Source organism: Gigantopelta aegis, chromosome 6 (assembly GCF_016097555.1).
Source record: "Gigantopelta aegis isolate Gae_Host chromosome 6, Gae_host_genome, whole genome shotgun sequence".
Classification (NCBI taxonomy): Eukaryota; Metazoa; Mollusca; class Gastropoda; order Neomphalida; family Peltospiridae; genus Gigantopelta; species Gigantopelta aegis.
The window spans coordinates 38,054,475-38,126,563 of NC_054704.1; the positions used below are offsets into that span (position 1 = coordinate 38,054,475).

At 35.6% G+C, this 72,089-nt stretch overlaps 2 protein-coding genes across 6 annotated transcripts; one reads left to right on the top strand and one right to left on the bottom strand.

The window, feature by feature from the left end:
* Positions 1-5,108: 5,108 nt before the first annotated feature.
* On the bottom strand, positions 5,109-26,673 carry LOC121374519. The gene is made up of 12 exons (XM_041501622.1): positions 26,559-26,673; positions 19,330-19,407; positions 18,390-18,456; positions 16,920-17,068; positions 16,177-16,289; positions 15,587-15,673; positions 14,067-14,171; positions 13,747-13,827; positions 12,679-12,819; positions 11,036-11,227; positions 9,407-9,620; positions 5,109-8,773 (listed from the first exon to the last, which is right to left on the bottom strand). Exons 1-12 carry the CDS (start codon positions 26,671-26,673, stop codon positions 7,251-7,253), a joined length of 2,865 nt encoding a protein of 954 aa, XP_041357556.1. The 3' UTR covers positions 5,109-7,250.
* Positions 26,674-32,916: 6,243 nt separating this feature from the next.
* Positions 32,917-54,942, top strand: LOC121375623 (sushi, von Willebrand factor type A, EGF and pentraxin domain-containing protein 1-like). Of its 5 annotated transcripts, XR_005958329.1 has the most exons (7): positions 42,599-42,785; positions 43,085-43,330; positions 46,678-46,830; positions 48,122-48,244; positions 49,651-49,772; positions 53,558-53,657; positions 54,577-54,712. XR_005958329.1 is itself a non-coding variant. In XM_041503169.1 (6 exons), exons 1-6 carry the CDS (start codon positions 32,979-32,981, stop codon positions 54,884-54,886), a joined length of 1,011 nt encoding a protein of 336 aa, XP_041359103.1. In that variant the 5' UTR covers positions 32,917-32,978; the 3' UTR covers positions 54,887-54,940. The 5 variants fall into 5 exon arrangements, 4 of the variants coding, with proteins under 4 accessions (XP_041359103.1, XP_041359105.1, XP_041359102.1 ...); XM_041503169.1 differs by lacking the exons at positions 42,599-42,785; positions 49,651-49,772 and adding an exon at positions 32,917-33,057 and having other exon boundaries at positions 54,577-54,940; XM_041503168.1 differs by lacking the exon at positions 49,651-49,772 and having other exon boundaries at positions 54,577-54,942.
* Positions 54,943-72,089: the final 17,147 nt, after the last annotated feature.

Here is a 72,089-nt window from a genome sequence, read left to right on the forward strand (position 1 = left end):
AGTTGTATTATTTTGTACTGTAAACATTTTTCTATTAGTAGCAAGGGATCTTTTATATGTACCATCCCACAGACAGAATAACATATATACCATGGCACTTTGATATACCAGTTGTGATGCACTGGCTGGAATGAAAAATAGCCCACAGACAGGGATCCCAGAATGACTGTGCATCAAGTGAGTGCTTTACCACTGGATTAAAACAATAACATAAAATGAAACATGCAAGCTGACAAAAGAAGTACAATTGCTCCCCACATATCATAAAAAAGAGTGAACTGAGGTGAACAAATGTAAGAGGTTTTAGCTGACAATATACTCTGGTACAAAGTTTTACAACAAGTTGGAGACAACATGGACATCAATGATGGCCACATTGACATTTCTGATGAGAATCAGGAAAAATACAACTGCCCTCAGACTTTTAACAAGGCCGACAAAAAATACACATAACATATTACAAATAGGTTCACTATATGTCAAAAAGTACATAGAAGTATGTGGTCACAGAGTGACGTTTTAAACTGAGAAAGAAACAAATTGTTTGAACATCTAATTGTGTGAACTATCAATTTTACAAATTCATGTATTCATGTATACATTTATATATGTAACCTATATGTAACTTTTTTTCATTAATCATTTTAAACATTAATAAAAAAATTATTTTGCAAAATACTCAATAAAAAATACTGTTCAAAGTTCAAACTAAACAATATATATATTTTTTTTTTTAGTAGTGTTTTTTTTTTTTATAAGAAAGAAGAAAAATCCCAATATTGTCTCACAGTAAGGATGGATATTGGGTCGATGTTAATGGTATTGGTGACCCTTGTGTGTGAATACCCTGGCAACCAATCTTTGTGTCTCACAGTAAGGATGGATATTGGGTCGATGTTAATGGTATTGGTGACCCTTGTGTATGAATACTCTGGCAACCAATCTTTGTGTCTCACAGTAAGGATGGATATTGGGTCGATGTTAATGGTATTGGTGACCCTTGTGTGTGAATACCCTGGCAACCAATCTTTGTGTTACAAGTCCACTCATAAGAACACTAATTTGACATGGTCACACATCCACAAACAATTTTTTTCTTTTTTTTGAGTATGGTTCTTGGCACATGTGCAGGAAATTATACAGGATGGGGGTATAGACTGGCGAGCGAAGTTTCTAGGGCAGTTCAAATCATGCTCCCTTGGAAAATATATTTAAATACTACTAGTAACAATGTTTTTAACAGACGTCGACCCCACACACGTGCCTACTCATGACATTACAAAGAAAATAAACAACAAAAATGGCTGGCCGTGAACAACAAGTTACATGTAGGTATCACATTGATGTGTTCCCTGATCAGAGTTGCATTCCCACACCCAACTCCAAAATCCAAAAATCACTGAACTGGCTCAACGTCATTTAACATTTTAATGCGACAATATGTCACTATAATTCTATTTCAGCAGTATAGTGACCTATATAATGGAACTACTTTACTTATATAATCTATCTAAACATACACATTTTTACAGAACCAAAATTTACATTTTTATTCATTGGTTTAGACAGTTATCCACAGGTCAGAACTGATTTAAGTTTAATCCTGGGTTAGGGTGTATTTTATTCATATTTAGTGCTAACCACAATTTGCGCAACACAGTTTTTAATCAGTGGTTAAATTTAACAAAGGGTTAACGCTAACCCAGATTTCGAACAGGGCCAAGAATTATAAAGATGGGAGGTTGCTGACCATCTCCCCAACTCCCACACCTCCAAAATTCACAGTCTTCTGGAGAACAAAATGAGTCCATGATACACATCTAGTAATAGATTTTTTTTTTTTTTAATGACACCATTAGAGCACATTGATTTATTAATCATCGGCTATTGGATGTCAAACATAGGGTCATTTTGACAGTCATAGAGAGGAAACCCGCTACATTTTTCCGTTAGCCCAATGGGCCCACCGATGGGGATCGATCCTAGACCGACCATGCATAAGGCGTGTGCTTTACCACTGAGCTATGTCCCGCCCCACCTGGTAATAGAAGCAGAAGATCAATGAAACAAATATTCATACTAAGTGTAAAATGTCCCACAATAAAGAAGAATACAGCTGAATAGGTCATTTCAGTTGTACTGTATTTCCTTTATTGTGGGACATCATAGTTTAACTGACTAGATATATTAATTTTCCTGAATTAACAAGAATTTGAAGCTGTTCTATCAAAACTGATTACCGATGAACTTCTTTCCTACAATTCAAGGTCAAGAAATATACAAAGTAATCCAGATGGAATAAAAACGAAAAAGAAAAAAGTTGAAATTAACTTTTATGACAATTTGGTTGTAATGAAAGAAAATATCTCTTCTTACATTTATTTGATAATACAGGTACTTCTAAGTTCCAATGGCTCTGTTAGTAACCAACATTGAACGATATGAATGGTTATGAGCTGAAAACGTTGTTTAAAGTAATAATAGAAGAACAGAATAACAGAAGTTTCGCGGAAACCAAACATATTATGTTACTGTTGATGAATGTTGCTTTTCTACCGGTTTTGTGCTGAAACATTAGAATTTATTCAAGAGGCCAGTTTTATTTTAATTTCTTAAAAAACCCAATTGCAATAAAATTCTGTTTTTCTTTTTAACAATGACATCATTTTCATAAAAACCAATAATACTATTAATATGCACTGTCCATACAAGTATGCTATTCTAATGTGATGTCATATTTATATGCCAAAACGCAGAGTACAAAATAGCAGCCTGCGAAAAGCAGTGCATTTTCCACACCTAGCAAATGAAATAGAAATTCACCTGCTAACACCAAAACACCATCATTGTTTTCTGGATTGTATGATTATCTTATTTGCTATTTAACTGTTAATTCTGTTTAAGAATTGAATGTTATATTTTTGACGTTCATGTGACGATAAACACCAAAACCGTTTTACACACTGTATGAATGGCATAACGCGTTAGCACAAAGCCGTTCATACACAAGTGTGTAAAAGGGTTTTGGTGTTTATCATCGCATGAACATCAAAAATATAACATTCAATTCTTATAATTCCAAATGCATTAATATTGCCATTATACAAAACTATATTAAAAAACCCAATCGTACTCTATATCAATACACAACTATATCAATACACAAATAAGGGAATTCCCTTAGAAAGTGACATTTGTTTTTTCCGTCAAATCTCCGATTCATTATAATGATTTACATAAAGTTTTATAAATTTTAATTTTCTAAATCAATTGTGGATAAAACGTTATAAAATTTAAAATAACTGAACATCAACTGATAACGCAAATTTTTTTTTCTCAAAAATATCAAACGATAATTAAGAATTGAACGATCTATATACTTAAATGGTAGATCTGTTGTAAAACGGCTAGGATAATTAACTAGAGGGAGAGCGTCAAATTATTTAGAAGATTTATCTACTATATTAAAATTGCAGTTCTCAAAAGTTGAATTAGTGAAAATGAATGTGAAGACTGACTTGAAAGGGATAAAGTGGTTTCAGTGTTACTGTGTGTGGATTTCAGAGGAAGGTTGTGATTGTGTGATATTATTCTCGGAAAGGATAGGTCGCGGAATTGTGCACGAAGGCGTATGTGTTTTCGCAAGTGTAAGTTGTCGATTTGGTGTTTTTGTCAAATGTGACAGAGCTGTGCTCATATCTCTTTTTTGATTTGTTGAGCATTCTCTGCTGTAACTTCTAACAGAAGCTTCGTTTTTGTGGCCTGTCATATACATTATGTAATCGGAGTCGTTTAAAGCCTGAATTGTCACTGTCACTCACAGTGCAGACAGAATTGGGATAAAAATATAAACGATGAAATCCTCGGGGATTCCGATGTTTACCGAAAAAGTGCAGTTTTCACGTTCATGGAAGAATGAACGTTGGTTTTTTAGATCACATGATAGCATTTTAACCAATCAAGACGCCTATTACAAAACAGTAATTATAAAATGGAATTATTATATTTTAATTCCGTAACAACTACAATCCATCTGAGGTCATAATTCTTCACACACTATACCAAACCCTCACCTCACCCTGTGCTATCTTTTTTATCCAGCAGGCCATATTTTTTTTCTTAGCAGGGCATACTTATTTTGGCCTGCTATTTTAGAAAAATAACAGCAGGCTATATTTTACTTCCTATTTCGAGCTACGGCATGTACCAATTTTTATAAATGATTAAACTTGTATACATATACTAAAAATCAAAAAAAGGCACAGTATGTATGAATTTGTAATAAATTTTTATTGTATTAAAGGGTAATGTTATTTTGCGCCAAGTGATGAATAGCGTCATTGTTGGGTGACACACACACAAAAAGAGAAGACCCCCCACATTTGAATGCTTGTTTACCTGTACATGCATATGAGTGTATAGTAACCAACTCAATGGATAGTCCGACCCTTAACTTTGCTCATCAATTATCTAGAACAAAGAAAGAAAGAAAGAAATGTTTTATTTAACGACGCACTCAACACATTTTATTTACGGTTATATGGCGTCAGACATATGGTTAAGGACCACACAGATTTGGAGAGGAAACCCACTGTCGCCACATAGGCTACCCTTTTACGACAGGCAGCAAGGGACTAGAACAAAGAGGTTGGTATGATGTACAAAGTGACTAAAAAAGACACAAAAATAGATATATTGAAATGTCAGCCTATCATTCAACACAGTGAATTAAGGGAATGCATTCATTTTTGTGAACAGATCGAAGTACAAATATTATATTTTAATAAAGATTTTAAGATAGCTAAAACTGAATCAATTGCATTGATATTTCTAGCTGATAAATGTAGTTTCATTTTTATGAAGGCAGTGTAAATTTTATTTAGGAAGGAACCAAAAAAAAAGGAAAGAAAGAAATGTTTTATTTAACGATGCACTCAACACATTTTATTTACAGTTATATGGCATCGGACATATGGTTAAGGACCACACAGATATTGAGAGAGGAAACCCTCTGCCGCCACTTCATGGGTTACTCTTTTCGATTAGCAGCAAGAGATCTTTTATATGCACCATTCCACAGATGGGATAGTACATACCACGGCCTTTGATACACCAATCGTGGTGCACTGGCTAGAGTGAAAAATAGGAAGGAAGGAAATGTTTTATTTAACGACGCACTCGACACATTTTATTTACGGTCATATAGCGTCAGACATATGGTTAAGGATCACAAAGATAATGAGGGATGAAGCCTGCCATCGCCACTTCATGGGCTACTCTTTTCGATTAGCAGCAAGGGATCTTTTATATGCACCATCCCATAGACAGGACAGCACATACCACTGCCTTTGATGTACCAGTCGTGGTGCACTGGCTGGAGAGAGAAATATATGATTTAGCACCCATGATCATTGTAATGATGAACACTCCAACTTCTGCATTGATATCCCTAAGAAAATACAAAGTTTCTAGTCTTTTATTAGAAATTGCAGAATAAACAAATGACAGGGCAAATAAATCATAGTCATAACCAATTAAATCTGCAATTGATGTTAAAATAGAAGATGAGTGTCAGTCGACACAAAAGATATAATCAAATGTTCTGATCACATGACAAATTTGGTAGCAAATAAGTGGCCTAAGCTGACGAATGCCGACACAATAAAAATAAAATAGGTGGTTTTATTGCTTAAATAAAATACAACTTTTAAAGTGTGTATCAAACAAATGGAGACTGGTGTGGGACTTAACAAAGGCTGTTGTTGTTTCTGCAAACAGCACTATTCTATGGATTTTCTTACATATATTGTTGATGTCTTCTCTGACTCCTCTAAGTCCCAGGATCATATTTAAAACCTTAAAAAGTCAGCTAATACATAAAATATTGTAAACAGCACTACTAGTACTATAGGGATTTTTCTTAAGACATTTGTTTTAATGTTTTGGCTGACCCCTTTAAGTCTCAGAATGGTATTAAAAAGTTGGCTAATACATAAAATATAGTAGGCTGTGTAAAAATAAAGAGAACGCCGAGTGAATAGAAGTTAACGTGAGACAGGCTGTGGAGCGAACACACTACTATCAACACATGTTCACTGTCTACATGATTTCCTGGGATGGTGTGACTGTCCTTGCCAATGAGGTGACTTATGTTTTTGCTTTGTTATGAGGTAGTAATTGTCTATGCTTTGGATGTTTTTATGTTCTGATATCTGCCTTATTTCAGTGAGTGGAATGTTAGAAATGATTTATTAAAATAATTTCAAAACAAATATTTGTCTTAACAGCATGACATAAACAGCTTACACTTGTAAAAAATAATGAATGAATGAACGAACAAACTAGTCCCTGTGTGAAGGTCATATTAGCCAGTCAGTGAGATGTCTTCAAGGTTGTTATTAATAGACCGCATCTGACAATTTTTCTCGGCCTTCTTATTAAATTGTCACTGGGTAGAGATTTCTGACTAATTTGCACATGCTGACAACCTGGTAAATATATATGTTTTTGAAATCTTGTTTCTGAAGTTTAACATTAGCTTGTGATCAATGTATAATGTTAATATTTAAGATAAGCCAATGAAATCATGTCATTCTTCAGTATCAACTTGATTATGTCATATGACATGACAATATATCTGGCTATAATTTGATATCCACCTGTTATTTCTATTCTTAACGACATCACTACTCTTATGACAGTCAATCATTAAATGACAGTCAATCATTGAATGACACTGACAGTGCCAAAAAGGACAAACGAATAGACATAACCTCGTTATGTTGTGCCTTGTAGGTTTTAAACTTTAACTCAAGGTAATTTTTTAGCTTTTCTGAAAAAATATTGAAATTTCTCCCCTGAAATCAGATAAAAACTAAAACAACACATCCCTGAGTGTCACCTAATGATTTTAAGTTATTCAGGGCTAGGTCTATTTGCCAAATAATCTATTAATCTTCAAAATGTGCAGAAACTCAGTTATTTTCTAACAAAATGTCAATTATTACATGTACTTATTTCACCAAATTAAAATAAAATTCGACAATTGCTTTTAAAATTCATAATTGGCTAGCCCTGTTATTTAAGCCAATATTATATTTTTTTAGGAAAGACTTAAAACATTATAGATTTTGCATCTGCATACTTTTTATATGCATTGCACCTTAAATACATAACAACTTAAAAGAACTGTAATAAAACAAAAGATATGTAACAAATTTAAAGTTATGCTCTTTTTTCAAGATGAAAAATTATTGAAGATGAATTCCTCTTCCAAGTGATCTGGGTGATATCTGCTGTGACATTGATGTAATGGGAGACTTGCTGTGGCTAGTTCTATTTGCGTAACTGCTAGGAAGCACTGCACCATGTCCACAAGAAGGGGAGATCTTAACAACTGAAGACTCATCTTGACTAGAACCAGATGAGCCAGGACTCGTTATGCCGGACGGATGAACACTTGGTGACCCACCTCTGCCGAAGTGAGAACAAGCCGATACATATGCAGTATCAGCAGCAGCAGCAGCAGGTGACCTTGCTCTGCCAACTGGTGATGGAGTGGTCTGTTGGGAAGATGCAGATGAAACCTGACAGTATGAGCTGGAGTTTGGAGATCGATATCCTCGGCCAATTGAAAAGTATGTTAATGCTGGTGAAGGCTCGGATGATTTAGGTGATGGTCTGCTGTAAGGACTGTCAGCTAGAATGGAGTGAGACGTAACACTATGAGTATGTACTTTATCCACAAATGTGTCTGACACAGATGATGTTTGCGTTTTAGGTATGGATTCCCACCACGGAATGGGTAGAGATTCTTGAATCTGTGAACAATTCAATGAAGGTGGTGATGTTTGTTGTACCGATGATATGGAAGCTTCAGAAAAACCCTGAGAACTTCTTTCCTCGTCTCTGTTTGGGATGGAACAAAATGGCAGTTCACAGTTTGTCTTAGGCACTATTGGTCTCAGTTCCTTGGACTGCTTCTCAAGACTATCAAACCTTCTTGGATTGGCAACATCAGAGTCAGACTCACTGGAACTCAATGGAATAACCATTCTCCCACTTCCACTGTTGATTACAGCTTGAGGAACACTTTCACACAATTTGCTGTTAACTAACTTTCCACTTCTTCTTAAATGTTCTGTTAAAGGAATATCTCCAAAGTAATCATCTTCATCGCATGTAGAGCTTTCATTTTTTGACAGACACACAAAAGCTTGAGATTTCTTACATCTGCTTTCAGTATTCAGGGATCGTCTCTGTCTCTTTGGTAAATTATACTGAAGTTTCCCAGCAGGCCTCAGGACAAAATCAGTTTCACTACTACTCCCAGAAGTTCTGATCTCTGCCATCAGTGTCTTCAATAACTGCGAGCCAGTCAATTCTGATTCAGACGGCTGTGGCTTTTCATCCAGTTTCAAACTGGACATAGATTTTGAAGTTGTTAACACTCTTATCTTATGCTGAAATTCTGAAGGACTATCAACTCTGGGAACAACAAATTCAGGAATTTTCGAAGAAGATTTGATGTCTTCAGAACAGGATGGAGTAGCACATGAAAAAACAGAATTGTTTGATTTGTTTTGAGCCTCAAATGATGCTGAAGATTCATCGTGGACGGTTAAGTCTTTCGATATTGGTATTGTAGAACTTTCACCAATAGAACATGTTTCCGGAAACTGGTCAGATTTTGAAACTGCAGATGTTGACCTCTGGTTCTGCCTTTCTTTACTTGAACTTTGGTCCAGGGAGTTTGATATTTTTTGTTGAGAACCTAATAATAAATAAACCAATTAAACACTAGCTAGATTCCACTATTAATTTTAGCAGTATTTGAAGTTATTCATGACAAGCTATCCATAGAAGTAAGTGTATGAAAGAAAATGTTTTATTTAACGACGCACTCAACACATTTTATTTATGGTTATATGGCATCAAACATATGGTTAAGGACCACACAGATAATGAGAGAGGAAACTTGCTGTCACCACTTCATGGGCTACTCTTTTCAATTAGCAGCAAGGGATCTTTTATATGCAACCATCGTGATGCACTGGCTGAAACGAGACATAGCCCAATGGGCCCATTGACAGGGATCGATCCCAGACCGACTGCTGTACCACTGGGCTACGTCCCGCCCAAGTAAGTGTATGATGACCAGATTTTAAAACATCTACCCAACAGTAGTATATCAACACAATAACAGTGAATCCAGTGGATTTAAGGCTGATTGATGCCAAGTATCAAGCTGAGAATTATACCAAGGACACCATGCTCTAGTCATACTTGGACAACCATGGAAATAAAATTAAAATGAATGATGTACATTAATGCAATAATCCAAACAAGAAACAAAAACAAATCCAGATTAAAGAAAGGGAAGAAACTCTTGGAGCATAAGACAAACCTGGACAGTTCTTGTTCAGTCTTTGATGCCAGATGGAGTCAACACTTGCAATGACATCAGGATCCATTATACCCTGACAGTTCTCCTCAAATCCGTGTCTATCCTTGCTGGACAGAGGATTTCGCATCCTCAGAGGCATCGTGTAGTTAAAGTGGGAAGCATGAAGGAACTGACTCAGATGTTGAAATGCAAAAGGAAGCAGGTGACTAGATGACTACAAAAGAGAATCCATACAAACTGAATGCATTTAGGAAAGGAAGGAAATGAAGTTCAGTAAAGATAAAAATTTGTCCATGGAGTACCGGCCTCGGCGGCGTCGTGGCAGGCCATCGGTCTACAGGCTGGTAGGTACTGGGTTCGGATCCCAGTCGAGGCATGGGATTTTTAATCCAGATACCGACTCCAAACCCTGAGTGAGTGCTCCGCAAGGCTCAATGGGTAGGTGTAAACCACTTGCACCGACCAGTGATCCATAACTGGTTCAACAAAGGCCATGGTTTGTGCTATCCTGCCTGTGGGAAGCGCAAATAAAAGATCCCTTGCTGCCTGTCGTAAAGAAGAGTAGCCTATGTGGCGACAGCGGGTTTCCTCTAAAAACAGTGTCAGAATGACCATATGTTTGACGTCCAATAGCCGATGATAAGATTAAAAATCAATGTGCTCTAGTGGCGTCGTTAAATAAAACAAACTTTACTTTACTTTGTCCATGGAAACTTTATCCATCAGTATTTATTTAGTCCATGAAGCAACAAGTAGCTCAGTTTCAAGTAAAGGAATAATATGTTTTATTTAACGACGCACTCAACATATTATATTTACGGTTATATGGCGTCGGACTTATGGTTAAGGACCACACAGATATTGAGAGAGGAAACCCACTGTCGCCACTTCATGGGCTACTCTTTTCGATTAGCAGCAAGGGATCTTTTATATGCACCATCCCAGACAGGATAGCACATACCACAACATTTGGAATACCAGTCGTGGTGCAATGGCTGGAACGAGAAATAGCTCAATGGGCCCACCGACGGGAATGCATATTAAAATGCATGTACCATGTAGCAAAATAAATTCTTTCTTATTTGTTCTAAAACTGTATGGATGTCCCTAAGTAACACCACTGGTTACATTAGGAACTTGGACATGGATTGCAAATTTAATAAAAATCTGATGCATCACAAAAAACATTTGGCTGAAATTTGGTTCATGGTCAAAATATTAATTGTTTTTCAATCTATTTAAAATGTATCCCAGAAATATTTTAGGTGTGTTGACACAATTACTGACCAATTAATTTGTTATTCACCTGTAAAAGTGTCTGAGAGCAAAAAAGAAAGTAAATATTTAGCTTCGACTCTCTTTGACTATCACCAATAGTAAAACGATGTTTATCAGATACTCTCAAAACCACAAAAAGCATTAATTTTTTACAAAAAGTAAGCATAAAGCCATAAGTGAAAAACTCAAAATAATTTGTTGAAATCCAAGTGAATTGCAGAAATCACTGTATACCTGGAAAAAGGTCAAACATGTTACTAAATATTTTTAAGGACATCCCTATAAAAAGGGAGACAAAGCCATTCAATGAGACTTGTAATGTGTTCAAAATAACACCCATGCAGAACGTACGAGTGCTTTCTTGGCCTCGGCATCCGAAACGTCCTTGACCTGTGCAAGGTAAATATCGACCCCGACCGTGAACTCCGCCATCATCTTCTCCATAAGAATAAGTCGAAGGTCGAGAAGATGTTCCACGTGTTTTACAGCAGCCTCCATGACAAACCCCGGGGCTGGCCGCTTGCACCAAATCTCCTGGTCTTCCTGAAACATTAGGGGACAATATTTCAAAATCTTAGGTAACAATCAGTTCACGTGAGTTTTGCTTAGGTAACCGGTCATTTGGTTAAGTGAATATAGTAATCCTAAAGCACTTGATCTATGGTTCTATGCTACATTGGTGGTTCAAATGTATTTAAAAACATAAACTGATTTTCACTTTCATTACTGATATATGGTACTTTTAATTTTATAATATAATTCTTCATCACGTAATTGATTGGCGGTTCTCGTGATTTTAAAGTTGCGTAACTGACACGCGAACAGAACAATGGTTCTTGTGAAATATTGTGCCCTGCACTATACACACTGGCAAGATATGATGACTAGACACATTTCAATATGGGTCATGTGTCATAAGCCCAACTCGACTCAGGTATTTCAGACTTGATTTTCAATAAACATACTCATGAAATCATTTGTTTCCGTACAGTATATACAAATAACGTTTTCTGTCACGATAAATATACTAATTGACTTTAGAAATGCTTTCTGAATGCAACAAAATGTAGCAAACATATTACAAAGAATGTCATGTATCTTGTAAGACGTCATATTGCAAAAGCCGTATTGGGCTGAAGGTATTCGATTTGCATACAAAAATTGGAATAAATTATTTTCCAAACTATTCCTGTTCGATAACAAGATAAATAAAATAACCAATTACTGCCTTTTTGGCATTGTCCTGCTCAGGTTATTATCTCTCTCTATATATGTATATTTAAAGAGGATGAAACGAGTTACCGATTATTATCAAATTTATGTCCCAAGTGAAATAATTTTTAGTTGTCATGAGCGAGTGACAATTGAAAATTATTTCACGAGGGACATAAATTTGATAATATCTGGTACCGAGTTTGTTATTCTATTTAATACCTCAGCCATTTTCGTTCTTTAAGTACAATCTATTTTCATTATGACTACACTTATATAGAAACAATGTGAACTAAACACACTATTCTGAGTATTTCTATGACTTTCTATTTTATTCATGATAACAGATAATTTAAAAAACCATTCTAAACTATGCTAAAAATTTGTAATTGTATTAAAATAGCATTTTATTACAATTTTAACAATAAAAAACCGAGAAATGTAAATGCAAAGGCTTTAAAGTAAATGATGTCATTGCTTATGTTTGTCAAATTGTGATGACGTCATATTTAGTATCAGCAAAGTCATTGGTTTGTAAGTGTCAAATTGTCCAATATTATTGTACATTACACCAACGCACAATAATTTATCAGTGAGAAATTATGATTTTTATTTCCACAGTTACAGTGGCTGCTGGGGTAATAAATTGGTGATATATGCACAACACATAACTTGGATTGCAATATTATTCCTACCATTGTGGTACTGTAACTTTCACAACTATTTATGACATGTGACCTAATAAATTGCTACTGGTTTCAATAATTAAAAAAATTACTAACCTTTTTAGCACTTTCTCTAACCCTCATGATGTGCACTTGTTCAGAACTCAATTCCAGATGAGAGAAAAGACAGGACGACAATCCAGACACGTAGCGCGGCCAGTCTTTGTGTCTGATGTGGTAGATCATAACATCAGCAACCTGATGGAATGACAAGAATTCAGCACAATTAAATATCTCACCTACCATCAATGTGCTCTAGTGGTGTTGTTAAACAAAACAAATTTCCATACCTACAACTACAAACCAAGTTACACTGACCGTGGAATTATAATTTGTGAGAAACTGATTAAAACGTTTAGCAATACCTCTCAAAATCGAACCTTTTGTCCTCCAAAAAGGATGTTTTTCACAATCAGTGCAAAAAATAACCAGATACCACTTAAAACCACATTTTTACTTGGTCCTGTGGGTGTACACTTTAGAGGCTTATCACTGTATATATTTTCCACACTAAATATATTTCCCCAACTAGCAAGAGTTGCATCCCATAGTTTGTCATACACCAGTTGTGGTGAATAGCAAATAAATATCACCCTATGATGTTGAACACAAATGTCCTACATGTGGGTTAAACATATCAGACTACAGTTCTAAATGAATACTGTTAACTAAAAACTGTACCTCAGTGTAACATTTCAACCTGTGATCCTGAACACTAAAGCTCTACCAGAGTTTAAAATATAGTTTAATCTGTGATGTTCAACACTAATACTCTACCCGAGCCTGAAATATATAGTGGATAATAAACAAGTATTTTACGTTATACCAAAGCAGAATATTTCTCACAGACAAAATATTAAAAGTATTTCCCGTTATGATTGACTGTTGAGGTAAATAAATTTCAATATGTGCTGTGGACTATATACAGGTATTCATTTTTTTTCCATCGTACATTTTTTGCCATAGACATGTTCCTAATTGCAGAGGTTGCTAATGCCCTACCTAAGAGTCACGAATGCCCTACATTTATATTAAGTACATTTCAACCTCGGATATCTAACACAAATGCCATACTCGAGTATCAAATACATATGTACATACATTTCTTTTAGCACACATGCCTACCTGAGTGTCAAATATATTGATGAGCTTTATCAGGTACTGATGGTGCAGGAGATCCGAGAGAAGACGGCAATCATGAATCACCTGTAAAATTAAATGCATCACCATTTAAAATAGTTTTATTTCAATTAAACAGTATTTATTTGTTTGGTTGAAATTGACAAAATGTGACCTTACCCTTGCTTTAAATTAGTTTATATATGGATGATAAATACTGAATAAATTAAGTAAATGAAACAAAACCACCACCAACAAAAAAAACCCCCAAAAACCCAACCCCATCTCCATCACAAAACATGCATTATTCTGTTATGCATCTGTACCTTCAGAATTTTTTGTGATTCTAAAATATCCTTGAAACCTTCCGAAAAACACTTTTCACCAAGAGATAAGACGTCCAGCAATAGTAAGTCATCTTTTGTAGCAATCTGCAATTATAATAAAATTTATAAAAAAACACAGGAAAGAAATTAGCAGTGCTTTCAAAATACTAACTCAGGACAAGGTATAAACTAAAGTTAAAAGTTTGTTTTGTTTAACAATGCCACTAGAGCACACTGATTTATTAACCATCGGCAACTGGATGTCTAATATTAGGTAAATCTGACATATAGTCTTACAGAGGAAACCAGCTACATTTTCCCCATAAATAGCAAGGGATCTTTTATATGCATCAGACAGGATAGCACATACCACTACACTGGCTGGAACAAAAATTAGCCCAATATGCCCACTGACAGGGATCGATCCCAAACCGATCACTTTACCACTGGGCTATGTCCTGCCAGGTAAAAAATAAAGTCAAGTAATAAAGTCCAGTGATTTTACTTATTAGACAGAATAATCATCAAATCGTTCATCTGTACTAAATAGTTCCATCACCATTCTTAACAAAACATTTATATATTTCTAAAAGTATACAAAATTATACATTTTGTGTGTTCATAAAAACAATACTAAAATATGTCAACTGATTTTTATAAACTGCTTTAATACACCATTAAATAGCTGAATCTAATGTGTATTAGGGATTTAGTTCTGTCGGTCGAGTGCTCGCTCGAGGTGCTTGTGTTGTAGGATCGAATCACCCCAGTGGATCTATTCAGGCAATTGGGTTTTTTCTTGTTACAACCAGTGCATCACTACCGGACAAAGGCCGTGGTATGTGCTTTCTTGTCTGTGGGTTAGTGCATATAAAAGATCCCTTGCTGCATTAGGAAAAATGTTGCAGGTTTCCTGTGATGACTACGAGTCAGATTTACCAAATGTTTGACATCCAATAGCGGATGATTAATTAATTCATGTTCTCTAGCGATGTCGTTAAACAAAACAAACTTTCTAATGTGCATCATTCAAGTCAAGACCAATAATAATTAGGAAACCCTGTACCAGTGATCCATCCATTGCTAAATTATAGCCAACGGTTACAAATTTTCATAAATTTTTCAGACTTACATGTATAAATCAAGGCTCAAATGTAAGTAACCTATGGCAATTTTAAAATGTTTCTGCTGTATGCAAAATGCCCAACTACATCAATTTCTAGCTTTCCTATAGCAAATAAACCAGTAATTATTGCAACAAATAAAAACCAAAATTAATAGCTTCAACCGATAGCAATAATTTTTATCTAGTGCAAAATAACTGCATTGGTAAAGCCACTGACCTATGGCATTTCATATCACACCAATGGCAATTGCTATCTGTCCAATTGTTAAGTTCGAGCCATGCAAGTGGAATTTCAAAAACTTGTTTTTATTTTATTTTTCTACTCTACAAAACATGGGTACAGAAAGGAAGTAATTTTGAAATCTAGACAAGCATGAGTGGTAGGTGAACTCACCGAAATCCATGCTAGTTTCCCTTCACGTCCAATCTCCACACCTTCAAAGGCTACAGCGATCATAGACTGCTGATGTAAGTACTCCATCTGTAGCAATACAATATTTTATATACTACATAGTGTGACATGTATAAAGTCCTAAGTCAAATTATACTAAACCATTCTTTTGCTTATTATATTAAAAGAATGATGGAAATCCCTCGAATGAAAACTTTAATACAATTATCATGATCCCATTACTGTATATACAAACAACAGACATAAATAAACATTAAAACGTTGCCCTTTTATAGATGGATCATTTTTCATTTTTATAAAATATTACCATACAAACGTAAAACAAACTACAATAATTATAATGCTTAAAAGTTAACTTTATAATAAAGTTAAGTTACAACAAGACACTTATTATTTTGCTAAGTTGTAATGAAATATCAGAAGATGAAATTACGTATGTTTTCATTTCCCAAAAAAGGTTATCTCAATTTTACTTTCTTCCTGAGTTTTTTCTTTTTCAATACAATTTTTAGAAAAAAATAATTAAACATCCATGGGCTGACTGACTCAAACACTTATGACAATATTTTTACCGCATCATAAAACCGATGATCGAGTTTGTTAACAAGATGATATCTGCTGTCTGGGTCGTAATTGTTGAAGTCACCGACATCACTACTGGAGTCATAATCAGAACTCTTAGCCCCTAGTAAGAGATGGAAGAGAAACAATTACAATGGTTTATAGTGATAGTCTTCGTCAGTGAGTTATAGTTATCACTTGTGCTCTCCTCCACAGATGCCTGGCATAGAAAGTTATAGGAGAACGGAAAATTCATAAAAAATGCTTCTGAGATAAAACTGAGGTGTGCTTGAGCATACAAAAGTGATCGAGCACCTCAGATGTGAAGGACTCAATACTCCTCGTCTCTAGCAGGTTTCCCCTAACTTTTATCCTGAGCAGAGTTCTGTACCTAAACCGACATTCATCAAATCAATCTTAACTGAATATAAACAAGAAAATAAATTATCACTATTAACTGTGTACATGAGACTTCAGATGCACCACATTCGAGTTAGTTATTGCTCTTGTGGTATTTGTTACTACTTTCCACTGAAAATTCCATTTAATAATAGTAAGTTTTCATTTTGTTATATAAAAATAACTGAACTATAAACACTTTCAAAAACAATTCATGAAACTGCTAATTACAGAATTTTTCTAAGCTTAAAAGCAACAAACCAATTTTATACTTACATTCATGGTAATAATGAATATTTTAATCATCACAAATTTAACAAATTAATTTTAGAAATATTACCCCGTAATTACTCACTTGCACAGATTCTACTTTTAACATTAGTCGCTTCCTCAGCAGATTCTGGTCTGGAAGATAGAAGCAGTTTTTCAGTGTCGAGTCTCCTCAGTTTCTGAAGATGTTTTGGTTTATTTTTGGTCTTCTTTAAACTAGGGCCTGCCTCCTTACTGTAACATAAAAAGATAGTCTGTTCAAAACTCATTTATTGAAGAAAAAAGGTCTGGTATTACATTACATGTACATACTAAAAATAAATAAATTATGAATATTACAATACTATTTTACTAAAACCGTAACACATTATCTAATTGGTGACTAAAGATGTCAATGAGATGCGAAACATCACAGAACCCACTGCTGCAACACACACACACACACACAGTCTATTCCTTGACAGGACAATACATTTTTTTTATAATTTTTTTTTTTATAATTCAATTTCCATTACATTCATTACAATATAACATTATTTCATTGGTCCAGACGTAGGAATGGGAGTTCGTTCAATACTCGATGAATGAAAAAAGTACGTTGTCAGGGAATGTCATGTCTGATGACATCATTTTATATGGGCAAGTTGTCTTATTGAGCGTTATTGTTTATGTGCCAAAAATAATTGAAAATAAACTATGAACTTTTAGTGTTATTATTAACAAGTATGATTCAAATTTAATTATTTATAAAGTATTGTCTGTTATTTTTTTATGTTCATCTGGGTATGAACAAAAACAAAATCATCTGCAAAGTTATATGAGAATGGTTTTGCCGATTCAGTTTGCTGATGATTTTTTTTGTTCATACCCCAATGAACGTAAAAGAAATAACAGACAATCCTTAAATAAATATATTCCATTTCTTTAGAACAAAATGTACATGCAGTAGGCTTTATTAAGTTATTTGATGCACCATATCACTGCTGTTTAAAAGAACACTTTCGTAGACCAGAAAATATTTACTGTGGCTGCTTAATACAGGTAATTTAGCCACTCGGGATCACATTTACATATAGGAGGCTGCTGGCCATGTTAGGCAGGTGGCCATATTTATTATGAGTGCATTTATATTAAAAAGCATTTGGTAGGGAAAAAAGTGGCCGCCTAAAGCAGGTGACCACTGATTACAGGTGGCTGTAAGAACAGGTTGGACTGTAGTCTTCTCCAGGAACAAAATCGAGGGAAGGTGAAGATTACTACCTGAAATTGTTGTAAGTGAGCAATCTGATAAAATTTATTAATTTATTTTTATTGCCAGGCGATCCATATGCCACTCTTCTAAAACTTTTCATTCGTGTGTGGAGATGAGCTAGACTGAACACTTGCCTTTTCTGACAATGACTGGAACATATGTAAATAACAAAAATTATGTATTTTTATTTTAAAAAAAATTTTTCCTCTAAAATCACCATTTAAAGACTAAAATATAAATGTTAACACAGTCATTAAAAGGTTGTTTGACACACAAGCAAAGAAACATTATGCTCATACTTACTACTTTGTCAGGTTGCCAGTGGATGCATTTTTCTTCAGCTTTGGACACACTTCCTCACATTTTATAACTGCAAAATCATGCAATTTTAAAAATAATAATAAAACCAATAAACAAAACAATCCAATATATTAACAGGAATAAACAAGCCATATGTTTTATGTCTACTAACTAGAACAAGATATGTAAATGCATATATATTTTTTTTTTTTTTAACAACTTAGAAAATGGCAACTGTTCAGTGACTGATTCTAATGACAACATTTTCACAACTTTTAAAACACTTATAATTTAACCCAGGTACAGTAGTTAGGGAGTACTATGATATGGAAAGTGATGTATGCACACATGTATTTGCTTAAGGATGTACATGTATGTATTTGCTTTATGGTACCTCAACACATTTGACCTTTGACAATACAGTTATTGCTTCATGTACACTTGATCTAGAGGAGGAGATAATCCACTGCCACTAGATAGGCTACTCCGATTAGGTGTGACAGAAAAAAGTAGTGGTGTACTAAGATTAGAAAAATCATACAAAGATGAACATACAGAAAACTGATTTTTATCAACACAGGTTACTTATAACCTGTTAATTTTAGCTACTTTTATTAGCAGCCCCTATGGTTTGACATAAACAATCGCTTTAGCTCTCTGTGCTTGCATACAATGATTTTCAAGTTGGTGAAACACTGCACACCTCATCACATGCTAATAAAGCTAATTTATTTTAATCAAAATTACTATGAATTTGACTACAGAGAATAACTGCTCCTACATAATTTCAGGAAAGTGTTTTGGAAATAACAAAAAAACACTATTTTAGTGTGCAATTTAGAAAACAATCGGCCCCAAAATAAATAACTTGTAGTAAATTCAACAGTATGAAAAACAGGCGTTTCCTGTGGGAAGGACTATAGAAAGAAACACTCTGACTTACTATTCTCGATTTCTTTGCCGTAGAAATGCTGCAAGCCTTGAATTCTTCTGTCCACTCCACCACGCCCACACAAAGTTACTGAAAATAGTTTTAATCATCATTCTGTTAATTGATGCAATAAGAACACTAGTTACAGTTCAAATTGTCCTAGATGACGAACAACATTAAAACAACATCTGGGTATTGCATATGACTTGTATATTCATTCAACAAACTTGCATAATTTTATGTATACTACAAAAAGACACCTTGACCAACCAGTGAAATTTTGAAATTATATATACAAAGGGAAAATGTAGCAATACTTAATTACGAAATATAAACATTATGTTGGGTTTATAGAACAAAATGTTTTAAAAGATATTGTATATAACTATCCCTAACCTGTGTTTCTGACAGAGGGTAAAATGGATATGGCACCATACCAAATTTTTTTGAAGATTTAATTTTTTAAAGTTAACCTTTTGACAAAATTAATTATTCTTATCATTACTGTATGCTTTTCTTCACCCTAACCCTAAACGTAACCCATTTTCTTTCTGCGAGAGGCCCCCCATACCCCGTTGACTGTGGTTGCATTCAATTCCATAGTGCCATACCAAAAATTTCTTTCTGGCAGAAACACTGTTAAACCTAAACTAATTCTAACAAATATTTTTAAAAATTGTTAGGACATAAGGATGAACTGCCATCGTGTCACCGACAGCACTCTTATGATGTGGGATAAAAAAAATTTTTACTGACGTTGCAGTAACGCTCCCCATTGATGGCAAAATGTTTAGACCAAAAAGTATACACAATTCTGTACATTTGAAAAGACTCCATACATCAAAATAACCTCTGAGTCACGTTTATTTGCTACTTTAAAAAAAACAAATTGCCGTTTAATCCACGGCGGTTTTAAAAACAAATATTTGCGCACCCGGTGCTTTTTACAAGTGTGACAAATTTCTGTTTCTGGACCCTTGTATTTCTTATTAAAGAAAACTTTTCACTAAGGCAATAACAAATATCTAAATCGAAACATTTTGTTTGCAAACCAGGAAGGTTAAAAAAAAAAAATTATTATTATTATTTGTTGATAAATGTGACTGGTTCCCGCTTGCTCACGAGCTTTAGAAAAAATATGATATGTGCAACTATTGCTTATTCCATGATACATTTCAGGGCTGGCCAAAAGTACTCGTCCGCTCACCCCAGATGATTAAAATTTACAATTTCTGAACACAAACTGCCTCTTTATACCTTAAATTTTGTACACTTGCAATTTTTGTAATCTGCAACAAATAAAAAGCTGTTTAGAACGTTATGATCCAACACATTACTAAAATGGATAAGTAGACTCTTTGTAAAGTTAAGTTTTCGCTTTATCTATGTGAGCTCGTGCAACACGGTATTAGGTCATTTCGCCCGTATCCAGATTCACCCAGAGTCATTTCGTCCTGGGTAGGTTTGTCCTCCAAACGGGTCGTTTTGCCCCTTCCCTCCCACATATAAATATTTTGTCTTTTTTTTTTTCCAGCAAGGAGCTATTTTAACGAAAATAAATAATGGTAGGGAGCTATGTCTAAAGACATAATAATATGCAACATGTGCTAGTGATAATTAATTTCAATGTTTGTGTCTGTATATTATACACAAACCATTTAAATATGATTATTTAAAAAATTATATTACCAACAAACCAAAACTGTATTTACGTGAAGGTTCAAGCACATCCATCCTGATCGCCACCTCTGACAAATGTTGGTTGTATTAATAGGGACAGAAGGGGTGTGTGTGTGTGTGTGTTTGAATAATGGGGGAAAATTTAGATTGGGTGTATTTCATGTCGAGGACAGTGGGTTACTTGTTAGTGGTTAGTGAGAAAGAAGAGGGTGTAGTGGTTGTACATCTACGCACAGAGACGTTAAAACTCGCTTGCATGGGAGCCGGTACCTGGTAACGAACCCAGTACTTACCGACTGCTTCACGACGACACCACCGAAGCATGCTTAGATTGGTGTATATTTCAAATAAGGGAAGGGAGATTATTTAATATATTTGGAAGCTATTGCACGTTAATTAACAGGCATGGCAGTGTAAAAAATAGTAGTACGGCTCGAGGTTGCCAGACTCTCCTTTCAAATTTTACCAGATACAACAGATATAACCCTCCTCCCTCCCATAAAAAACAAAACAAAAGTGGTACGGCTGCCCCTGGTTAATTATTGACCATTTTATAGTGGGAATTTCATCCAAAAAGAAAGAAAGAAAAGTAATTTAATTTAATTTGATTGATTGTTTACAATTACACTTCACTATTAACTATATGCCCTATAGGTTTTTAAGGCCAGCAAATGTTTCAAAATAATTATATTAATAATAATTATTATATTTATAATGAATGAGACAAAACATGGTCTAAAAAAAATGAAATTGACTACAGATACAGATTACGGCTATGGATTACTCGTAATACAAGGGAACCTTGCCGGGTATTGTCTGCTTAATTAGAACTTTAAAATGTTTAGCTATGAAATAATATACTTCTACTCTCATAGACCAGTGCGTACTAGTATACGATTTGTTTTAATCTACTGTTTACTATTATCTATGATTTCTGTGATTTGGGGCTGCTAGGAATGAATATACAGTTGGACCTCATTACAACGACCATGTTCGTCCCTGGGTCACTTTGTCATTATATCGAAATTGCCAGTGTATTGAATTGTCATGAGTTATCTCCATTGCCAAAATAACGTAATAAAAAATACTAATTAATATTAACTGATGATTGAATAGCATTCAAATAATTAAAGCATTGCAATTATTATTAAAAACAACAAATACACGTACATACATTAAATATGTTTTTAAATATATTAAACAAGGTGCATTCACCGTCAGTCAAATCAAGACATCTACGATTGCTACCTGTTTCGTTTACAAAATATCATGAAAATAGAAGATTTTATTGTTCAAAGTTAATCCTTTAATTCAATAAGATTCATTGAATAGATTGAGCACTTTACCACAATGAAGAAGTTTATAGCCATCTAAGTCTTGATTGGTTTGTTTCAGGAAATCTTCCAAGGCATCGGGAACAGCTGGGTGAGGCCAAAGTAACTGCATATTGCCAGTCAACCCCTATGAATCGGTGACCACATATGAAGATGCACCTCGACATTTTTTCTTTTAGGGGGGTCTACACAAAACATTTTTTTCTTGGCGGGGGGTTTCCCCATAATAATTTCTCAACGTCAGTATATAAATTTAATTTTCTGTAGTCTGCCCCATGCAGTGTGACAAAAACACGTTCTCACTTTTCAAAATTATCTGACTGACAAATAACCCTGCCAATATGCCAAAAATACTCCAAATAGAGCAACAGTTTTGTGATAATCACTGAAGTAATTAGAAAATGTTTCCCACATATTCCACAATTTTCAACTTTAAAATCAAATGTAAAAATTGAGGGACAGGTGAGGTGGCCTGAAAATAGCCCCCTGTATACAGTATGAGATTACCAGGTTTAGCAATCTGTCAGACTTGGCCTAAAATAGAAATCTTTATTGAAACAAAACAATTCCAGTGTATTATACTAATAATTTCCCCCCATTTTTTACAAGCCAAATCAGACCGATACAGTGACATTCCTCAAAGAGTTATCTCCCCTTGGCCAGTCGTCAACATATAACCAAGTGACTTTCGTGAAGTGCAAAATGTTAGTATTCATGTTGGAGACAATGGAGCAATAAAATTTATAAACCGAAAAATATTTTTTGTTCTTAAGGTGGCAGAGAAGTAAACTGACCAATCAGCGTCGTGTTGCCCATGAAGATAGTGCTTTTAAAATACACCCCATATTTGAATAAAATAATTTATGAGTTTAAAAATAGGTAAGAAATTGGATCTTTGACAGGAATTGCACCTACATTTATGGTGCACAGTTGTGTTGAATGAGATCTCACTTTCCATGAGTGATTTGTACATACCGAGTATGAATACATGGTCGGAGTGGAGAGACTTCCTAGCCGGCCGTGAAATGGCAAATTGGGGGGTGCCTCCAAAAATAAAAGATTATTTCCAGATTTAGGTTGACATTACCTAGTTCAGACATACTTGCTGCACAAAAAGGTTGACATTACTTAGTTCAGACATACTTGCTGCACAAAACAAAGACTGGCCATCATCACTACATGTGTGATTCACCTTGGGAAATTATCTTTTTCTCTTTTTTTTTAATTTATGTTAATATGGTGGACAGTATGTTATGATTTATTTTGCTGCTTCGTGGGTGATCATATGAAGTGAAGTGTACATAGGAAGTGAAGTGTATATTACAGCATTATTAAAAATTATTATAGTGTCCTACAGGCTGGTGGACTAGTAGAAATTCTGGTGGGTTAGTAGATTTTATTGTTACTGGTCCAACGGGCTAGTGAAATATTTTCCATTTCTGCACCCCTGAGTACATTTTGTCCGATGCTCAGCTAGAGAATGGAGATGTTGAATATTGTGAAAAACAGTGAACTGGGCTACCCAATAAACCGGACTATTTGCATATGACTTGTTTGTAAGGAATCTGCATTTGATTGAACCCGAACATTCAAAATATTTTTATACACAACAGCCATTTTGCACTGTGCGCACTATATTAAATAGCGTATAAAATTAAACAAACCTGAATAAACAACAGTTTCACACTGCTGTGGCAGATTCATAAGTTTTGGTGATATCACACGACTCTTGAAAAACTATAGCCTGGTTTACGGGAGTTGCTGAAGAATGTCAATATTAGACTACAACATGTATTTAATCGCTTCACAACAGAAAATGGCATGAGGGAGAGGACACAAGTCACAAAGATTTAAATCACAATACACCAGGGGCGAAATGACCCGGATAAAAGGCAAAATGACATTACCGGGGGGTGAAATGACTCGGGGCAAAAAATGGATGGCTTGCGGTGAACTCGTATGGAAAACTTACTCGTATGGGGGAAAATGCAGTGAACTCGTATGGAAATCCACAAGTGAACTCGTATGGAAGACTTACTCGTATGGGGGAAAATGCAGTGAACTCGTATGGAAATTACAAACTGATATATCCAATACTGTATACTATATATAGCAACTTCAAGAACTTGTGTGTAGTTTTTATGCAGAGTTCGACAAATCCGCTAGCCCGCTATTTATTATTCATTGGATGCTTGTTACAGAATAAATTAAACATGATTGAACATACTCTGAACTAGCCCGAGTACTCTGACTGTAAGAGAGCTAGACGGACATTTGGACATAAATGCTCTAATGAGAGCATATTATGTCCAAATGTCCGTCTAGCTCTCTTACAGTCAGAGTACTCGGGCTAACTTTGAACATACGGGCAACACGAAAATAGGTGACTGTCGTTGACACACAAACTGCGGTTGACACGCAAATAGTTCACTGATGGTGACATAAATAAGAAGCATGTATACAAAACAAGTGTCAAAATACACATTTAAGAGAAATATAAAAGTATATCTGCATATCCATACATCCCCATACGAGTTCACTGTTATTTTTTCCATACAAGTTCGTTTTCCATACGAGTTTTCCGTTCATACGAGTTAGTTTCCATACGAGTTCACCGCATCCCAAATGGATAAGGGCAAAATGACTCGGATGCAAAATTGTTTTAGGGCGAACCGACCGGGCTAATCGCAACACACGTGATGTAAAATGAGGTCAGGAAATTCTCACCACACGGTCGTTTTTTTTACTAACGTAGTAGCGTTTCGTAGAACAAAATTAGGTTGTCCATCTGCTAATTTTCGCATTTGTTTTCCAGTTAATTTGTTGTTCATAAAAATAAACTGGAATGTAAATGCACATTACTTTGCATTTACATTAGAGTTTATTTTTATGAACTAATTAATTTGATGCATTAAATGTATGCAATTAACATTTAACTGACTAAATGTTAAAGAACAGTGAGTAGGCGCGCGTAAGAACCTTTTGTAACAGGATCGCTACAGATGATTGTGAGTAATACTCTGTCAATCGTCCAGGAGCAAATGGTGGCCAGCTATTCAGCCTACTAGTAGTAGTACTACTCAGCTACTGTCACCAACTTGTGACCAAGTTACTGTGTTTGATAAAAACTGTGTAGGTTTTGACATAGTCTCTTCTGTTCTATTCTGATCTGTACTAAATTTTACTCCTCCGCAGACTGGGCCAGTGGAATATTATAGTATATCATATCATATACATAGTGAGTAGGGGTGCAACGATACGGTCAAAACCGTATTGCGATATAAGAAACCGTATTGCAATATTTACTGCAATATAGTTGATATTATTTAAATTTAATATTTATGAGTTGGGTCTTTTTTTAATGAAAACAGAAGGCATAACTTTTTAATGATTTTTATTAGTTTCAGCTGTCAGGCTAAATGTTTTAGGCCATATTTTAATTTTTTAACACAATACTTGTCTACTAGAACACCGGTGTGACGGTGTCAAACTATTTATAAATTGTCACATTCGGAAATCCTTACTATCGGGCTTTTCCGTTGCTGCTCGCTTAACACGGAAATGTACGTATTGAGTCGCTATGTTTCGGCAGATCGACCAAACCAGAGCCGAGGTATTTTGAACGATCGGCCGAAGTATTCCGAGTTCAGTGAAAAACAGCTAAGTGTGATTCTCACTTGTTGGTTTATTTCTTTGAAGATGATAGCCGTAGCCGTATTCCAAAGTAATGAAAAATGAATGATCATGTGTAAGTAACAAAACATTTATTTGTAATTATCGTTAACTGGTTATTTTTAATGGACTTTAAACATGTTTTGTTTAGAAGTCAGAACCAAGTATAACCGACCTATCACTTCGTATGCCAACAAGTAAGCCGACTACGCTTAACGTGATAGTTACACTTCCTGTCACCACCAATTAATAAAATGATGTGGTTTTTGTTTGTTTATTTGCCTATTTCAAGTCAAATAAAATACAAGGAAAAAAAATAGCGTATAAAAATCGCGATACGCAAAACTGTACCGCGGTTCGTATCGAGCTGATCAATTATCGCGGTATACCGGTATACCGGTTTATCGTTGCAGCACTAATAGTGAGGCAGGTCCCGTATGATTTTAAGCTTTAAATATTCCGCGGGTTTTCTTCAACAGTTCAACTTCATGGTTTTCCCCACGGTAAATAAAACTAAATTCGCCCACTGCAAAACATTCGTTGTAAACATAGTACCTTTATCTAATGTAAGTTTTCCTGTGTTAGCATCAACCGAATGCACAAACCCCGAAAATTCATCCCCTTCGATAACTTTAATTCGAACTTTGCTTCCAATGTGTGCGGATGCCATTTTGAATCAATTAATGGGAGATAACTCTAATGTTGCGCCCTCGATCCCATAGGTATCACTAGACTAAAATAATTCATGTTGCTCGAAGAAAGTAAAGTTTGTTTTATTTAACGACGCCACTAGAGCACATTGATTTTTTTTTTATCTTATCATCGGCTATTGGACGTCAAATATATGGTCATTCTGACACTGTTTTTAGAGGAAACCCGCTGTCGCCACATAGGTTAATCTTTTACGACAGGCAGCAAGGGATCTTTTATTTGCGCTTCCCACAGGCAGGATAGCACAAACCAGGACCTTTGTTGAACCAGTTACACCTACCCACTGAGCCTTGCGGAGCACTCACTCAAGGTTTGGAGTAGGAATCTGGATTAAAAATCCCATGCCTCGACTGGGATCCGAACCCAGTACCTACCAGCCTGTAGACCGATGGCCTAACCACGACGCCATCGAGGCTGGTTGTTGCTCGGAGAAAAAGAAAGAATATCTCAACCACAAAATCGTTATCGTGATAAAAATCGTATTTCCATACCATGTAACAAAACGGGATGCGGTGAACTCGCATGGAAACTAACTCGTATGAACGGAAAACTCGTATGGAAAACAAACTCGTATGGAAAAAATAACGGTGAACTCGTATGGGGATGTATGGATATGCAGATATACTAACTTTGATATTTCTCTTAAATGTGTATTTTGACACTTGTTTTGTATACATGCTTCTTATTTATGTCCCCATCAGTCAACTATTGGCGTGTCAACCGCAGTTTGTGCGTCAAAGGCAGTCAGTCACCTATAATTAAAACACGCATGTCATTAGACTTATTTCCTGCAACAGAAACCGTAAACAATGCATGCATGTTTTGCGTTTCTCACCAGCCCGAACTTAAACACCACTAACCAATGCCATGGACGTTGGGCTAGCGGATTTGTCGAACTCTGCATAAAAACTACAAACAAGTTGCTATACAGTTATGGATATATCAGTTTGTTCACTGCATTTTCCCACATACGAGTTTGTCTTCCATACGAGATCACTTGTGGATTTCCATACGACTTCACTGCATTTTCCCCCATACGAGTAAGTTTTCCATACGAGTTCACCGCAAGCCTAACAAAACAGAGTCAAAGGGGCATTCCGCCGCATTGCCAAGATTGTGATTCTTTCCACGAATTACTGTGATACGCTTCATCTACAAGAGGACAGCCATTCCTCCTCCACAGAGAACGCCTTTCGAACGTTCCAGCATGCATGCTAATAGGCCTACCATCACGAACCTTAACCCTGTAGAAAGATGAGACGGACTATAGGTAGGCTACAGCTTACGACAAATGTAAACCTGCGCATTTCATAAAATGGCACGGACCTCTGAGAAAAAACCGTTGAGCAGACACGGTCTAATCTATTTTTAGAGGGGATATTTCCATTTCAATGTTACAGACGTTGGTATACCACGTGACCGTTATCATTTTGGTTCGGTTTGTTTTCTCGTGCACGGTTCGCGCAATCAACATCCGATTTGTTGTTGTTCATTTGTGAGATTTTTCTTAACAGTTCGTGAACATTTTCAGTAATAATAAAGTTCAGACAAGTAAGTGTCTCAATACAAAACGTTACAAACCCTTAAAACCAATAATTTTGCTAAGTCTTACGATATCTGGAGAGGGGATACAACCAGGACAGAACAGTTGGAACATGTCCAGGTGAGGTGAAAAAAACGCACCCCAAGTCTGTGCGCACTCTGTGAAATTTGTCGTGACGTAGGCATTGTTGTGCTTCGAGCGACATCTACCGGTGACATCAGAATACTAACTTTCAAAATTATTTCAAGCAATTGGGACATGGGGATTCCCATGGTATTTATCGATATAAAACCTGCTTTTTCACTCCATTTGATAAAAACGTGATCTAAGTGTGTTACAGGTTTGTAGATTAACCAAATTATAATTTATTTTCGCTGGATGGAACTAGGGTGTGCGGCTTTAAAATTACAAAAAAAAAAAAAAATCAAGAAAGGAAACCCGCTGACGCCACTCCATGGGCTAATTATTTAGTTCGATTAGCTTGAAGGGATCTTTTATACATAAATAATTTTTATATAGGACACAACTCTCCCCTTCCTTTCCATGTTAAACAATATTTGATAGGGGTCAGAAGATAGGGGTGGGGCCTAACTCGAGAAAATGTCAGAAATCAGCGAACATGAAAGTAGGTTTAAAAAATGCACCTCACATATATTTGATATGTTACCCGAGATGTAGTCTACTTAACATGAATACCTAACCTAGAATATGTCACGGGTCAGTAAATATGTATAGTTCAGGTTTTGACGCATTAAAAATAAGCTTATAGTCACTCATTCATGCTACAGTTGTATTACGGTTCGAGCAAATTCATGGTGAAGCTATTACGCATAATGTAAGTAATAACTTAGTTACTTCCTAAAAAAACACACACACACACAACAAACAAACCAACCACAACCATCACCAACAATAACAATAACAATAACAAAACAACATTACATTATATTAATTCATGGATATTATTGGACGCTCCCGTGTTTCAGAAAATTGTACTTCTTGAGAACTTAAAAAAAAAAAAAAAAAAAAAAAAAAGAAAAGAAAAGAAAGAACAAACAGACAACCCAGCTATTAGGCCAGTATTTTTTTTATTATTCGGTTTACGAACCCGCCGACGTAAATTTTGCTCAAAAAAAAAATCAAATTTTTTTCGTATTTTTCACTTTTTTTTTTTTTTTTTTGCCGCCGACTTCCACAATTAGCTCTAAAAAAAAAAAGAGTTACCATTCTAGTCTATTGTGGCGCATTTCGTAAGGTAACAGTGAGAAATAACACTTATTTCGTCAATAAATATACCGTTGTAGATACGAATTGTTAATTCGTCTTCGGTCGCTCTCTTTCGGTCCGATTCGCTATTTCTCTCCGATTTCTATGCAACGCACGGTTGCGTACAGATATGCGTTGTCAATCTTATTTTGTTACAAAGAATCCACATCAATCAAAGTAGCCAAATTAAAAAAAAATAATCACCCCTACTGATACACCAAAAACAGGTTGTCCCCCCCCCCCCCCCCCCCCCTTCCTCCTACCTTTGTGCACAAAAGTTCTTGTTCGTAAACCTAAAAATTAAAAAATACTGGCCTTAACTAACGCATTATACTGTAGACATTTCCGAAGTTACCCAATATATAGCCATACAAATATGATTACATGACCAGGAAGATGTCAAAGATCAGTGAAGATTCAAGCCTCTATTGGTCTATCTAGTCACGCTGACGTACTTTCAAAATGAGGATTCAATCACCCTTACACAAAAATGCTATTGCTATATCTAACAAAGTCACACTGAAGATACTAAACGCACACATGTGAATATGCGTTGAAGACCACCCCATACAATTACACGCAAAAATAAAACTAGTACACAAACACACATACAACACACAACACACGCACGCACGCACACACACACACACACACACACACACACACACACACGTACATACACACGCACACACACACACCACGTACACACACGCACATACACACACACACATACACAATGATACACACACGCACTCACACACACACACACACACACACGCACGCACACACACGCACGCACACATACACACACGCACACGCACGCACATACACATACACACGCGCACACACACTCACACACACACATGAAACCCCACTCTCACCCAAGGGGCGGGACGTAGCCCAGTGGTAAAGCGTTCGCTTGATGCGCGGTCGGTCTAGGATCGATCCCCGTCAGTGGACCCATTGGGCTAATTCTCGTTCCAGCCAATGCTCCACAACTGGTGTAACAAAGGCCGTGGTATGTACTATCCTGTCTGTGGGATGGTGCATATAAAAGATCCCTTGCTGCCAATCGAAAAGAGTAGCACATGAAGTGGCGACAGCAGCTTTCGTCTCTCAATATCTGTGTGGTCCTTAACCATATGTCTGACGCCATATATCCGTAAAATAAAATGTGTTGAGTGCGTCGTTAAATAAAACATTTCCTTCCTTCCTTCCACACTCCCCCAAGAAAAACCTGCAACGGCCACAAACACCTCAACCAAACACGCAACAATAACAACAAGAAGACACCTGTGTCAAAGTTCGAGGTGTCCAACAGTCAACATAAATTTACGGAGCAAAGACATAGTCTGATTGGTTATACTTTGTGCCAGTTTTATTTTGGCTGATACTGTTAAGTTAATATAGTGCTTTTATTTAGTGTAGAGTTGTTACGCAATGTGCGCTAGAGTTGATACAAAATACAAAATGAAAGTGCGATTTTCTGAAAAAGAAAAGAAAAGAAATTTGCTGAGATAAAACATTCTTTCTATATAAAAATAATTTACATTACTTTCTGGATAAAATAACATCATCATCAACAACATGCTCTCACGGCTAAGGTTAAAACAAGCTCTGATGGCAGATTAATTACTTGAAAAAAATGCAATAGATTAATGTAAGTGAGGAATCATTCTGCTTCTATATAACTATTACGACCTATTTGGTATGGAGTCTTTTAAAAACACTTTATCACAGACACGATAGTACGTACCACGTCTTTTGATAGACAAGTCATGGTGAAACATCGGTTGGAATTAAATATAACTCATTGAAAATAACGAGCAAGATCCGTGTTGCGAATGACCGAATTCCACCTGGGCTCTTAACTGATCCACACTGTACCCTGATTATCAAAATCAGGGGACCAAAGTCTAGTAACTTTGCGATATCATAGTGCAATTCAAAAATGCATGCAAGGACGATGCGAATTTGCTCAAGAGAACTAACGGCGGGACATGGCCCAATGGTAAAACGTTCGCCTGGCCGGTGTAGGATTGATCCCCGTCGGTGGGCCCATTGGACAATTTCTCGTTCCAGCCAGGTATGTTCTATCCTGTCTGTTAGATGGTGCATATATAAAAGATCCCTTGCTATAAATAGACAAATGTAGTGGGCTTCCTCTGTAAGAAAATATAACAACATTACGAAAATGTTTGACATCTAATAGCAGATGATTAATTATAAATCAACCTGCTCTAGTGGTGTCGTTAAACAAAACAAACATTAATTTTTTTTTCAAGAAAGCTTAATAAAGCTTTTTCAATTGGGCTACAGATTCTTTCTATTTTTGAGTTAGTGTAACATCTACTTATAAACTACTTATTCTTTAGATAATGATTGGCGGGAAAGTTGACAAATAGTTCTAGTTTGAAGCGATTAGTTTCCAGTCACAGGCGGATCGGGGGGGGGGGGGGGGGGGGGGGGGGACAGGGGCCCGCCCCCCTAAATTTTGTGAGTTATAATTTTATTATATATTAATTTTCTTTTTTACGATCCCTCTCCAAACCTCCCCCAAAGTTCCCTTGACATTCCGCCTCATGTCATTGGGCCCCCCCCCCCCCTAAATGTATTTTCTGGATCCGCCACTGCCAGTATATGGGACAGTGGCAAAGTGCTCGCCTGAGGTGGGATGGCTTGTAAGATTACGATCGATTACCCTCGATGGATGCATTTCTTTACCGAACCAAGCAGTAATCACGACTGGTACATCAAAGGCGTATTCAGGGGGCGATAGGTGCAAAAAGAAAAAAAAAACGAGAGAAAAAAAGAAAAAAAGAAAAAGAAAAAAGAAAAACGAACATTATAACACATGTAGAGATAACTGGTTACAATTGTGCTAAGGTATCTTATAAACAGACATTGCTTTTATTCTTTTTATTAATTAAGCGTTTACTCTCCTAAAATAGAAACGATGCCCAGTAACAAACGCTTTGTAATATGAAGTCGGTAGAACGAACGCCTTGTTTGAATTGAAAGAAAGAAAGAAATGTTTTATTTAACGACGCACTCAACACATTTTATTTACGGTTATGGCGTCAGACATATGGTTAAGGACCACACAGATTTTGAGAGAAAACCCGCTGTCGCCACTACATGGGCTACTCTTCCCGATTAGCAGCAAGGTATCTTTTATTTGCGCTTCCCACAGGCAGGATAGCACAAACCATGGATCACTGGTCGGTGCAAGTGGTTTACACCTACCCATTGAGCCTTGTGGAGCACCCACTCAGGGTGCTGGAGTCGGTATCTGGATTAAAAATCCCATGCCTCGACTGGGATCCGAACCCAGTACCTACCAGCCTGTAGACCGATGGCCTAACCACTACGCCACCGAGGCCGGTCGTTTGAATTGAGGTCATTGTAATATTATGTTATTACTGGTTGGTCGACAGTCATAGAAAACCCCAAACATGGCTGGAGTTCGGATTCATTACATTATTCTAACCTGTTTCTTTATTTTACAAACAGGACCTGTATTTTCTGATTTTGGTGAGAGTTATGTTTATATAGTCTTTGCGTCATAGTTGTGCACTAAGTCCCATAAAACGTGTATTATTATGTTATAAAAATACTACGTTTATGGGTGAAAGATACAGCATAGCTAAAGATCCAATATTCATTGAATGGCTATACTGTAGCACGTTTTGTGTTAAGGTTCAAGCAAGCATTCCCTAACACGCAAATCAGGACCATGTTTTGGGGGTTCGTGAGAGCAAGAAACGATAAGTTAAACATTAAAAAGACAAGCCAAAAACATGACATTTTAAAGTACAGCTGTTAGTTGTATGCCAAATATTTGGGGTCGAATTTACGAAACCCGTTTTTGACTTACATACGTATAACTACAAAGTACATACATTTATAATACTTAAAGGGACATTCCTGAGTTTGCAGCACCTTTTAAGATGTTATCGCCAAAGAGAGACTTTTTAACGATTGTAATTACATATCAAATATATTTTTCTGCATAAAATATTAGTGGCTGTATATTAAACGTGTTTCGGACCGTTCTAATATTTGTACTATGTTAAATTTCATCTTATTTCCTAAAATATAGTTTTTTCGTACGTACGAAATTATTTGAAGACAAAACCCAGTTTGAGCTTCTTACAAATATTAAGACGACCAGAAACACATTGAATATACAGACACTGATATTCTAAACAAGAAAATATATACAATATGCAAGTTTAATCGTAGAAATATTTTATTAGTTGGAAACATCTTACAATGCAGCAAACTCAGGAATGTCCCTTTAAGCATTTGCTTCGGACTTCGTAAATTCGACCCTTGGTAGTTTTGACAGTCTTGTTTGGGAGGAGAAACACGATTCCACGACATATTATTGATTAGCAGCAAGGGATCCTTTTATATACTATCAAATATACCGAATAACTTACACAAAAGACTGTGAAGGTAAAAACCCTAGAGATCCCGATGTGTAATTGCTTACAAAATAGACATATAACTGCTGTTTCATACTTATGTTTTTATTATTGTATAAACTGCAATGTAAGAAATGTAATTTTGTAATCGAATACTATTTCACAATTATTGATAGTTTTGTGTTCAGATCGATTGTTTGAGATGAAGAGTTCTTGTTAATGTTAACTTCAGTTATGAACTGATGCTTTTTATTAAGCTCAGAAATGATTATGATGCCTAGCTGGCTCGTATCTAGGTATCGATTGTTTTTACCAAAAAAACGTAGCATATTGACAAGACTATATAACATTTCAACAAAATACCTGCTGAATATGCTCATTTAATTTTTCCGTTTCCAACCTACTCTAAAATGATCTTGGCGCTTAATTGTTTATATCACCAATTGCCTACTAATTGTGGCATGTCGTTTTCTCAATTTGTTAACCAGTGAACATATGAAAATTTGGGATTTATTGCAATTCCATTCAATTGCCCTCTACGGACTGGTTTTTCACCATTAAACTTCCATTATCAAAAGATAACAACATTTTCATCTCAAAATCACTGATTGTGTTTAACAGGATGTAGGCACTTACTATACAAGTTGTATTAATAATAACAAAAACAAACATGAATTTATCTACAAGAAGAAGAACATTACAATAATCGATATTAATAGCATGGAACCCATCTTCGTTGGACATGGGATGATTGGCATACTGTGGAACTTGACATGGAAATTACGTTGAATTGAGTAAATGTTTTAATATCTAGACACTATAATACATTCTTAACACTGATCCTTACTCTGGCGTTACCATCGTATTAAGTTAACAGACCAGGACAGTCTAACTTATATCGCTGTTGTTACTCTTACTTAAAGTCGCATGGACACTAAGTTGTGTTAATGTACACACCTGTAACGTAGATGGATAAAGTTACGACAAAATGAAACAAGTCTGTAATATTGCAAAGGAGAAATACCCATAAACATAGACTAGAGTTCGTCTCCATAACCGCTATTTCTCACAGGTGCATGCGTTTTTAAAAATATGGAAAATGCATTTTGTGTTATTAGAAACACTTCGTATATACGGAAATGGATAATCTGGATACACAATTGAAGTATTGTCTGATATCAGTTATCAAAAACGACTCTAATAATGAAAGTACTCCGTAGAGTTTAAAAACTAGTGTCTGTCATTTTAAGTTGAACTTCTGTTTGTTATATGATCAATGCATGTAGTGTCACTGAATATGTAACTAAAACATTCAAGAAGACTACAATATAGTATACAAAGCCCACCATTCTACAACACAGTCGTCGACTGGTGGGAACAGGATGTAGCTTTGTGGTAGAGTGTTCGCCTGAGCTGTGATTTAATCGCCATATCAAACTCGAGTTTTTTCTCCCATCCCAACCAGTGTCCCACAACTGATACATCATAGGTCATGGTATTATCTGTTCTGTACATGGGAAAGTGCATATAAAAGATCCTCTACTACTTTATTGTTAGGCGTAGCCTGTTTGACGTCAGTGGGTTTCTTTTTTTCTATCGACCACGTGCCGAAATAACTATGCGGTAGACACACAAAAAAAAAAAAAAAAAAAAAAGAAAAAAAAAGTCGTCCCTTATAAAATTTCTGAGGTATCGTTAAATTTACATTCCTTTCTTTTCCTCAACGGGGGATTTAAGTCAAATATACTTAAAGGGACATTCCCGAGTTTGCTGCAATTTTTAAGATGTTATCGACTAACAGAGACTTTTTAATGATTGTAATTACATATCAAATATATTTTTCTGCGTAAAATATTAGTGGCTGTATATTAAATGTGTTTCTGATCGTTCTAATATTTGTACTACGGTAAATTTCGTTTTATTTCCTAAAAATTATTTTTTCGTACGTACGAAATTATTTGAAGACAAAATCCAGTTTGGGCTTCTTACAAACATTAAAGCCGCACACCCTAGTTCCATCCAGCGAAAATAAATTATAATTTGGTTAATCTACAAACCTGTAACACACTTAGATCACGTTTTTATCAAATGGAGTGAAAAAGCAGGTTTTATATCCCCATGTCCCAATTGCTTGAAATAATTTTGAAAGTTTGTATTCTGATGTCACCGGTAGATGTCGCTCGAAGCACAACAATGCCTACGTCACGATAAATTTCACAGACTTGGGGTGCGTTTCTTTCACCTCTCCTGGACATGTTCCAACTGTTCTGTCCTGGTTGTATCCCCTCTCCAGATATCGTAAGAAAATGTTCACGAACTGTGAAGAAAAATCTCACAAATGAACAACAACAAATCGGATGTTGATTGCGCGAACCGTGCACGAGAAAACAAACCGAACCAAAATGATAACGGTCACGTGGTATACCAACGTCTGTGACATTGAAATGGAAATATCCCCTCTAAAAATAGATTAGACCTTGTCTGCTCAACGTTTTTTTCTCAAACGTGCGCCCGTTTTTCAGAAATACGAAAAATGTATTTTGTGGTATTACAAACACCAGGATTACCAGGATTACCAAAAAACACTTCAAGTGAATGGAAATGTATATTCTAAATAATAAACGGTAAGTAAAGTGCAATTTTATTTGTGAAAAAATGGGTTTAATAGCGAAAAACAACGCCGTAATGGTTAACAACTAGCCGTAACTAGGGTGTGTCCCTTTAAAGCCGCACACCCTAGTTCCATCCAGCGAAAATAAATTATAATTTGGTTAATCTACAAACCTGTAATGTAGTACACGTGTATTTTAAGCATATAGGTTTTATGTAATTAATGTTTAATTTCAGGTTCTTAGAGGAGTATGTACCTTTAAGTATGGTATTTAGTATGTATTTCATTAATGTTTATTTTCAGGCTGTAACAACTACAGGTTGAACAACATATCACTATAATTAAAATTTTATCACCTTTTTCTAGTATTGCCCAGTACCTGTGATATGTTCGTGTATGCTAGTCAACCACGCGTGACCACATCAGTGCAGTCAGTGTGAGCTCTTTTGGTAGCCATAGCTACAATACAAACACCCAAGCTATCTTTAAACTTTGACCCTTGTTCTCTTTCTCTCCCATTGGATAATTAACACTCACATGTATCTGCATGCTTTCTTTGGACTGACAAGACAGCAGAATTATTTAGTATTTGAAGAAAACAAGTTCAGATAAGAGAGAAATAGTAGAAGTTTAATTAAAGGTTAGTATTAATTTGTTATAGAAGATAAACTTAAATAATAATAGTAAATGCCTATTTTTCTATTCCTGGTAATGATTATGAAATAATTCAACATATAATATTTAATAATAAATCTGCCTTTTAATTAGTATGGATTAACATAATGAATGTCAGCCATCTTTGTTTTCTGCTGTCAAAACTATATATTTTATGATTTAAGTGAAGTTTCTGTTTTAGTTGTTTAGCTTATCTGAGTTAATAATTTAGCTACGTTTAATCAATTGTTTTTATGACGAACTACACCAAAGCATTGGTTTTGGAATGAATTAGTTTAAATGTTTTAGTTCTAATGAATATGGAAACCATATACTAAACAATTGATAATTTAATGCAGGTTTCCCCAGTTGTTATGGGAATATATCAAACACAATGCCTACGTGTAATTCATATGGTATGTTAAGCTACAGGTTAAGTCTAATATTTATATATTTGTAATTTTAAATATACTCTTGTAATTTATATCCTTTCTTTCATAAACTCATTAATGATAAAGCTTTATTACGAGAAAAATAATAATTATAATTACAATCATTTAAATAACCCTATTTACTATAAATTATCTCCCCTTTGCTATAATCAATGATTATAATTGGTGGTCACGAAATGATTAATATTATATATATAATGTATGTTAACATGATTAATAATCGTGATGACAGTATTTAGGATAAAGAGGATGATGATTCATAATCATCAGAATGATAATAATGAATAATGACGGTTTTCTATGATTTGTGTGTTTCATTAATATTATGCCCAGGGATATATTTGTATTGTTTTTACCATATTGTTAACGTTTGTGTTTTTAATTCTTGCAGGTGTGTCTTGTAAAAGATGATGCCCTAACCCGTAGCTGGTGTTGTGAACTTTGTTGAACCAAGCTTCACGCACAAAATACTGACTGCTACAGTAACACACTTAGATCACGTTTTTATCAAATGGAGTGAAAAAGCAGGTTTTATATCGATAAATACCATGGGAATCCCCTTGTCCCAATTGCTTGAAATAATTTTGAAAGTTAGTATTCTGATGTCACCGGTAGATGTCGCTCGAAGCACAACAATGTCCACGTCACGACAAATTTCACAGACTTGGGGTGCGTTCGTTTCACCTCTCCTGGACATGTTCCAACTGTTCTGTCCTGGTTGTATCCCCTCTCCAGATATCGTAAGACTTATCAAACTTATTGGTTTTAAGGGTTTGTAACGTTTTGTATTGAGACACTTACTTGTCTGAACTTTATTGTTACTAAAAATGTTCACGAACTGTAAAGAAAAATCTCACAAATGAACAACAACAAATCGGATGTTGATTGCGCGAACCGTGCACGAAAAAACAAACCGAACCAAAATGATAACGGTCACGTGATATACCAACTTCTGTGACATTGAAATGGAAATATCCCCTCTAAAAATAGATTGGACCTCGCTTGCTTAACGGTTTTTTCTCGACAACACGTCTTGTGAAAAAATTCAAAAAATGCATTTCGTGGTTTTACAAACATCAGGATTACCCAAAAGCACTTCAGGTGAATGGAAATGTGTATTCTAAATAATAAAATGTAAGTAAAGTGCAATTTTATTTGTGAAAAATGGGGTTTAATAGCGAAAAACAACGCCGTAATGGTTAACAAATAAACGTAACTAGGGTGTGTCCCTTTAAGACGACCAGAAACACATTGAATATACAGACACTGATATTCTAAACAAGAAAATATATTTAATATGTAAGTTTAATTGAAGAAATATTTTATTAGTTGGAAACATCTTACAATGCAGCAAACTCAGGAATGTCTCTTTAAGAGAAAAATATGCACTAAATTGAAGAACATACAGCCAACTTAAATTCGTCCAGAATACTACAAACTTTACATTTCACTTGTCTAGCTAGCTGGTATTTGGGTCAAGAGTACTGGGTGAACAATAACATCTTTTCACTGGGTCTATTCAGTCACGCGATCAGTATATCAGTATAGCACATGTACACTGAAACATGTTTCACCCATGACTATGGTTGTCATTGAACGTATATAATATGTCGTGTGATTTATGAAACGTTTTTGAAATTGAATAGAGGAACAGGTATTTGATATCGAACATTAAAAACGTCTGGGGAGTATAATAGGTGGTTACAATGCCAGATGTAACTACTGAACATTCTCTGAAGTAGTCAGACTAAGCTCACAGCTAAAGCTGGTGGGGAATGGCAGATGTGTAGCACGTATAGCCACAAGAGACAATCACCTGTCACGGTTGGAGAGACAAGGACAGGAATGTAGAGGCGGACAGCGAACGAAGTTGAAAGATAGGAGTAGCCAGATCAGGAAGAAATTGTATTGAATTCAACAATCTGATTAAAATTAGGTCTACTGGTCTAAGCAGTAGATCTAATAGCATTGCCTGGACTCTCGTGTCATCGTGACATTTCATCTATAAATAACAATTTAAATATCGACCAATTACACATCGCCTTTTATAGCGTTATTCGGGAGCATACAAATTCTAAAAATATCGGGCGAGACTATTTATGCAATAGGCTAACTTGTTGGTCTATTTCAACATTCAAAAAACAGGGGGAAAAGTGCAGTAATAAACTTTGTATTGTATACTAGTATAAACAGATTTTACGGCTATACCATCACGGGTTTTTCGTCTTTAAACGAATTTCATATAAAATTTATATTTAAATTAGTTTCCGGCATACTTCGTAATTCACCCGAATCATTTCGTATACCCTCGGCATAATACCGAATGTTTTCAAATTCTTTTTAAATCACTGGCATGATTTTGCAAGTAAGGTTTTGATTGGTCGAATGAAAGGTCAACTGGACATGAGCTCCAACGGGCTGCTGTTAGATCCACATGTAATAGTGGAGATAATTTTAATTAGATTGGGAATTCAAAGGAGAGAAAGGAAAGGGGCAGTGGGATAAAATAAAATATCTTTATGATGTTGCCTATTGATTGTAATATTTTCACTTACCTGGTAGATACAAAATTTACTTATAAAATGGTACCTGATACAGTATGTATAGTACAATTGCTAACATTTAAAAGCTACTTAACACCTAATCTTAAAACGATGGTCAATTGACCCATCATTTTCTTCTACCTTAGCCGTGAGCTTTTTTTTTAGAGGATACAAGGTTAAAACCCCGTTCTCACTTGAACGATTTTCTACGCGAATTCCGTGCGACCACCAAATCGTACAGGGCGTGCGGGAGTCGCACGGCAGTATGTTGATGATTCGCACACGTTGTAGGGGTGTCGTGTGTATTTCGGACATGTCGCATGCCTGTGCGACATTTTTCAAATGTTTAAAATTATCGTACGGCTGTCTCTAGGTTCGCACAATTCGCATTGGTCGCATAGAGGTTGCACAGCAGTCGAACGGCAGTATGATAGGTGGCACGGGAGTCGTACGTGAGTCTTAAGGGAGCCGAGATGTGCGACTCCCAGCGGACCCCCTGCGACTCCCGTGCGACATCCATCAGACTTCCGTGCAACTGTCGTGCAACCTGTGCAAATCTCATGCGAGCGTATGCGAGCCCGGTGCAGAAAGGCAGTCGCATGGCAGTTGCACAAGTGAGACTGCGCGGGGGACCTATGTAATTCGTACGGGAATCGCACGGCTGTACAATCTTTTAGTCGCACCGCAGTTGTACGAAAAATCGTTCAAGTGAGAACTGGGCGTAACAATTAATTTTTGTTCAAGACGATAAAAAAATCTGGTGGTGTGCACATTTTCCATGTTCTAGGTTGCATTCCTTTTTTGCTATTCAACTTTCAAAACTTGAACATTTCTTTTACTTGTTAGTGACCTAGAGGTTTTCAACCAAAAGACGTTCTAAACTGTTTTTAGCATTCATAGCTGGCAAAGGTTCCAATATTTGGCAGCCACATAGATAGGTTGTGGCCCGGACAGAAGACAGTGACACTGCAAGGGATCTACGCTCTAAATTGGTGTGACACTTGAACCAGTTTCACAGGCCACAATGAAAAGGCTGTCTGGACAATTTAGGCTATACCACTAATATTCATTGTGCTGAAGCTGTCTTTTACAACCAGTGGTATACCAGATTTCATGCATACCACTGAAAGGTTTGTTATTCTTCTGTATGACAGAACCAGCACATGCATGGACACCTACAAGAATAACAGAATGTATATAATCCAACCAAGCAAGGAAACTCTTGAGCAGCATGCCAAGAGGGAGGCTATGTGTAAGGACCAGAAACTGCTACTAATATGCCATCGGACTTGAGGCTGGTAGGTAGTGAGTTCGTATCCCACCCGAGGCAATGATGGATGTTTCATGCAAGTACCGGCTCCAACCCAATATAAGTGCACCGCGAGACACAATGGGTAGGTGTAAGGCCACACACACCGAGTTTCACCCACTTCAGGGGTGCGATTATGGGTGTGTTTCTCGAGTGTATGACCCCACATGGGGGATAATTATGCGGTCTAGGTGTCAGTCAGGTACACGTGTTTCAATGGAATGATTTAGATAAGATGAGATGTTAAAACAACCCGCTATATCAAAAATGAACCATGAAAGGTCTCACTTTTTTCAGTTAATACTTTGAGGATGGGATTGTATTACTTACATTTATGGGTCATAGTTTGGTTAATATATAGCATATGGTGTTTTTAACCACATACGTTAACATTATCGCCTATGGGATTGTATTTGGTATAGTACAACCTTTGGTGTTTTTTTATTTCAACATGTACAATCAGTTTGCTATACCGCCCCACTATTTTAAATAAGTAATAATATCTGGTTGTCGTTCATCATGTGAAGTTTTGTTTATAAAATATACAGTGCACTCTGTATATTGTCACCACGACTGGTATATCAAAGGCCGTGGTATGTGATAACCTGTCTGTGGAATGGTGCATATAAAAGATCCCTTGCTGCTAATCGAAACGAGTAGCCCATGAAGTGGCGACAGCGGGTTTCCTCTCTCAATATCTGTGTGGTCCTTAACCATATGTTCGACGTCATATAACCGTAAATAAAATGTGCCGAGTGCGTCGTTAAATAAAACATTTCCTCCTGTATATTGTGTAATTTCATTTGCTTCTTTTTATCTCGCTACACTTTCGTTTACAAAATAATGTGTATGGGTGCAGATATGCATTAAAACCCCCACCTAAATATGCACTATTCAGTCAAAACCAGAGTTGGAAAAAATATATAGTTTTTAGATCTGTCTACGGCTACGTTTTATCGATAATGCACATTGCAGTATATGTGTTGTTATGCAGTTATGTTTATTTTGATTATTTTATTTGTTTATGTTTTATTATTATTATTATTATTTTTACAGAAAATGTAGCTGTCGGGAAAACGGCTTATCAGAGTTCATATTATGTAACACGTATGCATGCAAGCAATGCTGTGGATGGCAACACTAATCAAACAAATGTAGAATTGTGTATCCTGACCGGCACTAACCAGTCATCTAACTGGTGGGAAGTGGATTTGGGTCAAAACTATTTCATCCATCAGGTCGTCATTTACTTCAGAGTACCCTGTAAGTATTAAAATGTCTTTTAACACACCTGTCTTTGTTGTCAGACCCCATGGTTTTAGTTAAATAATTACATTTGTGTTTGTATAAGGTTTGTTTATCAACGACTCTGAACTTCATTACATTAATATTACACCACAACACTTTTCAAAATTGTAGATTCGCGCATTTAATAATCCTGTCCCCTGTGTCGGTTAGGCATTTTGAATTTAGCAATTTGATTTATATAGCTATCATTATTTTATTAAGATTTTGTTACCTTGAAGATAAAACACTGCGAACACACAGTCTACTGTTTTCAGGGAAATGGAGGCGAAATGGAATCCAGGTATACACCTCTATGATCCCACGACAGATTAAAGATGGACAACCATGTGATCAACGAATCACAGGTAGCATGGATGGAGCAAATATTCCAGATGTGACATACAGAACATGTGATGTGTTGGGGAGATATGTGACACTGTACACAGACATTGATAATAAAGGAACGTGTAACTACTGTTCGGGTTCAGTGGCCATGGACTTCTGTGAAATTCTTGTTATGGGTAAGTAGAATAGTGCTAAGCTCTACATTTGAACAATACTGTATTTATTACTGTGATATAAATAATACAGAATTAATGTTTCATACATGATTTACGTGCTGACTAAACAGCACATTAATTCAATTTGTGCACCATGCAAATATTAAGATTAACATGAATGAAATATTAGAATATCTTCTAAAGCATCCATTAAAATGTATATATGAAGCGAAAAGAAAACACAAAATCGTATATCAATACAAACCATATTTTGACTAACTTGTTATTAAGGTACTGCATTGACCACAGTGCGACAGCATGAACGTTTTCTCTTGTCAGTCTAAACATATGAAATTGTGCAAGCAAGGCCGTCACTATATTTTTTTGTGGATGGGGGGGGGGGGGGGGGGGGGGGGGGGATTTGACTTCGCCTAGACAAGGACCTTTTAAGGCGATGTAAATGTCGCCTATTAAAAATGTGACCTCTTGTTTTCAACAAAGTCATGGATGGATGGATGGTGACGAACTTGAAGAACATCTATTTATAGATACTAATTAAGTGTTAAGTATATGAGAGTTCGAAGTGACACTGGCGCCACAAAAATATTAAATATATAGTGTGTATACCGACGCCTCACTTTTATGAGAACAAATGTAAAATAACACGAAGATGTGAATATAATTTGATCAACTCTATTATAAAGGCATCGTAATTAGCATTCAGGGTTTTATTTGAAACTATTATGGTAACTGTCGGTTATTGTGTATTTCCCTTGGACAAATCCGCTCAGCTGACCCATTGGACAAGGTCTCGTTCCAACGAGTATTCCATAATTGGTATAATTATCAATAATGCCCTATTTTGTATTCAGTATATAAAAAAACCCGCTGCTTACTAGCAAGAGTTGGTTGCCAGTTTAACGACAGGCCATCTTAGTGTCCCCTCTCTAATTATTTACATCAACCAGTACTAGCTCTTGGTGAGAAAATCAGTTTGCCAAATTATCTACAAAACTTTGAAGAAAAGGAGAAATCCATCGCATTTTTCAATAAAAATATCTATCATTAAAAGAAATTATTTCGCCAAATTGAAATAAAATTCAGCAAATGCTTTAAAAATTAAAAGTTGGCGTGTTTGGCGAGTGATAGAGCTAGCCCTACATCCTTTGTCACAATTCATTTCAATTGATTTTCGTGCTTATATCCAACCAAGCACGCTGTCCTGGGCACACACATCTCAGATATCTGGGCTGTCTGTCCAGGACAGCGAGTTAGTTGTTAGTGGTTAGTGAGAGAAAAGAGAGTGTAGTGGTCTTACACTTACCCAGTCGGTTGGAGCCGGTACCGGGTTACGAACCCTGTACCTACAGTCTTATGTCCAATGGTTTAACCACGACACCACCGAGGCCGGTTTTGTTACAATAACACGTTAGATACTTTACGATGTGCTAGGTTGTTGCTAATGGATTTCCGTTCTGTTATACTGGTCGAGGTAAGAGGTATTTCGGAAGCAAACTGCATGACCACTTGATGTTTTGTAGGAATGACACAGTAACTATCCATCAATGTTAATCGGTAGTAGTAGTCTTTGAGGTTTTTCGCTACTCGGTGGCCAATTTCACAAAAGTTTACGTCTGAGACTAGCGGTTATACCGGGCATATATTTACAAGTATTCGACATCTATTGCACGAAGAAAATTACACCATTACGGACGAAATGAAATGAAATATGTGTACTAACTATATATGTTGTATACTATAACAGTAATAAGAATTGCGGTTTAGTCGCAGATTTAAGTTTACGTGCAAAACTACGCTTACGATGTTTAGTGGAATTGGGCCCTGGGGCCTATTTCACCAAACATCGTAAGTTTACGTCTGCTACTAGCAGTTATACCGGCCGTGCGTTTACATGTGTTTGGCGTCTATTTCACGCAGAAAATTGATCATTACGGAAGATGGAACATTTTAAAGACAAAAGAAAATGAAATATGTGTATTTCTAACTATATTTGTATAATAGTTTAGTCGTAGATTTACGTGCACGTGCAAAGTTAGGCTTACGATGTTTTGTGAAATTGGGCCCTGGGCCTGGGCCCCGTTCCACAAAGCTATCAAAACGCTAAGATCACCTTAAGTGCATATGTTAGCTGTGCAGTTACGGTGATCTTAGGGCAGAGATAGCTTCATGGAACGGGGCCCTGGTCTCTAAGTTTAAACCACCCCTCAACAGGTCAATCAAAGACTGCGTGCGTCCTCATAGATACAGTAAACACTAAGTCTTTCAAATAAACTTTATTTCACCACAAAATGTACAGTATACAATACAGAGTTGATGGGTATCTTGATGTATTTATTATTTGGAATAAAATTGAAATTTAGATTGGAGTACAGACAGCCATTACATTCTTTGAGCAGTAATTATTTTCAAATCGATTTTATCACAGTTCTATAGACAGATGATTCAGCCGGTCCATCCTCAAATTGTACTGTCCAGGATGATTCGTGTTACATGTTATAATGACCACGTGTTCGAAACCCACTAGCTACTGATTAATCATAGTGAGAATCTGTGGATTAACACACATTCCACTAAATTAATAAAAAGTTTTAAAAAGTTAATTTTATTTAACGACACTACTAGAGTACATTGATTTATTCATTATCGGCTACTAGATATAAACTATTTGGTAGTTCTGACATATTATCATAAAGAGGAAACCTGCAACATTTTTGTTTCATTAGTAATAAGGGATCTTTTATATGCACCATGCCACAGACAGGATATCACATACTAAGGCCTTTGATATACCAGTCATGGTGCACTGGTTGAAACGAGTAATAGTGCAATGGGCAAATCGATGGGGATCAATCCTAAATTGACCGCTCATCAGGCGAGTGCTTTACCACTGGGCTACATCCCGCCCATCAACTAATACATTTCTTGCATTGTAATAAATGACCTGAATTATAAAAATCTATAAGAATTATAATACAATACAAAAAACAAACAAACAACAAAACAACAACAACAACAACAAAAAACAACAAAACAAAGCAAACAAAATAAAAAACCAAAACAAAACAAACAACCAAAAAGAAACCCGAACCAAACCCAAACATGCCAAACACCAAATAGCCTTAGTGTAAGGTGCATTCAGGTGTTGTTAAATATATATTACTTTCTTTCAAAATGGAATGAAATATTGCAATTCAGAACATTTATTACAGCTGAAGGTAGTACTGGCTTATGAATGAATGGACACACATTAAAATGTGGGTCAAAATGCAGTTTCAGAACTCGTTTATAAATATGGGTATCGAACGATTTTCAAATTACGTTTTTGCTTTGTACGTACTACGTTTTAGCATGTGAACCTAACGTCAAATATGGGTCTAACTGTAACAAGATGTGTGTTGATCGGAAATGTGCTGACAAAGCTTCATCCTGCAACATGGCTGGCACCTGTCACGGAGGGTGCCAAAATGGCTGGAAGAACCCTGATTGTACTCAATTTCAAGGTATCATTTACCTTATTGTTTTACCAATTACATGTTCTGATATTATCTCGCCTCAATATAAACCAATATGTCACAATAGAAGTAATATGTATCAATCACTGCAGACCATGTCTGGTACGTGACAGAAATTGACATTTTCTGATATCACCTTAATATAAACCAATATGTAACAATAGATGTAATAAGTATGAATCGTTGCAAATTATGCCTGGTTCGTCATAGACTTTAATTACATGTTGATGTTTATGCACATTTATTACCACAGCGGGCATTCACCACCGGGGAAATAAAAATCATATTTTCTCACAGAGAAATGATCAGCGGTACACAATTGAAGTCATCAGACTCTGGCAAACATACACATTTCAATTTGCATGTACCTCGCTCAGTTATTGTTAAATTTGTAATAAAATTTTACTTTAATTCATTTCACATTTTTTGAACACAATAAATATAATTTGGTTTTTAAAAATTACCTGTGATCATGAATAAAATACAAAGTTTAGTAATACGTTTTTGTTTACATCATATATATATATATATATATATATATATATATATATATTTGGTATAGAATATAAAAGGTTTTTAATAAATGGAATGACAAACACGGTACCAGTTGTTATCAGATTTGTTCACATACTAGCAAGGTAATGCATTACACGTTATATTAACGACACACACACACACACACACACACACACACACACACACACTCTCTCTCTCTCTCTCTCTCTCTCTCTCTCTCTCTCTCTCTCTCTCGCTCCTTTTTTTTAACTTCTAACTTTACATGGTATTACATCGCATCATATAGTAATGATTATCTGATTATCAGGTCTTTGAAAGACAATACTGGCAAACTAAGTAGAGACATTATAATTTGTTTTTCCCATTTTCAAAGTCGCACATTAATTTGCTCCCTGTAAAATAGGCAGTAATGCAATAAGGCAAAACGTTTTGGAAACATATCATAGGTTTTATACTTTCAAGTGATGGTATTATTGATACTACATGTTAACAAAAGAATGTTTTTGATGTCATGGAAACTCTTGTTTAGCAAAATATATCGATGCGAATCTCTGGCTACAGAACTGCATCATTTTGAAATATAACAATAAATAAAACTTATGTAATGCATGTTATGGAAAAATCTCCATTTCTCCAAAATTATATTCAAAGTAAAGCAATAAGCATTTTATAATTTTCGTAAGAGTGTCTTTTTCCACAATAATGTGTTTTAAAACTTTTCACATTATATATTATATGCTGTTAAATTTACTGTTGAATTCAGATGTGAACGAATGTAGGACCGGAGAGAGTACGTGCGACACCAACGCTGACTGCAAGAATACACCTGGATCGTACACGTGCATCTGTCGAGATGGATATACTGGAGATGGACGAACATGCACAGGTAACAGAAGTCGAGACCTTCCTGCGAAGCAAGTATTTTGAGTAGCTGGTAACAGTCTATATTATACACCTGTAAACCCCCCCCCCCCCCAATAAAAAAAGGCAACAAAAACAAACAACAACAAAACAACAATAAAACCCCCAAACACAGACACACCCATCCCCCAAAAAAAACAACAAAAAAAACCCCACCCCCGAAAAACAAACAACAAAACAAAACAAAAAAACACAATAAAGAACTTTCATACACAGTAAGCATTTGTATTCTTTTAAAAATTAAATGGAATAACAAACACGGTACCAGTTGTTATCAGATTTGTTCACAGACTAGCAAGGTAATGCATGAAACATTAGACACACACACACACACACACACACACACACACACACACACACGTCATGGGCACACAAACACACACATACACGCATATGTATACAATACGCACGTCATAATTATACATATACATTGAAAAAGTTTGTTTGTTTAACGACACCACTAGAGCACATTGATTTGTTAATCATCGGCTATTGGATGTCAAATATTTGGTAATTTTGACATGGAATCTTAGAGAGGAAACCCGCTACATTTTTCCATTAGTAGCAAGGGATCGTTTGTATGCACCATCCCGCAGACAGGATAGCACATACCACGGCCTTTGACATACCAGTCGTGGTGCACTGGCTGGAACGAGAATTCGCCCAGTGGGCCCACCGATGGGAATCAATCCCAGACTGACCGCGCATGAAGCGAGCGCTTTACCGCTGGGCTACATCCCGCCCTTATACATAGAAAGACACAATAAAAGGAATACTTGATATTGTAGACCACATTTCAGTTAATATTAGCGTTGTAGTGTCTGTATGAAGTGCAATAACATTGTTAACTTCCTGACACTATGTATGATTGTTTTCGTTGCAGTCACTCTTTCCTCTAAAACTGTATTCTAACCGGACGTGAGCGACGCGAGCGATGCGATTGATTTCAATTGCAGTATTTATCGGTCGCGTTGTACGCGCCCGGTTATGATTCGGCTTTAGTGTTGGTGTGATCCCTCATTTTCTTCCATCAGTATTCATAGATACTAATAAGAAACAATTCTTAAGTAGGAGGTGGTTATGTTTCCCGGTCCTATGATTGTTTCGGCCTACAATACCCCCACCCCTCTCTCCTTTTTTTTCTAACTTCTAACTTTACATGGTATTACATCTCATCGTACAGTAATGATTATCTAATAAAATAAAATGTTATGTAATGTATGTTATGGAAAAATCTCCATTTCTCCAAAATTATATTCAAAGTAAAGCAATAAGCATTTTATAATTTTCTTAAGAGTGTCCTTGTCCACAATAAATTGTTTTAATACTTTTCACATTATAGACTGCTGTTAAATTTACTGTTGAATTTAGATGTGAACGAATGTAAGACCGGAGAGAGTTCATGCGACACCACGCTGACTGCAAGAATACACCTGGATCGTACACATGCACCTGTCGAGATGGATACACTGGAGATGGACGAACATGCACAGGTAACAGAAGTCGTGACCTTTCTACGAAGCAAGTATTTGAGTCGCTGATAATAGTCTATATTATACAATGTATAACTGTAAAAAAACACCCAAATAAACAACACCTCCCCCAAACCCAAATATACCCCCCCCCCCAAAAAAAAAGAAAAAAAAAGAAAAAAGAAACCCAATAAAAAAATCATACCAGCGAGAACTTTCATACTCAGCATTTGTATTTTTAAAAAATTCGTTAGTTTAGTTTTATATTGGCAATGGTACTAGTGGCATACAGATATTAGATACTCTATTATAGTAAACAGACAAAACGTTACAACGTTGATGATTTTGTTTTCGGAAGGCATAAGAAATATCACTTAGAACCAGAAATAAAAATAAAAAAAATTAACTGCCAATTCCTGTGTATGTGATATGTAATGATTCTTAACCATGGCTAAAAGACGAGTAAACGCAAGTAAGCTGTTAGATTAGCGAGCGGTTTACAAGTATATATATATATATATATATATATATATATATATATATATATATATATATGTATATATATATATGTATATATATATATATATATATATATATATATAGTTTTTTGAAGAGTATATATATATATATATATATATATATATATATATATATATATATATATACTAGTTTGTTACAAGTGATGTAAAAAATCCATGATTCAAAATTTCGTCACATGAAAATAACTTTGAATATAATATTACAAATACGTGTATTATCGTTTCCTCGTAGTTTTTATTTTAATTTTGTTTTAAATGTGCATGATCTCGTATCTCAATCCTACGTAGAAAGCTAATGGTTGGATAATTTGTTTTATTAAACATCTATAAGCAATACTTGATTAGTAGTGTTCGGTCCGAATATTCGAATATTCACTCGCTAATTTGCTATTCAAAATATTCGAATATTATTTTTGAGTATTCGAATATCTAGAGTTTGTAGGTTGTCACGGGGATTCTATAATTCCCGTAACTGAATAAAACACGATTATCAAAATATCTCTCCTAACTGTATATCTATTAGATCTCTCTGTAACAGGCGGTTAAACCCTAGTATGGCTCGTCTCTAGGTATGATCAGAGATACGATCTTATGTAAGGTATATATTATTATAGCACGTTTAGCTCACTAGAAACACAACAAAACACAATACACTTTGGAATCTGTATTAATCTACGCTGACAAATGTACAGCCGTAGTAGTTAATTAATAACAGCAATAATAACAACCCAGAACTGATCACTTAATTAGTTAATCTCTAGGTGTCTAGTTTACACAAATATGCGAATCACTTCACCGTTACACCACACCCACACGTGTGCTAATTGAGAAACGCTTCCAGGAGAAGTTAATTAATAAAGGAATTACAACACCATTCCTAACTGGTTAATTTTAATTAACCCTTACTACTCGTTCAGTAACGTGTGATAATTTAGGAACGCTTCCAGGGGAACTTAATTAATAAAGGAATTACAGCTCTATTCCTAACGGGTTAATTTTTAATTAACCCTAACTACTCATTCAGTAACCTGTAACACAGAATTAATACTGGTACCTATTACAATAAAGACAATAACCTACAGTTTACCTAGGTCGTCTAGGATGACTGGCTAAGCTTTATATTACCAAATACTCGTATAATGTTAGAACAAAAAGTCTACGATTTACTTCGTCAGATGACCGAAGACACTGTCTAAAGAATATTGGTATAATACAGTATCAAAATATTTAAAGTCACATCAATCACATCAAGGTTATACACAGAGCAGAAATGATATTTACCAAAGTCCAAACGGACTAACGTTCCCGGGAAGCTTCCTTTTCGTTTTCCTCGATATCTCTAAAAACTAGCTATTTATTATAAATCAGAATTCGCCTGGGGGTACAAGGCGGTACCTCCCCCTATCATCTGATATTTCACCTCTACTAGAGTCGGTATATTTCTCTCTGATCGTCAGACTTACTGACGCCATCGTCGCCAAATCACGGTCGTCGAAACCGCACTCGCAGAGGTATTACGTAACTACTCGCCACATGGTCTCCACAGCTGGACTAAGTGCATATTGGAATGTCCGATCGCGCGAAGTATTACGTAACAAGTTGCCCACCTGGGCTACGGGCAATGAAACTGCACACGGCCCTCTAACACAATTAAAATCGCCACAGGCGAAACAAATTTAAGCGCATGTTCCGTCACATAGGTCTTATGGGGAAAATGTCTCTATATGAGATGTATAATGAGACGTCTTTAAATTGTAAGATGCGTCCTGCATGCCGTTTGCCACATGCACATGAAATCGGAACATACAGCATATCTCGACTTTCATAATAGACCATTAGTAGTGTCGTCACATGGGTGGCTGGTAATCTAATATATATATTTTTGATAACACAGGAATGGGGTTCATTTACACTAATCAATGTGTCTATTTAAACTCCTATAAACTAAAATTAAAACAAAGTTGTAATTCTGACACTGGAGTTAAATGCCGTTATTTATTCAATTGTAAAGATCAAAATATTGAAAACATAAAAATACTATATAACTAACCCTAGCGTGTTTAAAGTGAAAGGTATGCTGTTTTTGTGTAACGCACCATTATTTAAAAAATATATACATAGTCTTGTGAACCTGTGAATTTGTGTTTTTTCTTCAAACTGTTTAGCTAGTTTGATTTCGTACCCGGTGTTCATTGTTAAATAGAGATATTCTGTATATTTGCATTGTCCGTTTTTACATATTGTAATGTGTCCGAGTGTTGTTAAATAAATACATCCGAGTCTGTTCTGTCGACAGTTCCAAGCGCGTCTCGAAATCATTTAGAGCTGAACACTGTATTTAAAATATGTATAGTACCATAGTTACATTTTTATTCCACACATGATTTCAAGTTTTATAAGTAAGATCCTTCCATGGATCCAAAACATCATTCTAAAATAGGTTTTTAAACGTTTTCTGTGTATACACATCAACATTGACACCCAATATAGTCTAGGCAAATTATCGGAAAACATTTGCACTTGCAGTCGGATAGAAAACAACAACGTAACCATGAAACGTTTAACAATTTTTAAAACCTTTTTGTATTGTTTTCATAATAAAGAAAGTTTAATTCTGTGCAGATCATCTTTCCATATAAGTAAGTAAAATAATTATACTTTATTTAATTTTGATATATATCCATTAATGTTTTGACCACCGATATCCTATTAGAAATAGTTCGGTATTTGCTACGCCATGAATGTTTTCTAAAGTTTCTGTTTTACTTTATTTTGCCAGATTTTGATCCATTTTTAATTGCAAAATATTATGTAGTTGTATATATTGGGTTATTGACTAGAACCTCAACATTTTTGTCACACCAATCTAGACTTAATTGTTAGCACATTTCTACCATGGTATTTCAAGATAATCAAATCCAATAATTGTACGGGGTTTTTTTTAATGCTTAGGCCTTATATATTTGTAAATGTATAAAAAATATGAATACCATTTCTAAGTTAACATAGAGACCCATCTAAATCGGATTGAACCAGATTGTCCAATTTGTATATTCAACGTATAGAAACTGATATTATGTTCATGGGCAATTGTAGATAATTAATGTTTTTTCTTGTTTTATTTCTTTTTATTTCTTCTTTTTTATTGTCGTATACTAGCAATATTTATTCTGCATCCTCGTGTTGTGGGGAGTCTATGCAAACGTGTAGAAAACAAAAGTACTCCTAGATTCACACAAGCAAGAGTATTTTTACATTTTGTTTTAGATCTTCCACAAAAATCTTCAGACACTGTGATCACTGCTTTAGCAGCCACTATGGGCATATTCATTTTGCTCTTTGTGATTTCGATTATCGTCATCATTAGGTAAGTAGCTATATGAATGCATGCTGTATATCGTGTTCCATAAATAACAACAACAAAAATAATATACTACTACTACTACTACTACAATTACCACTAAAACAACAACAACAAATGCAAATACAAAATGAAGTATCCACATTATTTATTGTAAATAGTTATCGTGTTTAATAATAATAATAATAATAATAATAATAACCACAACAATACTACTACTACTATTATTACTAATAATAAACATGCAAATACTACATGAAGTATCCACATCATTTGGTGCGGGACGTAGCCCAGTGGTAAAGCGTTCGCTTGATGCACGGTCGGTGTGGGATCGATCCCCGTCGGTGGGGCCCATTTGGCTATTTCTCACTTTAGCCAGTGCACCACGACTTGTATATTAAAGACCGTGGTATGTGTTATCCTGTCTGTGGGATAGTGCATATAAAGGATCTCTTACTGCTAATCGAAAAAGAGTAGCCCATGAAGTGGGGACAGCGGGTTTCCTATCAATATCTGTGTGGTCCTTAACCATATGTTCGACGCCATATAACCGTAAATAAAATGTGATGAGTGCGTCGTTTAATAAAGCATTTCATTCCTTCCTTCCACATCATTTATTGTAAATAGTTATCGTGTTTTATACTGAAAAGGAGATCACGAATTCCGGATGAGAATCGACTATATTATTCAAGAACGTTCATGGTACATTCTTCAAACTTCCTTAATCGAGTGCATGTTTGATTATCAATATAAAATTTCGTATCTGGAAGAAAATACATCTACAATATCCCTTGTTGCTAGGTGATATATATTTTAAATAATGCTAAAAGATCACATCGCTGTTATATAAAACGATCTATCATATTACATAACATTCATGTCAATAAACAAAACAAGTAGCATTGTTGTATTTTTGTTTATCTAGATTTGTCATGATTGATAGAAAGCGATCAAAACTGACAGAGTCAACTGCAGCATTTTCCGACATAAAACGAAATGAAAATAACCAAACGACAGCAACAGAAGATGTGGGTGTTGACAACACAGCTGGAGGTTCCCAGTCTACAATTTCCAGTCGTTCATCGGAGCAAACCAGACAAGAACCTATAGGAGAACATGATGAGCAAAACACACCAAGAATGCCAGAAAACAGCCAACTAGAAGCAAACCCGTACTACGAGTTAGATGTAGAATCGACTGATCCGCGATCTTCATATGAGAAATTAAATGTGTAAAACCGGAACGAGTATTTTTTATATGCAGCTATTATTCATTCCAGTCATATATATATATATATATATATATATATATATATATATATATATATATATACATACATACACACTTACATACACACACACACACACACACACACACACACACACACACACACACACACACACACACGTATATGGATATCCTTACATAAAAATAAACTAGTGCTTAACGCTTTTTTGTTTTCTCAACACTGTACAGCTTTCAGTGTAAATTTGCTATTGAAATATTTTTGTTTTATGACTAAATGCATACGCCAATTATCGAGAATCACAATAGTACATTTGCTTAAATGGTAATAAACCGTGAACTCGATTAATTTACATCTAAATTGAAAAGTTATCAAATTCTAAAAGGATGTAATCTGAAAAATAACACATACTTTGATAATACTGTATATGCTAGCTAATATATTAGTTAGTGGTCTAATGTCTGTTCTCGCGGCTATTTTTCTATGCATTAACCTGCTAACTTTAGACTATCTTTGTACCTACTACATATCCTGAACATAATGATAAAATGATTTTAATAGAAATGACAATTTATAATTAATATGTCTCTCTTTATGACGTCAGGATGACGTGACTTCATGAAAATGTAAATTTGAAAAAGGAAAAAATGCCGAAACATGTTAATATACTATTGAACTCGTGTGTTATTGTTGCTGTTGTTGGTGTTTATATATTTTGTATTTCCGTTTTTCACCCTATTAAATCAAACATTTAATAATTTCAGGTGCATTTGTGCTGGAAACATTTCTCTGAGATTGTTTGATTAATATTTAATTATCTAAGTGTTGTTTTTCTCAGTTGTTTTTACTTTTATGTTTGTTGCCAATATATATGAAGGGTCCACGCGACAATAATCAGGGTCATGATGGCACAAACTGGGGCAGGCTAACGCCCTTCTATTTATTGTCAGCTTGAACACTGTATTCATTCAGTCGCTCTTATAGTAAAGGTAAACACGATAGATGCCATTAATGAATGTGTGGCTCCGTCCCCCAGGGGCTTTCATTCATTTGAAAATCCAGTCATGATGATTCCCTGTTTCTAAGGCAAATGATAGTAATATAAGAAGAATACAAGTTATTTTATTATTGTGTCACATGCTGTACATAAATCATAGAATATTAATATATGAATACATTCAAAGGTTAAAACGTCCAGCAGCCTACGAGACACACCAAAGATTTGAAATTCTAAACTATTTGAAAGCACAGTGTGCAAACTTCTAAGTAAAACGTAATTTATTATGCGTTTCTTATAAACTACGATACTGATGCTAAATTTCATTTGGATTATATAACAATCAGTATATGCGGACAGTTTTACTGTTAGAGTACAAAAACAATGGGATATCAGTTCTACGGTCTATGCTGACTGACCAGTGCTGCAGTTGACGCAAAACATACCTAAGGGGTTTGGTAAATTATGAGTAATAATGAAAGTAATCGCTGATTATGATTACCTTAGCAATGTAATCGACCACGATTGCGATTGCATGGCATTCTCAAACATTGTAATCGATTACAATCGATTACGATTACCCCGCCTCTTAAAGAAATGGGATGAAAAAACGAAAATTGCCACATTAGAAATGAAGGCCATGCGACTGAATCTAAATCAAAATAACCCCAAAACTGATTTCATTCAGTATTTTATTACAATCAGGTTGAAATTATAATTGTGGTTTATTTTACAAGATTATTCGTTTCTGTTATTTATTTTGCAAATAACACGTCAACACCGTAACGCCGGTCAGAAAACACAGCTTGTGATGTATAATGGTAAACCAAGACATGTTGCATAATTCCTTTAAAATAGAAACGACCACAATCTTTTCAAATGATATTAACCAAAAAGTGCCAACAGTTTCAGTTTTCTACAAATGATCCCGCAAAAACATGATGGGTCACTGCGTATGTTTATTCTCTAACACCGTAACGGACATAATTAATATATTGATATATTAAAAGTATACGATTCATTGAGAGATCATCAGAAATGGATGCTTCGAATTACCTACATTTTATATGCCCACTAGATTCATAGCTCCTTAAAACATAAGCTTAGGTTTTGGAATCGTGGTTCTATATGCCTTAGAATCCGATATTTTCAATACATTTTTTAAATAATGGCAGATAGTAAAGGGACATTCCTGAGTTTGCTGCAATTTTTAAGATGTTATCGACTAACAGAGACTTTTTAACGAATGTAATTACATATCAAATATATTTTTCTGCAAACAATATTAGCGGATGTATATTGATCGTTCTAATGTTTGTATTAGGTTAAATTTCATTTTATTTCCTAAAATATTTGTTTTCGTACGTACGAAATAATTTGAAGGCAAAATTCAGTTTGGGCTTCTTACAAATATTAAGATGACCAGAAACACATTGAATATATGGACACTGATATTCTAAACAAGAAAATATATTTAATATGTAAGTTTAATCGTAGAAATATTTTATTAGTCAGAAACATCTTACAATGCAGCAAACTCAGGAATGTCCCTTTAAAACTAAAAATAGTGATCACCAGATGGACACAGGCTTTTTGGTCTTGATTTTATATTGACGCCAATGTACCACAAAGCATCTGTGTTAAATTTCATTTATATTTGGGTCTTATACAGAGTATTTGTGATTGGACGCGTTTATGTTTCTGATCAGTATAGAGGCAATTTCATGGGTTCTTTCGAATACGATTTTTATGTCAACGAGTGATGGTCTATTTATTATATATATCTTCCTAATTGTTGACAATATCTTTCGCTTTTTGTTAATATCTTTCGCTTTTCTTCCGATGAAACTTTTCTAGAAAATGTACTTGACCATAGACTTTTTAAAAGAAATTTGAATAAAAGCCCTCTTTATTTAATTATTAAATTAACATTTATTTAATAATACTGCTTTGAAAACATACCTGACAAAGCGATCCTCCAAACCCCTCCAAAAAATCCCACAAACAAACCCAACAAAAACAAAACAAATCGGACGTCGTTAAATTTTAACTTACACTCAATGATAGGACATTGTGTCATCATTAATTAGCTTCGTGTTCAATTCGTTTTAGGTATTGTATCGTACTTTCACTTCATATCCCATTTTTATAGGTACATTTGTTTAAATTACTTTTTTCTTTGTATTTTTCAAATACGATCGGATGCATTGGGAATCATCAAACTTTAATACGAAGAAACGAGACAAAGGGAGATAATTTAATCATGAACTTTTACAAAAATATAAATACGATTTTCTATATTTTCACTGTAGCTAAAATACAGTGCAAATATGACTCTTTTATGGTCTCCGTAGATCTATATAATTCATTTCTATGTATATAATAAATATTAATATTTTTCAAAATAATAATGAACAATACAGTAACACATAAAACTGTATAATAGTGTGTAAAATGTGCCATGGTATAGAATAGAATAGAATATAATATAATATAATATAATAGAATAGAGCAGATGTTTAACGACACCCCAGCACGAAAACTACATCAGCTATTGGGTGTCAAACAATGGTAAAGGCAGAACATTAATTTAAATTCAACAAAATGCAACTGGTAAGTTAAAATACAGTGTAAAGAACTGTGCAACAAATACCAATATCACGGATAGGTTATATTAAAATTTAGAATAAAAGTATCACGTAGAAATTGTAATAAAAGTTCTGGATGATACTGAAAAGATTCCATCACATTTCTTTGACCAAATATATATTTCTAGTTTCTTTCAGATACCCACACTCCATCAAAATGTGGCGTACCGTCAGAGTACACTGACAGTGCTCACACTGCGGTGGAGGATCCTTCTTCAAGATAAATGAATAGATCGAGTATGTGTCATGGGAAGTAATATGTTATATGTTTCTCCATACCCACAGGGTATGATCTTATCAGAAAAAAGGAATTCACATTATTTTCTAAATCCATTTTTATGGGAGGTTAAAAAACTAACTATTTTTTAAAATGCATATAATACTACTAATAATAATGTATGTTCTTCATTGGCTATGCTAGTTGGAATGCCCACAAGTCCTATTCGTTTTATTGTCTGAACAAAGATACAGCGCACTTAGTATCACACAGTTTGTTTTGCTTAACGACACCACTAGAGCACATTGATTAATTAATCATCGGCCATTAGATGTCAAACATTTGGCAATTCTGACTCGTACTCATCAATGGAAACCCGCTACATTTTTTTTCTAATACGGCAAGGGATCTTTTATATGTACTTTCCTACAGACAGGAAAATACATACTACGGCCTTTGACCAGTTGTGGTGCACTGGTTGGAACGAGGAAAACCCAGCCAGTTGAATGGATCCACCGAGGTGGTTCGATCCAGCAAAGCAAGCTCCTCAAGCGAGCACTCAACCGACTGAGTTAAATCCAGCTCCGCATAAGACAGTCAAGAAATCTTTTTCTCTTTATTTTTACAGTTATAGCATATCTATCTGCAACAGTTAAGAACAAGTTATGACGTCAGAGAATAGCGCCCTCTACGAACGTCATGTTAAACACTTCGTGCAAACTATAACGCGCTACACACCAACGTCACCCCTTTTCATACCACAATATATTCCAGATTACTGAATCATTTGCACAACATCAGAAATGTAATCATATGCAAATAAATAAATACTAGTTTTTAAATGACCAATCACCAATCATGGTGTTACATGTACTTTTGTTTATATCGGTAGGGTATAATAGTATATACCTGACTTAATTAACTTGTTTATCAATGTTCAAGGTCGTGATTTAAACACAGAATGTTAGAAGGTACGTAATAAAAACAAAATAGCAGTTCTGTTACTATTATATCAGAGCTGGGCGGTATTGAACTTTGAGGTTCGGTATCAATATCGGTATTCTTGGGGTGATTTACCTTGTTATCGGTACGGTATTCGTTATTGACACAATACCAATACCGATTCCGATATCGAGCGGTATTTTTCGGTACACTCGGCTATAAATGCATGCCCGAGTTAAGGCTCACCCGCTAATTTCTTCTAAATAAAAATAGGCCTAAATCCCATACACAAGGCTCTCGTCTGATTTACACTCATCCCATTTTGCGTTCGTCAGATATATTGTTAGTCCTCGGTACGGTAATTCAGTATTGATATGATATGGATACCGAACAGTATATACAGTATACAGCCCAGCTATATAAGGTATATGATTTACCCTCCGAACCCTTTGGCAGAAATCATCCCTAAAATAGGTACAACACCACATTAAACTAAATCAATTGTTTGGCTATGCCAGAGGCGATGGTTTTATTACCGTTCGATGAATACCAAAAGTGGATAACTGTAGACTATATATACAGTGAAACCCCTCTAAACCAACACCCACGCGACCAAGTAAAATGTCCAGTTTAGAGAGGTTAATTTCAGTAATGATATTTAAAAAAGGACAGTAAAAAATGCCCGATTATGGGGGAATTCCGGTTTACAGAGGGTCTGGTTTTGAGAGGTATCACTGTAGTTACTATCGTATCCAGTAAAACATCACTTGAAGCCGAGCTGCTGCTGGAGTTAATCACTGCAAGGTAAATTTGGATTATTCTTTTAATTTTTATGTCACTTGACAGAAAACATTTGACAAGTTTATGTATTTTACAATACAATGGCGTTAATAGTTTTTATTTCCCCATCTACCGCCACCGCCACCACCATTATTATTTCTATTATTAGTAACACCATAACGGACCCTCCTCCAAATCGGTCATGAGAACGAATGCTAATGTTGGCGTAGAGTTCACTGGGACGTCGCCAGACACGCTGTCGTCGATCATGGAAGTCTAGTGTGAATCTGGACTCGTCTGAAAACCCAACGCCTATTAGCCCAATGTCTACGATGTGTACACCATTGACGTCTGGCAGCACTGTCTCGCTGTCAAACGTGGGGTAACGTAGGGTCGACATGCGTGGATGTTACTTCTATGCAGTCTGTTATGAATAGTCTGACCAGACGCTGTAACTCCAGTTGTAACACCGAGTTTTCTTGCGATACTATTGTTTGATTGAGCTAGATTCCTCAACGTGTAAGTCCTAATGAAGCGGTCCTGAACCGTAGTTGTGGCCCTTGGCCGTCCTGAACGGGGACGATCATGCACATTTCTGGTTTGTCGATATCGGGCCCACAATCGGCTAATGACTGATTGCGACACATTAAGTCTACAGGCCACAATTCGCTGGGTGGTGCCAACTTGGAGCATGCCTACAGCACTAAGACGTTCCTGACGTTGGAGATGTCGCATTGTTGAAAACGTACACAATGTTGTTGTCACGGGGATTCTATAATACCCGTAACTGAATAAAACACGATTGTCCAAATATCTCTCCTAACTGTATATCTATTAGATCTCTCTGTAACAGGCAGTTATACCCGCTGTGGCTCGTCTCTAGGTATGATCAGAGATAAGATCTTATAAAGTATATATTATTATAGCACGTTTAGTTCACTAGAAAACACAACAAAAACACAATACACTTTGGAATCTGTATTACCCTACGCTGACAAATGTACTGCCGCAGTAGTTAATTAATAACAACAACAATAACAACCCAGAACTGATCACTTAATTAGTTAATCTCTAGGTGTCTAGTTTACACAATATGCTAATCACTTCACCGTGACACAACACCCACACGTGTGATAATTGAGAAACGCTAACACACACACGTGCGATAATGGAGAAACGCTTCCAGGGGAACTTAATTAATAAAGGAATTACAACACTATTCCTAACTGGTTAATTTTTAATTAACCCTAACTACTCATTCAATAACCTTGTAATACAGAATTAATACTGGTACCTATCACAATAAAGACAATAACCTACAGTTTACTGGCTAAGCTTTATATTACCAACTACTCGTATAATGTTAGAACAAAAAGTCTACGATTTACTTCGTCAGATGACCGAAGACACTGTCTAAAGAATATTGGTATAATACAGTATTAAAATATTTAAAGTCACATCAATCACATCAAGGTTATACAACAGAGCAGAAATAATATATTTACCAAAGTCCAAATGGACAACGTTCCCCCGGGATACCTTCCTATGGTTCTCTCCTAGATATCTCTAAACCCTAGCTATTTATTCAAAACTCTCAGAGACAGCGAATATCGCCTGGGGGTACAACGCGGTACCTCACCTATCATCTGATATTCCACCTCTCCCAGAGTCGGTATATTTTTCTCTGATCGTCAGACTGGCTGTCGCCATCGTCGCCAAATCACGGTTGTAAAAACCGCACTCGCGGAGGTATTACGTAACTACTCGCCACATGGCCTCCGCACCTGCTTGGGTGTGTATTAGAAAGTACAGCTCGAGGACCGTCGCGCAGAAGTATTACGTAACAAGTTGCCCACCTGGGCTAAGTGCAATGAACTTGCACACGGCCCTCTAACACAATTAATATCGCCACAGGCGAAAACAAAATTAAGAGCATGTTCCGTCACAGTTGTAAATAATGTGACAGCAAGGTTATGATTTAGTATTCCAGTAACAAACAAGAAAGAATATTACCACACAGACTAAGTGTTCAATTTCAAATCACACCCTTCGCACGTGCAACGTCACGTCACGTGCTTCGCGATCAAAACTATCGGTGCGTTTTTTCATGTTCTTTGAGTGGGAACATTAACGCACATTGTGCACTTATTTTGAGTTTTATATCTCATTTCATTCTATAATTATTAATATTCGAAATGCAATATTCCCTGCTTATTTTCAAGTGTGTGTGTGTGTGTGTGTGTGTGTGTGTGTGTGTGTGTGTGTTTGGGTTTCTGCTCGTCTTAATGCTAGATCTTACCTCACAATAATTTCCACAGAATCGCCAGCACTTCCGTCATTTATCCGGGTAAAACGGGGAGAACCACCGTCACCACTTTTGTTTTTACTGCTAATTAATTATTCTCTCAGTTCTATAGATTTCAGTGATACACATCATGTTCAGTTCATTCATTTTACAATATTTATAGTTGTATGCTGATGATACTGTACCTGGTCGAAATCGGCCAGAGGCGTACATAATCTACTAACTATATATTGTTACACATGACACCTTAATGTTAACACCAGCAAAGCTAAAAACACTTTAGTAGTCGATAGCTAAGACAGTTGCAAACGTTTTTATTTAAAGATGTAAAAATCGACACAGTTATTTTCAATATATTCTTGCTACATGAGTGTCGGTTTTCATTCCAGTGGTATATCGTCGACCGATAATTAACTAAGTCGATATCAAATACATTGCGGATAGAAAGGGTTTTCAGATCTCTGTTCAAGCTGTTTAACAGTTTTGAAAATATTATTGTTGATATTGTACATACTAATGTCTATAAGAATATAGTATATATTAGTGTTGATATTGTACATAATAATGTATATAAGAATATAGTATATATTAGTGTTGATATTGTACATAATAATGCATATAAGAATATAGTATATATTAGTGTTGATATTGTACATAAGAATGTACATAAGAGTATAGGTATATACATGTATCTGCAAGAAATGAATAATCAACGCCACCACATTTCCTCACTAAAACATTACTAGTTAACATCAATTTGAGTGTGAAACAAATATTTATTTATGCATTTAAAATGTTCCTTAACCAGCCTGCGATTATGCTCTCACAGTCTCATCCGAAACTAGTAGATATCATAATATATCTTATGCCCAGATATTATGTAAGTGTTATGTGCCCAGTGTATAGTGGTTTACGTCAAATATATATATATATATATATATATATATATATATATATATATATATATATATATATATATATATATATATATATATATATAAAGGTTATAATAGATGGCCAAATATGTACATGTTATAAACAAGAAAGAAGGAAGGAAGGAAATAGTTTATTTAACGACGCACTCAACACATTTTATTTTCGGTTATATGGCGTCGGACATATGGTTAAGGACCACACAGATATTTTCGATTAGAAGCAAGGGATCGTTTATATGCATCATCCCATAGACAGGATAGTGCATACCACGGCCTTTAATATACATGTCGTGGTGCACTGGCTGGAACAAAAGTAGCCTAATGGGCCCACCGACGGGGATCGATCCCAGACCGAACGCGCATCGAGCGAGCGCTTTATCACTGGGCTACATCCCGTCCTTTACACGTTGTAATGATTTACGTCAAATGTATATATAAAGTTTATAACAGATGGCCAAATATTTACACGTTTTATAGGCTAATGTCTTGTGATAGTCCTAAAGATTTATCAATACTATCCAGACATGTACATATTGCAGCGCTGAGATGCCAGTCACTGCTATAACAATACATCTTATCTGTTCTCTACAATTGTATACGATTATGTGTTAGTTTCAGTCAACTTACTTAGTCACTGCCTGTTTATAACGTGTATATGTTATTGTATTTGTGTCCGTCTTCAATTGTTTGGTATTTGTTGTATGCTGTGAAGTTTACTGCTTTGTTACAAATTCTGTACTGGTTTTAGTGAATCTTAAATTACTTGTTGGTCAGTTGTGTATTCTGATTTGTAATTCACCATTTACAAATGGGTGTGCTATATTCTAGACATACCATTCAGCGAATAAAGACCCGACTTTGCGAACAAATGAAAAAGGCATACTTTGATGATGATCATAGAGCTTGGTGCATGTACAGACATTTCCTTTCGGTTTTCACTCTAATGCTGATGCATAGCTTCTGTACTCTGACTTCAGTGGACTTGGTTGAGTTTGGAGTTTTCCTTTTCCTAGGAGAGTTTCCTTACTAGGATTCTGAGCCTCTACAGCCCAGTTTTGATTTTAAAGTTAGTTTCTCCTAGACAGCTGTCTTTCTTGACTCACGTCCACTGTCCGGTCATACTTTGTTTTAATCCTTTTATGTTTTATTAAAAGCTGAAACTGACAGCTTGAAATGAAAGATCACGATTTTAGACGCGACCAGCCTAACGCATATTCTAGTAGTGGATATGATGTATAGTAAATCTGAACGACAAAACCGTTATCCACGATCAATACGGTATCATCTGGGAGCCCATTGGGCTATTTCTCGTTCCAGCCAGTGCACCACGACTGGTATATCAAAGACCGTGGTATGTGCTATCCTGTTTGTGGGATGGTACATATAAAATATCCCTTGATACTAATTAATTTTTTGGCGTGTTTCCTTTCTAAGATTATACGTCAAAATAACCAAATGTTTAACATCCAATATCCACTGACAGTCCGGCAGCGAAATGAGGATTTTTGGCCTTACCCAATTTATTGTTGATTTTGTTTTAAGACATAAATGTGATATTCGGTGAAATGTCATATTTTCACTGTATTTTAGTTACAGTGAAAATATAGAAATCATATTTATATTTTTGTGAACGTTAATGAATCTGTTATCTCCCTCTTAAATTATTACGAGTTTAAATTTGATTAATAATGCATCTGGTCGTATTTGAAAAAAAACCCACTTTAAACAATCGTACGTATAAAAAATTGATATGAACTGCAGTTATGATAAAATATCTAAAACTGATTGAATACGGAGCTAAATAATAATGACATAATGTCCTGTCGTTGAGTGTAAGTTTTTAAACTTGCCGTTTTGTGTTTGTGGTGTTTTTGAGAGGATATTCTTTTCAGGTATGTTTGCACAGCAGTATTATTAAGTAATTATTAATTTAATAATTAAATAAAGATACTTTTTATTCGTATTTCTTTTTAAAATCCATGATCAAGTAAATATTCAACAAAAGTTCCACCGGAAGAAACATATCATGGCGTTACGTGTTTTCGATAGATCAGCGAACGACATTAACAAAAATTAAAAAGATATTGTCAAAAACTAAGAAAGATGTATATAATAAATATACCATTTCATGGTGTGTATTTTCTAATACGATTTTATGTCAACTCGTGATGTGTGAAAACAATATTTTCACTCATTGCTTCACAATTCTTGAAAAACATGTTTTCACGCATCACTCATTGACATAAAAATCATATTGGAAAAACCCCAACAACATGAAATAGCCTCTATATATTATATCATCATTATATTATATTTTTGAAAATTATTTTGGGTAACATCTTTGAAGACTTTAAATATGCTTTTAGTGAAGTGTGAACTTTATAGATTTGAATCAATTAAAAAAACAAAAAAACTTGTGCTTTGTGTTCTGTTTTTTCCTTCAGACTTGTTATGATTGTTAAAATCTACAGAATTCCGCAGAGTCCAAGGTAACATTTCTCGACATAAAACAAAATGAAAACCAAACTACAACAGACGCTGCAGTGTATGAAGATGTGAGGGATGACAACACAGCTAGGAATTCTCTATTTGAACTTCCCAAATATTCATTTGCACAGAAACGACCAGTGCCTCCAGGAGAACATAATTACCAAAACGCACCACGAATGACAAACAATGACCAGCAAGAAACCAGCATGTATGATAGACTGGATATAGACGCCACGGGCGAGCGGTCTCCATATGAGAAGTTAAATGTGTAAAAACAGATCTGTTTCTTGTTTGCTGCTACATGTATATTATCTATCCCGCACGATTTCTCGCTCCAGCCAGTACACCACGACTGATATATCAAAGGCCGTGGTATATGTTATCCTGTGTGTGGGATGGTGCATATAAAAGATCCCTCGCTGCTAATCGAAAAGAGTGACCCATAAAGTGGCGACAGCGGGTTTCCTCTCTCAATATATGTGTGGTCCTTAACAATACGCCATATAACCGAAAATAAAATGTGTTGAGTGCATCGTTAAATAAAATATTTCGTTCCTTCTATCGAACACGTATCTTATGGAGTGCAGGTACTCTGCATTCCTATAGCAGATTAACAATGGTTTCGAAGGATAAATGTACATAGTTACAAAATTGATGTTGATTAATGCATAAACAATACTTCGCATATAACATCATTAATTCATATTATATTTTATAACCTTTTAGATAAATTTCATGCGTTTTGATTGGTTAATAGCTAATACATACCACACAGACGCGAATCCAAGATTTTTTAATAGAGGGGGCCCAGGTCCTTGACAGATGGTCGGGATAAGTTTGCATTTTTGGTGTATTCTGTAATATATATATATTTTTTTACCAAAAATAGGTGGGGGTGGAGGTGGGGAGGGGAGGGGATTGGGCCCCGTCTGAATCCGCGCCTGCCACAAGTACACCGTGTCATTTGCGGGAAAATACGGAATTTCCCGGGGTGTACAAAATGTCACGTGACTTGCTCGATTGGTTGTACGAAAATACAAACTGCAGGTAAGACCGACCAAATTTTCTCCAACACGCCTTATTGATTAAATTTCTTTAAAGTCTTGAATTCATTATGACTGGAAATACCACAATTCGGTTAATTTTATTTTTACTGTTAATTTGAAGGTTTCTTGAACACATTTGGCAAAACATGTGCTAGATTGTAGTGTTTTGCGTATTAAAAGCCAATGCTAGAATATAGCATTGCGTAATCAGTTACCGTGTTAGAACTTATGCTAATTATCACGAACATATTTTAAGTAATAACTTGACATGTTTTTGGGTTTTTTACAGGTTCTTCAAGTTAGTACAACATGACAAATATTTTTTATTCGGCTGCGCGTGTTCAATTTTGTTTTCCCCGACACAATTACAACATAGGGGCCTAATCATAAACGTTTAGAACAAGCAATAAAAGTTGTCTTCCTTTGCGAAACACAGGGTTCAAAATGATTTCAGGATGAAACCAACCGGAATCCTTGTTGACACTATTAATACCCAAACAGCTGACAAAAAAGATGTAAATACCTTGCATAGTTATTTGTTAACAAAAATATCCAATAAAGTTTGAGGAATTTGATGATATGTTATGTTATTAAACTCAAACTCCAAATGTGTGTGTACTTTATTTAAAAGTTTGACGGTCAGATCTAAAAGGTAATAAATTCGTTACGCGGTTTTTGACATGGCGTAAATACAAATTTTCGTTTTGATTGGTCAATAGCTAATGCATACCACAAGTACACCGTGTCATATGCGCGAAAACACAGGATTTGCCGGAAAATACAGAATTTGCCGTGTTGTACGAAATTTCACGTGACTTTCTCGACTGGTTATAAGAAAATACAAACTGCGGATGAGACCGACAAAATTTTCGCCAACACTCCTCGCTGATTAAATTTGTTAAAAAGTCTTGAATTCATTATGAATGGGAATACCACAACTCGGTACATTTAATTTTTACTGTTTATTTGAAGATTTTTTTTAGCATGTTTGGCCAAAAAATTTGCTAGATTGTAGTTTTTCGCGTAGTAAAAGCTAATGCTAGAATATAGCATTGCGTAATCAGGTACCGTGTTAGAACTTGGGCTAATTATCACGAACATATTTTAAGTAATAATTTGACATGCTTTTTTACAGGTTCTACAAGTTAGTACAACACAACAAATATTTTTGTTCGGCTGCGGGTGTTCAATTTTGTTTTCCAGATACGATTACTACATAGAGCCTAATCATAAACGTTTAAAACACACGATAATAAGGCGCTAAGAATTGTCTCCCTTTGCGAAACACAGGGTGAAATCACCCGGAATTTTTATTGACACCCAAACAGCAAACAAAAATGCAGTAAATACCTTGCATTTGTTAAAAAAAAAAAAAAAAAAAAAATCCAATATATTTACAGGAATTAAATGTTTATTTCTTTGTCACACACACACACTCACACACATGAGAGCAAAGACGTTTTCTCACCCCCCCCCCCCCCCATCTGCAAATCTTTGTTATGACTGTTGAAGATAGAACAGGTTACAAAAACGGTGGTTTTCTTCCGAGATTGAGTTAATGATGAAAATTATTTTATCTTATCTTTATCCAAAAGGAGGGGTCACGGGACCCCTGTAACTCCATTGGATCCGCACCTGAATTGTGTTCGTGTATATTATTACATTCTACGATCCTCAGATGTAGTAAATGCGAAATGTTTAACGCTTCTATTCACCTAAAGCCAACAAGGAAGATGTTAGGGCCCTGCGAACACGATAGGCTCGAGTGCAATCCCTTTTCAAGTCAGCACATTTCACATAGTTGAGATGTTAACTGAAATACTAGTATACCTGTCTGGTAAACATTGAATATCTAACCAGGAAGATGTCGCAGATCAGTAACTGTAATATAAGTGCACTTCACGCCTTGGTACATTTGAACTAAGCACATTCACTGTGTTCAAAATACCCGTGTAAATTACACTAGCTAGCCGAAAGCTAGGCGGGCAATAGTGGTGGTTTAGTTTTTCAATCGGGATATTCAGTTTAAAACCACAACACGATCTTCGTTCATCAACCGGAACGCCTCGGTAGATTTTGGCAGTGTTCGTTCATGTAATAGCATGAGCTTTTCCATGGAGACTGGGCATACGTTAGATAAAGGTACACGAACTGTGAATGTGGTGTATAATTTTGTATGCAGAGTTTTCCACATGCTACAGGTTTGAATCCAAACTTGAATAAGATAAATTAATATTTAAAAATATTCCACCCACAAGACAACAACGAAAAACAAACAAAAAACCCCAACCCCCCCAAAAAAAAACCCAACAACCCCCTCCCCCCCCAACAACAACAAAAAACAACAACAAAAAAAAAAACCCATATGTATTTACTGATATTCTGATTCATTTGTGGTTGAAAATAAAGAAAACAAACAATGACCAAAGTAATGTTTGGGTAAAGGTTAATGTTAAGTGGAGCAGTATTGTATTGTATATACTAACATTAAAACGGTAGAATGATTATTATATTTTCATTTACCGCCTTAAACAACTTAATACTGATTAGATTTGTATCTTCTAGAACAAGGGTCAGGACGCAGGCTAGTGGTAAAGCGTTCGTTTGACGCGCGGTCGGTCTAGGATCGATCCTCCTTGGTGGGTCTATTAGGCTATTTCTTGTTCCAGCCAGTGCACCAGGACTAGTATATCAAAGGCCGTTGTATGTGCTGTGCTGTCTGTGGGATGGTGCGTATGAAAGATCCATTGCTACTAACGGAAACATGTAGCAGGTTTTCTTTCTAAGACTACGTCGAAATTACCAAATGTTTGACTTCCAATAGCCGACGATTAATAAATAAATGTGCTCTAGTGGTGTCGTTAAACAAAACAAACTAACTTTTTTTCTAGAACATGGGCTATAAAGGATATTCGTGAATCCCCAACGATTCTACTATGTGATGCTTTTTTTAGAAACAAACTGGCAACAATGAAGCTACCCCCCCCCCCCCCCCCTCCGCCCGAAAGTAATGTGGGTGGTCGTGTTGGGCACATTTTAACCCAAAGCGGTTGGCAGCATCGGATTCCTTTTACAAAATTAATTTAGTATCAACTTAAAACACGTGTGTGTAAACAAGAACCCTATGCAGCACACGGTCTGTTCGTATATGGTTTAGTCCATCGTCTTCGTGTATCAAACTACTTGCGCTTTGCGAGCCAGCTCGATTTCCACATAAACGACAAGATACATTCATGTATTGTTTCAGGTATTTCACTGGCAACTACTGCTGTAGACATGAATGCAATTACTTGGGCATCCTCGACAGGGATATTATGTCTACTTCGTATTATATTGGTTATTGTTAACTTTAGGTATGCAAACGTTTTCAACGAAACAAACCACTTGTTTTGCTCAATGAAAGGAAAATAAAACTACAAACATGATAGTCAGTATCCACACTGCTTATAGTACGTTTATTATAGGTCATCTTTAAAACCAAACTCGCATTTCAGCACACCACAAAATACAATGAATCCATTCTATATTCATTTAATACTTATCAATATGTTGCTAGACATTATTAAAGCTTTGAAAAAAAAAACCTGGACATTTACTGGTGGGAATTTCTAAAACATAAATACTGTATCGAGTTGATAATACAGTGCTGTTTGTAATACCCAGGAAAGGGTATCATATTTTACAAGATTTAACTAAATTCGAAATTGTTCTCAAAATATGTTTTAACTAGTTTCTGGGAAAGTGCATATAACTTAACTATTACTGCTAATTTATCTATATTTGTAATATATTTAGAGTAGCATATGTAGTATATTGTACAAACATAAGTAACTCGGCTTATTCTTGTAATTTCTTCATAAAATTGGTCAATGATAAAAACAACCTATCAAATTGGCCGATTCAAAGGTAACATTTTCCCGATATAGCACGACATGACGAAAACCAAGTTGCTTCAGTGTATTAAGATATGCATAATGACAGCATGATTGGGCGTTCTCAATAAAACAAATCCCGTACAATCATCTGGGCACAGACAATCAACTATCACAGGACAACACGATTACCAAAATGCACCACGAATGACAGAACATAACCAACAAAAACCAACACGTATGTTAGACTGGATATGGAAAACACGGGCGAGCGGTTTCCGTATGTGAAGTTAAATGTGTAAATGATGAATGAGTATTGAAATATTACTGGTACCATTCATTGCGGACCAAGTGTATCCAGTCCTCGTTGTTACGGGCAGACTGTTATCAAAAACACATTCCAGTTAGAGATCCACGGTTGTTTCCAGGGAGAAGCGTGCCTAGCGTAAATCGTTGGCTAATATGAAAGATTAAAAAGATTTGTTGGGGATTTTAAAATCCAGAGTAAAATGTTTTTCTAAATAACAATAACACTAAAATTACGTGGTCTGAGCTGACTATTAACAAGGATCATATGTGTTCACGCGGCGTCCATCGTTTTGTAATTGTTCGTAAACTCATAAGATCAGATGGATATAAAGCATCATATATTCATATTAAACTGTACATGGAATCAACATAATTATGTTCAATATTCCATTGCTTATACTTATTATTACGTGTTGTATCTCATAGCATGTTGTTTTATTATATATGATCAATTTAATCATGAATGTTTTAAACTAAAATTGAGAAAAACATATCTAACAGTGTGTATTTACTATTATCACTTGAGATTAATATCTGTAATATAACTATATTGTGTAGGAGGTAGTAGTGGGGGGTGGGGGGTGGGGGGTGGGGGGGGGGGCAGTTTCATATTACAACTGTGGAGAATGTGACGTGATATACCAGTGTGTC

What these genes read in the sequence shown, in the direction of transcription:
- LOC121374519 (XM_041501622.1), bottom strand. Translation starts at nt 26,673, where the DNA reads ATGGCATCCGCACACATTGGAAGCAAAGTTCGAATTAAAGTTATCGAA. An exon ending in CGGCAAAGAAATCGAGAATA is followed by an intron (nt 18,457 to 19,329) that starts GTAAGTCAGAGT and finishes ATGATTTTGCAG; the next exon opens with TTATAAAATGTGAGGAAGTG. An exon ending in AATCACAAAAAATTCTGAAG is followed by an intron (nt 13,828 to 14,066) that starts GTACAGATGCAT and finishes TTAATTTTACAG; the next exon opens with GTGATTCATGATTGCCGTCT.
- LOC121375623 (XM_041503168.1), top strand. Translation starts at nt 42,632, where the DNA reads ATGCATGCAAGCAATGCTGTGGATGGCAACACTAATCAAACAAATGTA. An exon ending in CATTTACTTCAGAGTACCCT is followed by an intron (nt 42,786 to 43,084) that starts GTAAGTATTAAA and finishes TACTGTTTTCAG; the next exon opens with GGAAATGGAGGCGAAATGGA. An exon ending in TGATTGTACTCAATTTCAAG is followed by an intron (nt 46,831 to 48,121) that starts GTATCATTTACC and finishes TGTTGAATTCAG; the next exon opens with ATGTGAACGAATGTAGGACC.